General features: G+C 44.5%; 2 protein-coding genes across 2 annotated transcripts in view; one reads left to right on the forward strand and one right to left on the reverse strand.

Moving 5' to 3' along the window:
* The first annotated feature begins 3,455 nt into the window (after window positions 1–3,455).
* On the forward strand, window positions 3,456–35,087 carry LOC110165859 (ankyrin repeat and BTB/POZ domain-containing protein 2-like). Its single transcript, XM_055154359.1, is given in 19 exon segments — window positions 3,456–3,519; window positions 3,750–4,611; window positions 15,145–15,284; window positions 17,024–17,160; window positions 17,162–17,214; window positions 20,160–20,309; window positions 20,781–20,949; window positions 21,079–21,168; window positions 21,322–21,423; window positions 22,182–22,275; window positions 23,007–23,133; window positions 24,303–24,526; window positions 27,611–27,789; window positions 30,841–30,946; window positions 31,021–31,123; window positions 31,295–31,367; window positions 31,485–31,553; window positions 32,991–33,104; window positions 34,738–35,087. Coding segments are annotated over 19 exon segments (3,111 nt in total). The 3' UTR covers window positions 34,993–35,087.
* A 12,350-nt stretch (window positions 35,088–47,437) lies between these two features.
* Window positions 47,438–71,845, reverse strand: part of LOC110172679 (serine/threonine-protein kinase BRSK2) — a 184,593-nt gene continuing 160,185 nt past the window's right edge. The window contains exons 19-20 of the mRNA XM_055154360.1: window positions 68,890–68,976; window positions 47,438–47,688 (exon numbers count right to left, since the gene is read on the reverse strand). Of these exons, the coding sequence (XP_055010335.1) occupies window positions 47,438–47,688; window positions 68,890–68,976 (338 nt within the window). The remainder of the gene's footprint in view (window positions 47,689–68,889; window positions 68,977–71,845) is intronic.

Below are 71,845 nucleotides of genomic sequence, written 5' to 3' on the forward strand. Positions count from 1 at the left end.
CCAGCGCATCAGTTTTTAGACCGTTCATCTGCTTCATTCGTCCAATCGCTGGAAGAGATCTCCAAGAATCACCTCAGTTTGTCTTGGCTCCTTTTCCCCTTCTCTTCTTCTTTCAGCGACCTCAAAAATTGACTTTCTTTTACGGCGAACCGGTCGTTGATTCTCGTCCGCCATCGCAACAAACTTTGTGCGAATTACGAGGAAGCTACAGTTTGAAAAATTCTCTAAAAACTGCTGCATAAACTACATAATCCCCGCGCACCGACGAGTCAGTTACAGTAGAAACGTAGGGAGTTTGATTGACAACCTAACAGCCAATAGGAAATGAGGTAGCCTTGTTTTCTATTGGCTGATGTTTATCTGGCCTCACTACGTCCACAGTTGATAGATTTTCATTCTTTTTTTTTTTTGGTCATCATAATTACGAGGCTGCTGCGTCTCTGTACTGGTATTTTAAACTTTCATTGACAATTTGAAATAAAAAAAAAAATCCTCCATACAACCTTTAAGCGAAACAAATGGACGACACTTGAGACTTTTTTATTCCCTACGAGGTCGACTCAAATAGACACTGAGTAATAGTGTGTTTAATGCAGCTTTGAGCACATTTGTTTACGTTTTACAGAAATTAAACTTAAAACCACATCGCTCATTGGCATAAACTATAAGTGCTGGGGGAAAAACAAAACAAAAAACAGCTCATTAAGGAGCGGTTTAGCTTCTGTCGGACTAAAGGACATGACTCAGTGGAATATAGTATGTGAAAACTGGTTCGAGGTCAGTAAACATAACCAGAATTAATACGAAAGGCACCGGATTATAAGGTGCACTGTTGATTTTAAATGTGAAAAATACTATACAGTAATCAGTGTTTCCCACAGGAATTTGGTTAGGTAAGGCCGTGCTGCCGAAGAAGCGAGATCTGTGAATGAGCGTACTACAGAGAGCTCTTAATTAAGAGTTAAGGCCGAATTACAGTTCTGCATCGACTGAACGCACACTGCCGCCGCCGCCGCTTTGTCCCCGTCGTTTTTGATTCATGGATCTGCGGCGAGGTCTGTGCGCGGCAAAGTAATTCACAGCCACAACGCGAGGAGGCGGGGATTTAAAAATGGTGTTCGTGTTTACCAGGGGTTTTCAGATTGGGTGAATGTGAGCCTCCCATTAAAGTAGGTAAAGACAGACGAGCCTACGTGGCATAGTTTAGTCCTGGTTAAATCCTGGTTTAGACCTGGTTTTAGACTTGGTTTTACTCCTGATTTTAGTCCTGGTGTTAGTTCTGGTTTATTCCTGGTTTAGTCCTGGTTTAGAGCTGGTTTAGACCTGGTTTTAGACCTGGTTTTAGTTATGGTTTATTTCTGGTTTATTCCTGGTTTAGACCTGGTTTGGAGCTGTTTTTTGTCCTGGTTTAGAGCTGGTTTATACCTGGTTTTAGTCATGGTTTTAGTCCTGATTTTAGTCCTGGTTTAGTCCTGGTTTAGAGCTGGTTTATACCTGGTTTTAGTCATGGATTTAGTCCTGATTTTAGTCCTGGTTTAGTCCTGGTTTATACCTGGTTTTAGTCCTGATTTTAGTCCTGGTTTAGTCCTGATTTTAGTCCTGGTTTAGTCCTGGTTTATACCTGGTTTTAGTCTGATTTTAGTCCTGGTTTAGTCCTGATTTAGTCCTGATTTTAGTCCTGTTTAGTCCTGGTTTGTCCTGATTTTAGTCCTGGTTTATCCTGGTTTTAGTCTGATTTTAGTCCTGGTTTAGTCCTGATTTTAGTCCTGGTTTAGTCTGGTTTATACCTGGTTTTAGTCCTGATTTTAGTCCTGGTTTAGTCCTGGTTTATACCTGGTTTTAGTCCTGATTTTAGTCCTGGTTTAGTCCTGATTTTAGTCCTGGTTTAGTCCTGGTTTATACCTGGTTTTAGTCCTGATTTTAGTCCTGGTTTAGTCCTGGTTTAGTCCTGATTTTAGTCCTGGTTTTAGTCCTGGTTTAGTCCTGATTTTAGTCCTGGTTTAGTCCTGTTTAGTCCTGGTTTAGTCCTGGTTTTAGTCCTGATTTTAGTCCTGGTTTAGTCCTGATTTTAGTCCTGGTTTAGTCCTGGTTTAGTCCTGTTTTAGTCCTGGTTTTAGTCCTGGTTTTATACCTGGTTTTAGTCCTGATTTTAGTCCTGGTTTAGTCCTGATTTTAGTCCTGGTTTAGTCCTGGTTTATACCTGGTTTTAGTCCTGATTTTAGTCCTGGTTTATACCTGGTTTAGTCCTGATTTTAGTCCTGGTTTAGTCCTGATTTTAGTCCTGGTTTAGTCCTGGTTTATACCTGGTTTTAGTCCTGATTTTAGTCCTGGTTTAGTCCTGGTTTAGTCCTGATTTTAGTCCTGGTTTAGTCCTGGATTAGTGCTCGTTTAGACCTGGTTTCCTGTAAGGGGCAACAGCGTGGCTCCAGTTTGACTCTTTGGTCGCTTTGATACTTCTGGTCCAAATTCCTAAAACGAAACCCCAGATTCTCCAGATTCGCTCTTCTAACCGCAGCCTCGATGAGCTTCATTTGACTGGATCGCTGCGGGCGACGTCACACTCGCTCAGTCCACTTCTTTATACAGTCTGTGGCTCGGGAAAGAGGATGTGAGACCGAATGTCCCTCCAGACCCACTCGTCTTTGTGAAGTTTTGTCAAAGCGTGTGGTAATACGTGGCCACACCCGCCCTGGGGCAGACGGACAAAGATGTGGCAGCCGTTCTCAGCGTAATGTCCAGGTTTTTCTACAGAATTTCAGAGTAAAAGGACTTGTATGTCAGAGTCTTAATAAGCACAATCCATGTTCAGAAAAGCTGTTAAACTGCCCAGAACAATAAGAATCTGCAGAGCTGTGAGTGTGTGTGAGCTGCCAGTGCCAAACAAACACATGTGCCAACCTGACCATCACACTCACCGTCTCCAGGTCCTGTGGTATGTTACCATGACTTTTTGGGCTTTAGTCATGTCAGAACGCTCTTAATCTCTGTTTGTTTTTCATTTGGTTCCACCCTGTGATGTCATTAGGTGTTAATCCAGGCAGGGCCCATGTTTTTAAGGCTGAATTACTTGTTTGACTTGTTCTCTACGTCCTTAGGAATAAATTTCAAGCTATAACTTTGAAGTGTCTCAACATGAGTTCAAAAACTCTGACTAAAACATAACACAGGACCTTTAAGCTGCAGCGTGCCATGTTTGAACAAACTTGAACCGTAAAGTGTCACAGGAAATGTTCGTTTTTTTCTTCAGTGTTGATGTTTTAAAGGAGCTCTGAACCATGACGCTGAGCCGAGTTCTGCTCCTGTGAGTTTGTGGACAGTGAAAGAAAAGGTGTTTATGCTAAAGCAGGTTTTATTTTTTGTAACTGGTCTGATGCCTTATGTTTGTGTGAGCTGGCTCACTGCTGACCCTCTATTTATTTAAACTGTCTTAATATTGAATAATACATGGATGAAACATGAAGAAACTGGAACATGACAGTTGTGTCTGTGATCAGGACAGTGGGAGGCCGCCCTCTAGCGGTCAGGTCGTTAAACGCATGTCCCTGATGAACTTGATAAAACTTTATAAACTGCAGCGACATAAACAAAAGTCTGTTCTGTTCATGAAGTGGATCTGATGTGTGTGTAAAGTTCATCGACTGTGTGGAAAACCCTCAGTGACTCCTGTTTACAGCTGTTCATAGTTAGAACATTTAAATAAATGACTTGTTTCATTAAAAGTCTGATTCTTGTTCTTGGTTCTTGAACAGTTCTTTTGTTTTTCTGGGATCGCGGCTCCAGCGGCGGGCACTTCCGGTCCCGCGGGGGCGTGCTCTCTGGGCCCCGCGGGGGCGCGCTCTCTGGACCCCAAGTTCAGCGGGACTTGGTCCTGGACTCAGTCTGGACCATGACGAGCCTGGAGCCGGGCCACGTGCGCAGGAGCGCGAGCAGCGGCTCCGTGAGCAGCGGCGGCGGGAGTTGGGACGCGCGGAGCGGGAGTTGGTTCAGTGAGGACCTCCGGTCTCTGCCGCGGCTCCCGGAGCTCGAGGAGTACCCCTGGAGTGCGCACGAGCTGCGAGAGGTGGTGCGGCGCGCGTGCGGCTGGGATGCGTTCACCGGAGACGCGGTGCGGCGTCTGTCCGCGCTCGTGAGGAACCCGGTGATGCGCATTGCGCGCGAGGCGCAGAGACTGAGCGCGGTTCACCGGCGGTGCACGCGCCTGGAGGTGCGGAGCGCGGTGCGGATCGTCCTGAGCGCGGGTCTGTCGGAGCGGTGCGTCGCGGCGGCGGTGCGCGCGGTGTCTCTCCACTGTATGAGCAGCGACACCGCGCGCACGCGCAGCAAGTCCTCCAGCTGCGGGCTCGTGCTCTCCGTGGGCCGCTTCTTCAGGTGGATGGTGGACACGCGCGTGTCTGTGCGCGTGCGTGAGTACGCAGCCGTGTACCTGACCGCGTGCACGGAGGGGCTTGTGGAGGAGATCGTGGTGCGCGCGCTGCACGCGGCCAGAGAAAACCACGAGCCCGGAGCCGTGACCTCCGCGCGCCTGGACTCCACCGTGGACCTGGACCCGGAGCTGTGGGCGCCTCTGCAGGTGCACGCGCAGCTGCTGAGCGGGAGGAACGCGCACGGTCAGTACACACGCGCACGTGTTTCTACTGAAAACTCATCTCATGCACGTGCAGCGTTTACTCACGCGACACTGTCACTGAAACTGTTAGAGTTCTAATAGTTCTGATAGTTACAGTTACAGTTACAGTTACAGTTACAGTAGTGTAGTTGTGATGCACGAGGCTCTGAGCTAATGATAAAACAATCTACTACTACAAAACACTGAACACCGCCGCTCACGCGCACGGTCACCGTGAATAATAATAATCTCTGTTTCTGAGTCTGGCACGTGAGTCAGAAACAGAGGTTTCCCTCTCATGGTTCCTCTGCCCCCCCCCCCCCCCCCCCCCCCCCTCTCCTCTCTCTCTCTCTCTCTCTCTCTCTCTCTCTCTCTCTCTCTCTCTCTCTCTCTCTCTCTCTCTGTCTCTCTCTCTCTCTCTCTCTCTCTCTCTCTCTCTCTCTCTCTCTCTCTCTCTCTCTCTCTCTCTCTTCTGTACTGTTCGTGTGTGCGGCTCTTTCAGCTCATGTACGGGGCCCTGGGGAGGGAGGGGGGTCGGGGGTCGCGTGTGTTGTTAACCTTTGACCTCAGACGACACAGAGGTCCCTGTTTCACCTGAACACCTCTCTGTCCTCAGCACAAACCTGACGCACAATCACCTTCTGTTTTGTCGCGGCCACAATCACCAACAGAGAAAATCCAAACCAACAGTTCAACACTGAGCAGAGAAAGAGTCAGTTTGAGAAAGAATGAAAGAGAGAAACATTCAGAGCAACAGTCAAATACGCTTCTATTCAAACTCTACTGCTGGATTATAGAGGATATCATGATTTTTGGACAATAATATTTAATTCAAATGGGGCAGTTCACATTCTTGAGTCATAAAATTCCAGGTCCACATCCCTGGTCCTGTCACCTCTCTGCCCTTGTGCCCTTGAGCCTCTGCGCGTTGTTGTGTTAGACTGGTCCTGTCTGTGGGAATCGCGCGGGAACCTTTTGTTTTGAGGAGCAGCTCTGTTGTTGTTTTAGGAGCAGATCTGATGCAAAACTCAAACAGAAAATCACTGAGCCACAAACTCGCGTCTGAACCGGAGTGAAAGTCAAACGCACCCGGGAATCACTCATTTGTAAAGATAAAAGGTGATTTTTTCTATAAGGTGTTTCACAACTTTCATTAAGGACAGAAGCAGCTGGTGCACAGATACATTTGCTCGGTTATAAAAGACTTTTGCACACTGTTGTTGTGCTCTTGGGCAAGACATTTCACCCACTGAACCAGACACAAACAGCAAAGTGAGCCAAGTGTCTGTCAGTTTCCATGGCAACTTACTGTAAAAATGCATTAGACTTTTACTGTATATGTCACTTTTCTTGATGCTCAGAAGTCGCTTTACAATCGTATGCATCGATCATTTCTCATTAGAGGCTGTAGTTCTGTCGCCACAGCTGCCCTGGGGCATAATGACACACGAGAGGCTGACAGTCTGCGCCGTCAGCCTCTCCGACTAGGGATGGGCATTCGATAAAATTTTCTTAATCGATCGTCGGGAGAATAACGATCAATTATCGACTAATCGTGAACGTTTTTGTATTAAAATGATCATTATTATTATTACTATGTCACTCTGAACCTGAGCAGAGGTCAGAGGTCAGAGGTCAGTATGTGCCCAGTTGAGGTGTGGGACTCTGACTCTGGCCTTGGAAATGAGACTTAAAGGACGTTGAAAATGAAATGCATTTTCTGTTTTACTGTCCTTTGTATCATGATCTGCTCTGTCAGTTGTGTCTGATGTGTCTTACTGTTGGTTTGTGTCTGTTGAGGAGAGACTGAAGTATTTGTTTAAATGTAATGTTTTCAAGTTGGCTCAGTTTGTGCTGAAAGTCTGGGACCAACGTAAAAGGACACTTATGTTTAAGTAAATAAATGGTGCATGACACTAAATAAGTACAATAAACTAAACTAAACTAAAACTATTAGGGCTGGGTGATGGAGCAAAAAATATGTCTCGATATATTTTGCTTTATCTCGATATTCGATATAGATCTCGATATGTGTACAGGAAAAATAATCCCCCAAACTGCAAAAACAAATATGACGAATTCCACAATGTCTTTTTTTTTTTTATTGAAGTGTAAGAGGTGGTCAGTTCATGTAGGAACAAAGTGCTTCTGCCACTTCACACTAGGTGTGTGAAGCTGATTGGTCGATGCGTCACAACAGTGGAACCGAGATGCAACTTTAAAAGTGAGTGTTGTAGTCAAGACTGCACTAATCGAGACCAAGACCAGGACAAGACCAAGACTTTTAAAGGCCAAGACCAGGCCCATCGAGACCAAATCAAGACCATCTTTGTCCTTTTTTGACATTTATTTGTATTTTACAGTTATTTTGGCGCATTTATATCAATGTTTTTATAAATTATCTCCATTTTATCACTTGTCGAGACCGAGACAAGACCGAGTCCAAGCGCCTTTTAGACCGAGACAAGACCGAGTCCAAGCGCCTTCAAGACCGAGACAAGACCGAGTCACATTCAAGACCGAGACAAGACCGAGTCCGCCTTCAAGACCGAGACAAGACCGAGTCCAAGCGCCTTTTAGACCGAGACAAGACCGAGTCCAAGCGCCTTCAAGACCGAGACAAGACCGAGTCCAAGCACATTCAAGACCGAGATGAGACCGAGTCCGAGCGCCTTCAAGACCGAGACAAGACCGAGTCCAAGCACATTCAAGACCGAGACAAGACCGAGTCCAAGCACATTCAAGACCGAGACAAGACCGAGTCCAAGCGCCTTCAAGACCGAGACAAGACCGAGTCCAAGCACATTCAAGACCGAGACAAGACCGAGTCCAAGCGCCTTCAAGACCGAGACAAGACCGAGTCCAAGCACATTCAAGACCGAGATAAGACCGAGTCCAAGCACATTCAAGACCGAGACAAGACCGAGTCCAAGCGTGTTCAAGACCGAGACAAGACCGAGACAAGACCGAGTCCAAGCACATTCAAGACCGAGACAAGACCAAGACCGTGTCCAAGCACATTCAAGACCGAGACTAGACCGAGTCCAAGCATGTTCAAGACCGAGACGAGACAAGACCGAGACAAGACCGAGTCCAAGCACATTCAAGACCGAGACAAGACCGAGACAAGACCGTGTCCAAGCACATTCAAGACCGAGACAAGACCGAGTCCAAGCATGTTCAAGACCGAGACAAGACCGAGACAAGACCGAGTCCAAGCACATTCAAGACCGAGACAAGACCGTGTCCAAGCACATTCAAGACCGAGACTAGACCGAGTCCAAGCGCCTTCAAGACCGAGACAAGACCGAGTCCAAGCACATTCAAGACCGAGACAAGACCGAGTCCAAGTTCAAGACAAGACGAGTTCAAGACGCCTTCAAGACCGAGACAAGACCGAGTCCAAGCACGTTCAAGACCGAGACAAGACCGAGTCCAAGCACATTCAAGACCGAGACAAGACCGAGTCCAAGCACGTTCAAGACCGAGACAAGACCGAGTCCAAGCACATTCAAGACCGAGACAAGACCGAGTCCAAGCGCCTTCAAGACCGAGACAAGACCGAGTCCAAGCTTCAAGACCGAGACAAGACCGAGTCCAAGCACATTCAAGACCGAGACAAGACCGAGTCCGAGCATGTTCAAGACCGAGACAAGACCGAGTCCAAGCACATTCAAGACCGAGACAAGACCGAGTCCAAGCGCCTTCAAGACCGAGACAAGACCGAGTCCAAGCACGTTCAAGACCGAGACAAGACCGAGTCCAAGCACATTCAAGAAAGACCGAGATTCAAGACCGAGACAAGACCGAGTCCAAGCGCCTTCAAGACCGAGACAAGACCGAGTCCAAGCCTTCAAGACCGAGACAAGACCGAGTCCAAGCACATTCAAGACCGAGACAAGACCGAGTCCAAGCATGTTCAAGACCGAGACAAGACCGAGTCCAAGCACATTCAAGACCGAGACAAGACTGAGTCCGAGCCTTCAAGACCGAGACAAGACCGAGTCCAAGCGCCTTCAAGACCGAGACAAGACCGAGTCCAAGCGCCTTCAAGACCGAGACAAGACCGAGTCCAAGCGCCTTCAAGACCGAGACAAAGACCGAGTCCAAGCGCCTTCAAGACCGAGAGACGAGACAAGACCGAGTCCAAGCACATTCAAGACCGAGACAAGACCGAGTCCAAGCGCCTTTTAGACCGAGACAAGACCGAGTCCAAGCACATTCAAGACCGAGACAAGACCGAGTCCAAGCACATTCAAGACCGAGACAAGACCGAGTCCAAGCGCCTTCAAGACCGAGACAAGACTGAGTCCAAGCATGTTCAAGACCGAGACAAGACCGAGTCCAAGCACGTTCAAGACCGAGACAAGACCGAGTCCAAGCACGTTCAAGACCGAGACAAGACCGAGTCCAAGCCCAAGCACATTCAAAGACCGAGACAAGACCGAGTCCGAGCGCCTTCAAGACGAGACAAGACCAGTCCGAGCACAAGACGAGACAGTAAGACCGACAAGACGTTCAAAGACCGAGACAAGACTGAGTCCAAGCACATTCAAGACCGAGACAAGACCGAGTCCAAGCACATTCAAGACCGAGACAAGACCGAGTCCGAAGCACATTCAAGACCGAGACAAGACTGAGTCAAGACCGAGACGAGACCGAGTCCAAGCGCCTTCAAGACCGAGACAAGACCGAGTCCAAGCGCCTTCAAGACCGAGACAAGACGAGTCCAAGCACATTCAGACCGAGACAAGACCGAGTCCAAGCGCCTTTTAGACCGAGACAAGACCGAGTCCAAGCACATTCAAGACCGAGACAAGACCGAGTCCAAGCACATTCAAGACCGAGACAAGACCGAGTCCAAGCGCCTTCAAGACCGAGACAAGACTGAGTCCAAGCATGTTCAAGACCGAGACAAGACCGAGTCCAAGCACATTCAAGACCGAGACAAGACCGAGTCCAAGCACATTCAAGACCGAGACAAGACCGAGTCCAAGACGTTCAAGACCGAGACAAGACCGAGTCCAAGCCCAAGCACATTCAAGACCGAGACAAGACCGAGTCCGAGCGCCTTCAAGACGAGACAAGACCGAGTCCAAGCACATTCAAGACCGAGACAAGACCGAGTCCAAGCACGTTCAAAACCGAGACAAGACTGAGTCCAAGCACATTCAAGACCGAGACAAGACCGAGTCCGAGCGCCTTCAAGACGAGACAAGACCGAGTCCGAGCACATTCAAGACCGAACAAGACCGAGTCCAAGCACGTTCAAAACCGAGACAAGACTGAGTCCAAGCACATTCAAGAGAGACAAGACGAGAAGCACACCGAGTCCGAGCATTCAAGACCGAGACAAAACTGAGTCCAAACACATTCAAGACCGAGACGAGACCGAGTCCGAGCGCCTTCAAGACCGAGACAAGACCACAATGTTTTTTTTTCGGTATTTTTAAGCTATAAAACCACCAATAATTGAATAAATATTTAATGTCACATTGTGTCTATAGAAAAGTTACACAATGCACCTTTAAACTTGCATTTATCTTGATTTTAAAAGAAGTTTCCTGCAAGTCACAACTGTAAAAATCGACACGCTCATTCAAAAGTAGCTCAGTAATCAGCAGTGTGAGTAATACCTTTGTTTCTGCCCCCCTGGTGAAAGTCTCGGTGTTATACTGCCGAGGTGGGACACAGAGGAGACTTTAGTTTAATTGTCATTTGTATTTTTAAAACCACTTCGGAAAACCTGCAAAAACGTGCGCCGTAAAACATAATTAAAAACAGTCACAGAGTCAAACAATGGGCATAATTACTGAAACAACGCTGACACTGTGAAACCGAACGAGAAAACGAGCAGACGGGCAAAAGGGGGGAGGTTGGGTGGGGAGGTTTGTGGGGGTCACATAGGTGCGTTTTGGGGGCACTAAACTTCTCTATGGTCCAGTGTGGGGCAGTGAATAGAGCCCTGTTCGGTCCCACACAGGAGCCAATCAGAGCTCATTATTTCACCTCCTGTGTGCGCCGCATACGGAGCGGAGTGTGAGGCGGCGAAACTGCACCTCTTTGTCCTTTTAGCTGCGTGTTTACGGACAACATGACTTCACCCGCTCGCACAGAGAGGGAGGACAGGAGAGGGGAGAGGGGGCAGAATGGGACCGGTGTTGCGACTAAATCCAGGTTTTGTGTCAAACTCCGAGTCAGCACAAAGCGCGCGTGTGTGTGTGTGTGTGTGTGTGTGTGTGAGGGTCACGTCCGTCTGCAGCTCTCAGTGTAAACACAATTAAACATCAGTCATTAAGGCTCGTTTAGGTCGTGCACCAAGTTACATTTCAGAACTTTTAAGCCCGTACGAGTCTCCCGCGGCCGCAGATCCTCGGTCAGGTCCCTGTGGCTGTTCCAAAGTCCAGACTCCAAACAAAGGTGATGGAGCTTTTTCAGTTCAGGGCCTCGGCTTTGGAACGACCTGAGGCCTGAGGAAATAAGACTCACAACATCAGGATCATCTTTTAAATCACTTCTTAAAACACAATTTTATCAGTTGACCTTCCTTTAACTGGTTTTAGCTTGATTCCGTATTTATTTATTTTTATTCCATTCCTATTTATTATATTTTTTATTGTTTGCATCATTGTCTGTTTTTGTGCTTTCTGTTTGCTATTTTTATGTTTTTTGTATTGTTCTTTGTAAACCTTGTTTTTAAAAGTGCTTTATGAATAAAGATTATGTATCTATATTTGATTCACTTGTATTAACTAGTCCAGAAGAGTTGAAGGAGGCGTCTGGGGAGAGCTTCTTCTGGACTGGTTCAAACAAGTTTATCAAAGAAAATCACAAACAAAAAAACATTAGACCAGACATGTCAAACTCAGGCCAGGGGGCCAAATTTGGCTGCGATAGAATTATTTTTGGCCCGCGAGATCATATCAAATCTGTATTAGAGCTGCTCGCCGGCTACAGATCGACTATAGAGATATTATTTATTTAAAATGTTATTATTTTATATTTTGCCTGTTCTGGATTCAGTGTTTAGGCAAAACTATTATTAAACGTTTATTTTAATAAGAAAAGATTTAACATTACATATCTTGAAAGAAGAGAAAACATGCAGATGTTGTTGAAATTTTTCAATAAATATTTAGTTTGGCCGACGATTTTATCCCAGTTTGGCCTCTGTGACTTTGAGTTTGACACCACTTCATTAGACCCTCCTTCACCAGGACTCTTCCCCAGGATCATCTCCTGGTTGGACCTCGTCTTGATGGAGAGTCTGGGGCTCAGTATCTGGTCTTCTCAGTGTGAAGGAGCAGCGGCTCTAAGTGAAGCTTTTCACTTTAACCCTGATTAGAGTTGGGAAAAATAATTTCTTAAAATATTACATAAATTAACTTCTTAGGTTCTTTTTCGGAAGCCTTGAAAACTGACCACGATCTGGAGGAGGGTGTCCCAGGTGTGTGAAAGGAGAACGCTCCGTCATCACGGTTAATGCTGTCCATGCCTCGCTTTCTGATTTCAATGGCCTTCCTTGATCCAGCGTTTGAACTTGTTGTTTTCCGATCAATGACCGAGCCCCGTCCCAATCCAATGTGGTTGTTCCTTTTACAGTGGTCTGATATGGCGGATTTTAGGTTTTCCTGTTCTGCTTTGTCTTTTGTGTTCTGGTGAGTCTCCCTGACGTTTCCTTCTCGCATTCCTTTTGGTGTTCCTTTTTTCGGATGTGAATGCTCGGCTGTTCCCCTATGTATGATTTTATTGCATGAATTTTGCATTGGATTTCGTAGATGGCATTGCATTTTTGTTCTTGTGGGATTTTGTCTTGGATGTCGAGTAGTTGGCGGAGTTTTTGTGTGTTTTACTACATCTTATTTGTGTTTTTTCATGGCTCTGGATGGGTTCGGTTTGATGTTCGGTAGTGTGACTATTTTTTGGTCCTGCTGCCCTGTGTTGCATTGTTGTGTTTTTTTCCGGGGTTTTTGGTTTTATTTGTAACTTGTTGTCTGCCTTTGTTTATGGCCAGCTGGGGTACTGACATTGTTTGAGTGTTTGTATATGGTGTCTCTCCTCTTCCTCCCTGTCGTCTGTGATGAGTGTGGCCCGTTCGAATAGTGTTCTATTACTGAAAGTTTGGTGCAGTGGGGTGTTCGGATGTCCAGAGCAGATATTGGTCAGTGTGTGTAGGTTTCCGGTATACAGTAATTTTGATGCTGCCGTCTGCAATGTGGTGGATTTTAATGTCCAGAAAAGATATGGCTCCATCTTTCTCCTCCTCGTGTGTGAATTGAATAATTACCTGTGTGGTCTTGTGTGTTGAATGGTCCGTGAGTTCTTGTGTGTGTCCTTGTTGTATTTTTCCAGGATGTCATCTACGTAGCGTTCCAAAAAGGTTTAAAACGGCTTGTGGTGGTGCGGTGTTGAAAGCTTTTGTTCCAGGTCCTCCATGAAAAAACTTGCTCATTATTGCTGATAGTGGATCTCCCATTGCGAACCCCTCTTTCTGTCTGTAAATTATTTGTTTGTACTGAAAAATAGTAGATTTGCCACGAAACGTAATAATTGTGTAATGTCATCAACTGTTAGATTTGTGCGTTTTTTGATTTCTGTCCTTTTTAAGTTTTTTTTTTGTACTATGCGTAGTGTGACATCCACGGGTGTTTTGTGAGAGTGAGACGTCGTGATATGAGTATTTCATCCGGTGCTATTGTAATGTTTTTTAGTTTCCTGTCCAATTGTTTTGCATTCTTGCAGTTGAATTTTGTTTTGACCGAAGTGGTTTTATTATTTCGACCAGGGCTTTGGATAAATTGTATGTTACCGAACCTATGCTATCGACTATCGGGCGGAAGCGGCGTGTCTGTTTTGTGAATTTTCGGGTACCGTAAATGCCGGGGTGATGCTGGCTGTAGGGATTAAATCGTTGTATGCTTCACGGGTGATTTTTTTCTGTTCTATAGGGGTTTGAGTAATGTTTTGAGGGTTCGTTTCTTTTCTTCTGTCGGATTCTTTTGATGATTTCGTAGGTGTCGTGTCTGCGATAGTGCTTCCATTTTATGTTCGTATGTTTTCTTGTCCAATATGCTGTTGTCCTGCCTTTATTCTGCGGGTAAAATAATGATTGTGTTGTCTTTTTTCATGTGATTAATGGCTTTCCTTTCCTTCTTGGTTATATTGCTTTTCGGTAATTTGGCTGTTTTTGAATCCTGTCTGTGTTTGCGTAAATCTGCTTTTTGTCCCTGATTGGTATTTTTTGGCATGCTAGTTCCGTGGCTAATATGTATTCTTCTATGGGTATTTGTATGGGGTGGTGGCAAAATTAAGTCCTCGTGTAAGTACATTTGTTTCTGTTTCTGTGATTTTTCGCTGAGTTAAATTGCATACCCATTTATCTTATTTTTTGTTAGGGAGGTTTCGATTTGCTGTGTTTTTTCTCTATTAGTAATTTTAACTTCCTAACATGGCGTTCCTTAGTAGTTTTAAATTCTAATTCATATGTATTTTCTAAATGTTTGCTAACCTGTCGTTGTGCCTCTTCTTCCATGGGGAAAAGCCGTCCGTATTTCTCGCTTTCGTCCATTAGTTCTCGTTCAATGTTTTCTGTTTATTGTTTTTGATAGTGGTGCGAATCCTTTCATTTAATAGCGCTTTTTTGGCCCTTATTAACTATTTGTTTTGCATTATGGGTTGGGATCGGGGTCTTGATGTTATACTAGCTGGCGTGATGTTCTCGTCTCTGCATCGGAGATTGAAGCGTAGGTGGTTGTTGTAGCGGGCGCGCGCCTTTTTCCAGCCTCTCCCAAATGGCGAAGTGCTTATTGACCACCTTTTTGTCCAAATCTTCTTCTTATTAAGCCAATGATGTTCATTATGTCTTCTTATATATTTAACTTCTTTAGGTTCTTTTTAAAGACAATGCAGTAAAGTGTATTTACCTTGTTGACATGTTTCGGCTGCTAGCTGCAAGTCATCTTCAGAACTGTCACCGGTGTTGGTGGTGACGTGTCATATATCAGTGTTGTTACTTCCTGTAGGCGTGGTCAGCCTGAGGACCTGGGGTCGCTCAGACTGACCACGCCTCCCGCGTAGCTTGCAGCTAGCAGCCGAAACATGTCAACAAGGTAAATACACTTTACTGCATTGTCTTTAAAAAGAACCTAAGAAGTTAAAGTATATAAGAAGACATAATGAACATCATTGGCTTATTACATAAATTACAAATGATACAACATCAAGTCGACTGGAAAGTACTGATGAATTGGTTGAGTTTTTTTTTTTTTTTTTATTAAATCTTCTGTATTCATGGTAACTGCCTCCTCTGGACAGATGTTGTAGCTTTTGTTGTGAGTGCGGAGTGACTGGTGTCCTGTGTTGTTGTGTTTTTGTCCAACAAGACAATTAAGGTTAAAATAACCTCATCTAACTGTGAATTTAAAATACACACAGATTTTACAACTGTTACTGGCCTGGTTCAGTATCCTCCCCACGTCCCTGAAGTATTTGACACTACATGACTACATTACCCATAATCCTCTGTGTTTCCAGGTGAGCTGTGTGGCCCCGCCCTCCTCTCCGTCTCGGGCTCCTCAGGACTCAGCGGAGAGCAGGGAGGACGTGTACCTTCAGATGGAGCTGCAGTCTCTGGAACAGGCACTGGGGGGCGCTACAGTCAACAGTCTCCCTGAGCTCTGTGAGTGACACCAGAGTTTTTCAGAAGACGTCACGTTGTAAAGCAGGAGCCTGTGTAACTTTATGGAAGATTTATCGTTTTTGAAGCACTCTCCAAACTTAAGATCCACAAATCAAATCATTATGTGTTTGGCATCGGCTCCACAAACTTGTCATTCCACACCAAATCTCTGAATGTCCCAGCTCGACCATCTCAGATTTGACTGAAAAAGTTCTAGGAGGTTCACACTTTCCAACAGGAAAAGTCCCAAATTTTCCTTATAGTTTTGTCATTAAAAATACTTTGTCAACTCTCCCCTGACCTGTTTTGAGCAGAGTTTTCTGAGGAGCCACTTTCAGATTGCTGTATCTAAAAAACTATTTAAGGTCAATCCTTCAAATTTTCAAGGGTTAAAATTTGTCAAATGTTCTTGTAGAATCTGGACTTTTACACATGTGCTTTTGGTTTATCACAGATTTCTGGGGGCTTGAATTTGGGGCGTCTGGTGTTAGGTTTGGCCTTCACAGTCCATGAATGATCTGCATTATTACAAACATCACATTTTCAAAAAATAATTTTGCAAAACAAAGGCAGACCATCAACACAAATTTTGGATATTTTAAAAACAGAAATCTAGTCTTTCAAAAACAGTTCATTTTATGTTGGTGGGTGCTGTCATTTTTTTGGTATAACATGGTAAAAGATGGCACCAAATTTATTTTTTTTCCATTTTTAACACTTAATATCTTCTACAGCAGGGGTGTCCAAACTTTTTTCATCAAGGGCCACATATCTAAACACAGACGAAGCAGAGGCCGATCGAGGGCTGTAGACTGGAGCTCAGTACAGTGAATAATTGAATGTTTAACACGTTAGAATGAACCATCAGTCTTTATTCATGCTAAGATCCTTAAAACCACACACTAAATATTAAATATTGGCTTTATCCAGGTAGATTCTCAAAAAATTTGCAGTAAAAAAATATTTTTTAATTGATGCAAAGTAATTGGGCCAATTGACCTGGAAATCTGAGGGCCAATAAAAATTTGTCTGAGGGCCGCATTTGGCCCCCGGGCCATAGTTTGGACATGCCTGTTCTACAGCTTTCATCACAGAGGCTCAGTTTGAAGTTGTCTTTGAAATTGCACTTTCCACAGTCCTTCAAAGATGCCCTCAAATTTAAAGAGTAGAAGTTTCGAGCAAATTCAAGCCCCCACAAATCTGTGATAAACCAAAAGCACACGTGTAAAAGTCTACAAGTAGTTCTACAAGTACATTTGCCAAGTTTTAACCCTTGAAAATTTGAAGGATCGACCTTAAATAGTTTTTTAGATACAGCAATCTGAAAGTGGCTCCTCTGAAAACTCTGCTCAAAACAGGTCAGAGAGGAGTTGACAAAATATTTTTAATGACAAAACTATGAGGAGTTGGGAACTTTTCCTATTGGAAAGTGTGTAAACCTAGAACTTTTTCAGTCAAATCTGAGATGGTGGAGCGGGGGCATTGAGAGATTTGGACGTGGAATGACCCGTCTTAAAATCCTTTCAGCTGAATAATGGCACCACTGAAGCTCTTGTTCAAAATAATTTCTCTTTAGTTTATTTCTCCTGACAGGGAAGACGCTGAACTTTGTGTCAGTTTTTGTTTCATGGAAATAGGCCCAGAAATTACAGCGACATGAACCACAAACCAGCTCAACAAATCTGCAATTCCCACTCACTTCTCCTCACTTTTCTTCTCGTTCTTCTGTCTCGTTTTAGGTGACCTGGTGTCTCGGGCCATGCACTTCCTGTCCCGCCCGCAGCCCGCCCCCTCTGCTCCGTCGGCCAATCACACGCCAGTATCCTGGACCCCGGACGCGCTGCACACTCTGTTTTATTTTGTCTCCTCTTCTCAGACTAGAAAACACGGAAAATCTGCAGTCTCCAAACATGACGCTGACCAAAGAGAAGTGAGTGTTTCTAAAGATACACTGTGTAACTTTTCTGGAGGAGCAGACACTACACTTTTCTGGGTTGAATTTAACTTCTCTGCTGGGTTTTGCCAAATAAATGGGTTAAATCTTTATAATGACCTCTACAGATTTAGTTAAAGAGCCATTAAACTCCCTCCTGAAGCTTTACTCCGCCCATAAGCAAAATCTGAGAAATCCTCCAGAGTGGGCGGAGCTTGGTGGGTGTGGGGCGGGCTCTAGAGCGATGATTGACAGCCGACCTGACAGCCACAACAACACGGCGCAGAACGGTGCGCTCCAGACTTTGAAACAGAGCGGATGTTTGTGTTGGGATCACGGCGTTTCCCTTTTCTCCAGACACGGCGGGACATGGCGGTGCCCGGCGGTGTCAGGTCGGGGCTGAGAGGGGCTGCTCACCTCCCGCCATGAGCTCTTCACGTAATAAACTGCGTCTGACTCATCTGCGCTGTTAGTCCAACTCGGAAACTCAAGTGTTCTGGCTGTATTTTTTCCTAAAGAGGCCAATAGAGACACAGGTTTTTAACAAATCTGCACTAAAATGCCAAAACAAGGCCTATTTTAGACCCATTTGCACAGAGAATCAATAGAAAGAAGGTGAATTGGGTGTTTAGTGGCCCTAAAACTGTATTTAAAACATGTTACCCCGTAAACCAGGGGTGTCAAACTCATTTTGGTCCGGGGGTCGTATCCAATCGACTTTGATCCCAAAGGGGCCGGATCAGAAAACTCATGTCATATAAACCCCAAAAATAACAATAAGTTCAAATATTTGTGCAGAGAAACACAAATCTATTACAGAAATCTTTTTTAATTGATGAACTCTTTCTTTTACAAAATATTATAATATTATGAACAACCTGAAACTTTAAGAAAAATACAATTTCAACACAAAGTTTTAACATGAACTTGTTTGTAAACAGGAATAAGTCAATTTTTCTTGTAAAATCCTGCACTCGGCTCCACTTTTCTCATGTTGGACATTTTGTTGATGAGGGTGTCACGGTCAACAGTCAAAACGATCGTCCTTTAAGAGCGTTTGGAAAGAGACAAGTCTTCATTTGTGCTGCTCTGGTGGGAGGGGCCACGTACAGAGACGCTGCTGTGATAAACACCACAGAAAATTAACAAGATTTTAATAAAAAAATAGAATTAAAATATTTTAGTAGAAAATCAGCCGAGGGCCAGATTAAAGGTCTTGGAGGGCCGGATCTGGCCCCCGGGCCGCATGTTTGACACCTGTGCCGTAAACAGTAGTTTGTAGTTTTGTAGTTTAGTATGTGTTTGCTTTTTGACTCTTACATGAGTTGTTTACAAGGTAATTGAATGTCTCCTCCAGCTCTCCTCCCTCCTCTCTCCTCCTGGCTCTGTCTCTCTCTGTCTTCTTCTATGTTCTTATTAGGGACGTCCCAATCACATTTTTTAGCCCCCAAGTCCGAGTCCTTTGATATTGAGTATCTGCCGATACCGAGTCCCGATCCGATACTTCTATAAAACATTATGAAATGAACTAAGAGCAAAAAATAAGATCCAGGATGTTTGGAGGATCAGATTGTGTTGATTTCACATATTTGGGCTGAACTTAGTGTGAAAAATCAAATGTCCCAAACTTTTATTTTATCAACTTTTCTAACCATGAAGCATCAGTGTTGAAAATCTTTACTTTTACCACAGTATAGTCTTGGAATGTGTAACTTAGTAAACTAAAACAGGAACCAGACCAGGACCAGATCAGACCCGAGACTCGACTCTGCACAATCTACACTTTGTATATTTGATATTATATGTTTGCATGTGCTTTATATTTAAAACATTTAGGCTCGTCTATGAAATCCAAATAATACAAAATCTTACCAAATAAAAACGAGATGACAGAAGCTCCACAGCCTCTGTCCCAGCGGAGTGTGCACCACGACATCGGTCCCGCCGCTCAATAGACACTCTGAGTGGACGTCCCTGAGCAAATCCCGCGCCTCAGTTAAAAAAAAAAACCCCAAAAAACTGTTATGTTCTGTGTGTCCTGTGTGTTATATACGTATATTATTTATCTGATGCCTGATCGGAACATAACGGCCGAGTCCGGATTGAGTCCACAGTCACGAGATCGGCGCTGATTTCTGGACAACCCTAGTACTTATATATGGTTTTATCTTTTCCAGGCCCTCCCCTCGCCTCTCCTCCTGGCTCCATCTCTCTCTGTGTCTTCTCTGAGTAAATATATGATTGTGTCTCTTCCAGGTCTCCTCCTCTCTCCTCCTGGCTGCAGATCTCTCTCTCTCTCTGTGTCTTCTCTGAGCATAAACTTCTAGCTCTGTCTCTCTCTGGTCTTCATTCTCTCTTATACCTGTTTTTGTCTCTTCCTCTCCTCCCTCCTCTCTCCTCCTGGCTCTGTCTCTTTGTCTCTTTCTTCTCTCTCTGTGTCAGATCTCTGAGTACAAACTTCTGGCTCTGTCTCTCCCTGTGTCTTCATTCTCTCTCATATCTTTGGTTTTGTCTCTTCCAGGTGTCCTCCTCTCCTCCCTCTTCTCTCCTCTCTTTGTGGCTGCACATCTCTCCGGTCTTCTCTCCCTCTTATATATGATTTAGTCTCTTCCAGGTCTCCTCCTCCCCTCTCTCCCCTCTCCTCCTGGCTCCATCTCTGTGTCTCTCTTTCTTCTCTCTCTTTCTCCGTCACTTATCTTTGGTTTTATCTCCTCCATGTTGTCCTTCTTCTTGTTTACATGTGGTTTTGCCTCATCCAGATCTCTTTCTCTCTCTTTCTCTCTCTCTGTCTTCTCTGAGTATATTCCAAATCACATCCCTCCTCTCTCCTCTCCTCCTGGCTCCGTCTCTCTGTCTCTCTTTCTCTCTCTCTGTGTCTAAACTTCTGGCTCTGCTTCTCTCTAGTCTTCTCTCTCTCTTACGTATGTTTTTGTCTGTTCCAGGTGTCCTCCTCTCCTCCCTCCTCTCTCCTCGTGGCTGCACATCGCTCTGGTCTTCTCGGATCACAGGCGTAGTTCTGTGGTGGACTCTGATGACGTGAGACAGAGCTCCAGGGTCCTGCTGCACCAGGACTGTGAGCCCAGACTCCTCAGGTAAACCTCAGTTAAACCTAAGAATTTAAGCTGCTGATTATACTGGAAAGTGTCTGGATTCCTGTTACTGACTAAGCTTCATGATGTTGTCTCCTGGGCTCTGGTTTTGGCCAAATTTCAGAGCTGCAGTAAAACGGAGCCTCACAGTCGGTAATTTTACCTCTTGGGTAGAAGCGAAACTCACTCACTCCAAAAGTTTAGAACAGAATAGAATGATCTTTGGTAATGACTTTAATAGGTGTTAGAATAAGTGTCCCTGAATGTAATTTGAAAATATTTTTGCGTTGGTAGTTTTGAATTTAGGGGTATTAGATCAACAAATACATCTCAGTTTCGTTTACTTTGTGGTGTGGTTTGAAATGACCTTTTTTCTTCTTAAATAATTGTGACATAACTTGACATTTTTACTTGTGAACAGTGTTTAACTCAGCGGGTGTTGCCTCTGTGTCTCGTGTGTGTGTGCGTTTCCAGGTGTGACTCCAGTGTGTCGTCGTCATGGCGATCCCTGGACGCCGCGTCTGCGTTGAGGCGTTTCAGGTCGGACCTGGGCTTCACGATGCTCTGCTCCGGGAGATCTGATCTGCTCAAGGACGCCTCCGGTCTGCTCGGAGAGAGAGGAGTGGACACTGTGGATGAACGGGTGAGAGACAGAGAGACGGAGAGAGAGAAAGAAGGAGACGGGGTAGAGAGAGAGAGAGAGAGTCTGTCCTGATGAAATACGAGTGAAAATCTGCGTAAATGATAAACTGTGTCCATCATATTTGTCCAGGGCCTGAGTGCTCTGATGTACGCCTCTGCTGCTGGAGACGAGGCTCTGGTCCAGGTCCTGATCCAGGCCGGAGCTCAGCTGGACCTGAAGGTGAGTCTCCTCCTCTCCTGTGCTCATACAGAGTGTACAGCACATGTAGAGGAGGCTGCTTTCAATAAAGAGTCCAGCAAACTCCTTTATACTGTAGTGTGACAATAATGTGACAGTAATATGACTGTAGTGTGACTGAGCCGTGTGCTGCAGGTCCCTGTGTGCTCCAGGACTCACCCCTCGGTCTTTCCCGGGACCAGACACTGGACGGCTCTGACTCTGGCCGTGCTCCACTCTCACGTCTCTGTGGCTCAGGTACAAAACACAAAACACAACTCATCTCCTTTATCAGTCACTAAAGATGTAACTGTACTGTGAGGGTCTAATGGTGCACTCACTCTAGGACTTTAAAACCACACCGTGCTCAAGCACAGTTGTGTAGGGTTCTATGTTCTGCACTTACACTTGCAGATTGAAACAAGGCCACGGCCTGATGACGTCATCACAGGCGTTGTTTGTTTACATGTGCTAAGACTTTTAGAGGAGAAAATATCTATTAAATAGTGTCGCTGATGTGCGTCCTTTTATGATACACACTCTTCTGTGAGTTTATGGAGATAAAAACAGTGCGGAGCAGTGATGACAGCTGGAGATGAGAGGCAGATAAACTTCTGTCTGTCCTTATTGAAGGTGAGTGTGAATTTGCCGTGTGTTTTCACTGTTTTCCTCCTGTGAGTAACATCAGCGCACACACAGGGCTCCTATAGTAAAGTAATGTGTGTGTTCATACATGAGTCTGTGTCGTGCTTTGGCCCACCTCATCCAATCGGGCCACAGTCCCATCTGTGCCGTGCCTGAGCACAGGTTGAGGCACTCACACTGGACAAACGTACGGCGCTTTAGGGGAGATCCCTGCTGGGCACAGTTCTAAAGTCCTAGTGTGAGTGCAGCCTAAATTCAGATTATTTTTCAATAAACAGTATTGTAACTTTTCAAAACTGTTTCTATTCAGCACAGATAATGTCCCACAAAACAATATTTACACAAACTTTGACTTTCTCTTTGACGTTCAGTTGTTGTTGGAGGCGGGGGCGGACGTGGAGGCTCAGGTGGGAACGGCTCAGGACGGATCTGTGGAAACGCCTCTGCAGCTCGCATCATCTGCAGGTGACAACAACAACCACAACACTCTGAGGAAGAACGAGGGAGAGACGGAGGGAGGGAGGGAGAAAGAGAGAGGGAGGGAGAAAAAGAGAAAGGGGAAAAGGGAGGGAGAAAGCCAGAGATAAGGGGGGAAAGGAGAGAAGGAGGGAGAGAGAAGGCAAGAGAGAAAGAAAGAGAGAGAGGGAGGAGAGACAAGGCAAGAGGGAGAGAGAAGGAGAGAGAAGAGAGAAGAGCAAAGAGAGAGAGAGAGGAGAGAGACAAAGAGAGAGAGAGGGCAAGAGGGAGGGAGAGAAGAAGAGGAGGAGAAGAGACAGAGAGAAGAGGGAGAGAGAGAGAAGGCAAGAGGGAGGGAGAGACAAAGAGAGAGAGAAGGCAAGAGGGAGGGATTGGGGGGAGGAGAGAAGGAGGGAGAGAGGGAGGAAGAAAGAAGGGAGAAAGGAAAGAGGGAGAGAGACAGAGAGAAGGAGGAAAGGAGAGAGGGAGAAAAGGAGTGATGGAGAGAGGGAAGTAGTAATGGAGAGAGAAGGGGGAAAGGTGAGATGGAGAGGGAGAAGGTGTGAGAGAGAGAAGGGGGAAGAAGAGATAGAGAGAGATAGAAGGAGTGAGGGAGGAAGAGAGAAGGGGGGGAGAAAAGATAGAGAGAATGGAAAGAGCGAGGGAGAAGGAGGAAGGAGGGAAGGAGGGAGAGAGAGAAACAGAAACAGATCCAGCTGGAGACGTGTGTTTTTCTGCAGGAGACTATGAGATGGTGAGTCTGCTTCTCTCTTATGGAGCTGACCCTCTGCTCCCAGTGCATCATGGGAGCTCTGCTCTGTCTCAGGACATGGACTGTTTCAGCTGCGCCGCCGCTCATGGACACAGGTCAGAGATTTACAAGATCATAGTAATTAATACAAGTGCACCAAATGTACTGGATTTATTTGAACAGTTTTTTACTGTATTTTTTGGACTATAAGTGACACCAGCCAAAAATGTGTAATGAAGAAGAAAAAGAACATAGTCCAGTCTCACCGGACTATAAGCTGCACTTTTTGGGGGAAATTTATTTTACAAAACCACGAACCGACATTTCATCTAGTTCTAGTAATAAGAATATTACTATAACTTGCTGTTAACATCACATATGAACAGCTTCCTCTTCTGTGTCGCTGTCGTCAGACTCAGCATCAGTTCCAGTTAGAATTATTCGGGTGTTTCTGAATCCCGACAGGATGGTTTCAGTGTTATTGAAGTCCAGACTTTGTCCATCCATCCAGTGACTTCAGGAAAGTTTCTCCCGGTGTCACAAGTTTCTCTCTCACTGCAAACTTTCTTTCTGCTGCTCGATTCTCGTTTTCAGCTGCAGATTTCACGACTTGCAGTTTATAATCTGCAAAATCTCATTTTCTTTTTGGGGTCATTTGTGTTCAGTTTTCTCAGTCGTCTTTATAAGTTTGTTTAAATGTTAAGTTTTCAGTGATACAGAAGTAACGGTGCGATCGACTGACATGACACAGACAGGACAGAGGCTCTTTCTGCAGGAGACATGCGCAGTAGAGCCAAGTGACAGTGGTACAGGAGGAACAGGAGCAGCAGATACTCACACACAAGACTAGAGCCTCTCCACACTTCACTGAAACATTTTAATATAGAAGTCACACCAGAGTATAAGTCACAGGAAACACACAAACCATGAAAAAAGTGCGACTTATAGTCTGAAAAATACGGTACTGTCTTTTTAATGTGACGTTGTGCACTTTTTAGTCACGTTTCCCTGTTTGATTAGATCAGATGGAGATGTTTTTGTGTATCTATCTAATGGACAATGTCACAGATCGATGTTACATATTTTTAATTAACATATTCCTTGTTTACAGTTGTTTATATGTTCTGCTTTTTAATGCATCTTTTCATACAGGACTCTATATATTGTCAGATTAATTTATGGATTTTGTGATTTTACACACAGAACTGAAATAGGAATTCTGGTTTCTATTCCTTTTGAGAGAAGCACAGTTTCCCTCTGACACTTTTCTCTCTTCTCGTTCCAGAAACGTCGTGCGCAGACTGGTCCTCGAGCCCGCCCCCCGCAGAGACGACGTCCTGTCACTGGAGGAGATCCTGGCCGAGGGCGTGGACCAGGGGCACCCGTGGGAGAAGGGCACCCAGGGGACCCTCCGCGTGTGTAAAGCCCGACTCAAGGCCCTGCAGCAGGCGTCGTACTACAGCGCCGAGCACGGACACCTGGACGTCACTCTGGACATCAGAGACATGGGTGAGGATGTGGCCACTTTATTAGGAACACTCCAGACCAGGGGCGGGCTTTTTTATTTTCCATGGGACCACAGGAGAAACAGAAAATATTATGGAGGGCGAAATGCTAAACTCAATTCTGCAAAATATGAATCGTATTTCTTTAAAAAAAAAAAAAAAAAAAAGCAGTAAATATCATTGTTTTGACGAGCTGCTCAGACTGATAAGAGTTTATGTTATGAAAAAGTGAGTCTACAAAAAATGTAATTTTAAAAAACACGTCTAAAATAAAATCCATGCAGCTTTAGTCCATGCCTGAGATAAAATTATAAAATATGTTTATTTTGTAATTGCAAAATCAGAATCAACCAAAGAGCTGAACAATACAACAGTGATCCTAGATTGTTAATGTAAATGGACAGAGTTAACCCACTAACAGATTCCAAATAGGAAGTGCGCATGTGCACACTTCTGGCTCCGTTGATTCTGGCTTTAATTCACTTTCTATTGAAAAACTGTCTCCTCTCTCTGTAACTGCTGCTGTGAACCTCGTCATTTCGGTCTTAAAATATTTGTATTAACCCGCGACACATGATCCATTGGCCATAAATAATAGATTTTAGATTAGATTAACTTCAACTTTTTTGTCATTACACATGTATAAATACAAGGTAGAGAAATGTGATTTAGCATCTAATGAGAAGTGTAAGGAGCAGCAAGTGTGATATATAAACAGAATGTGCAGTATATAGACAATATACAGTATATTACAGTGTAGACTGTAGTGAATATATACAACAGACTGTATAAAAGAAGTGGACTAAGTGAGTGTGACGTCACCCACAGAGTTCAGCACCGCTCAAATGAGGCTCGAGATGTTCACGGTTACAGGAGCCAGTCTGGAGCCAGACTCTGTGTTATAAATAGGATTTTTTTGACAGACAAAATAGCAAAATAAAAAATTCATGTAGAGCAGGTTAAGACAAACATTTTAAGACCAAAATGACGAGGCTCACAGCAGCAGGTACAGAGAGAGGAGCCACAAGATCCTAATGTAAGTCCATTGGAGCCGGAGTCAGAAGGAGCCGGAAGAGCCTCCTGGAGAACTTCCTGTTTGGCACACGGAGGCTACAGCGTTAGATCTGTCCACTCATATTTACGGGCTATGATATATACAGATAAATATGTCAGTATGAACAGGAGTTAATTTGATATAATATACATGGGGGACATATAAGCAGATGTATTGTAAACAATATATACTATGAACACATTTACAGGGTGCACTATAGAAAATATAAACATGTATGACATATATAAATGAGCAAAAGATATATATAAACAGTGTAAATGCAGAACACTGTAAATAAATAAAGTTATGTATCAGATGTAATATGAACATGATATATGTACATGCATTGGTGATATGTACATGTAGTTTAGATGGAGGGATGGGATTTGGATGGGGAAATAAATTCCTATTCCTCATATGGAATTCAGCTCCAAATTCAATGAGCTTCATTTGACTGGAGCCAAACGCTGTGGGTGACATCACACTCCCTCAGTTCTCTTCGTTATCCTCAACGGTCGTATGAATCAGTAAAGATTGACGGATCTACTGTCATAATATTAAAGTCAATAAAATATAAAGCAAATTTCAGTGGAATTGGATTTTAAACCTAAAGCAAAACTGATTTTCTACCATGTTATAATGTTCCCTCATCAAAAACATGTCTGAGGAGGTGTTAGAGTCATCCATGCATGTTTGAGTAATCTAGTGATCTCTCCTGGGCCCTATTCACACCCGCCTTACTGTGAGCTGTAAGATTCTGTGCAATGCTCGTACCTAAAATTAATCAAATAAAATAGGTCATAATTTTGTGTTTAAATGAATAATGGAAAAAACGGATAACGGCTGTTTCCCGTTTACGTGACTTAAACTGCGATGCCGGACTAACCCAGGACTAACCCAGGACTAACCAGGACTACCCAGGACTAACAGGACTAAACCAGGACTAACCAGGACTCACAGGACTAACCAGGACTAACCCAGGACTAAACCAGGACTAACCAACTACCAGGACTAACCAGGACTAAACAGGACTAAACCAGGACTAAACAGGACTAAAAACTAACCCAGGACTAACAGGACTAAAACAGGACTAAACCAGGACTAAACCAGACTAGGACTAACCAGGACTAAAACAGGACTAAACCAGGACTAACCAGGACTAAACCAGGACTAACTCCAGGACTAAACCAGGAAACCAGGACTAACAGGACTAAAACAGGACTAACCAGGACTAAACCAGGACTAAACAGGACTAACCAGGACTAACCAGGACTAATCCAGGACTACTAAACCAGGACTAAACCAGGACTAAACCAGGACTAAACCAGGACTAACCAGGACTAAACAGGACTAACCAGGACTAAACCAGGACAAACCAGGACTAAACCAGGACTAAAACCAGGACTAACCAGGACTAAACCAGGACTAAACCAGGACTAAACCAGGACTAAACCAGGACTAAACCAGGACTAACCCAGGACTAAAACAGGACTAAACCAGGACTAAACCAGGACTAACCCAGGACTAACCAGGACTAAAACCAGGACTAAACCAGGACTACTAAACCAGGACTAAACCAGGACTAACCAGGACTAAAACAGGACTAAACCAGGACTAAACAGACTAAACCCAGGACTAACCCAGGACTAAAACAGGACTAAACCAGGACTAAACCAGGACTAATCCAGGACTAATCCAGGACTAAAACAGGACTGAACCAGGACTGAGTGCCAGGACAGGCCCGGAGGTGCGCCCGCGTACACTGTCTGGTGATCAGAACTGAGACTGGGATCAGACCGGAACAAGATCAGGACTGAGACCAGGACCAGGACCACGAAGACTGACAAAGCGAATTGTTATCCATAATCTGACAAATAATGTAATAATTGTTCTCTCGTTTTCTTATTTTTGGTTTTATTTTGAAAAAAAAACAAATGAACAAATGATACATGGATTGGTCCTGAATATTGCGAGATAGGGTCATAGTCTTGTGAAGTGTTATTTAAAGTGTGTAATTCCTGTTGTGTCCTGCAGGTGTCCCGTGGAGCGCTCACAGTTGGCTGCAGTCTGTGCTCAGAGCTCAGGAGCAGGGCAGAGATCGGGTCGTACTTTCTCTGCTCCAGGACTTCAGCTCCATCCCCTCTGACAACTACAGCCCCGAGTTTAGACTGACAGGCGTCCCGGCGCTGTTCACACTCCTGCACAACACAAAGGTACAAAACTACAGCCCCGAGTTTAGACTGACAGGCTTCCCGGCGCTGTTCACACTCCTGCACAACACAAAGGTACAAAACTACAGCCCCGAGTTTAGACTGACAGGCGTCCCGGCGCTGTTCACACTCCTGCACAACACAAAGGTACAAAACTACAGCCCCGAGTTTAGACTGACAGGCTTCCCGGCGCTGTTCACACTCCTGCACAACACAAAGGTACAAACTACAGCCCCGAGTTTAGACTGACAGGCGTCCCGGCGCTGTTCACACTCCTGCACAACACAAAGGTACAAAACTACAGCCCCGAGTTTAGACTGACAGGCTTCCCGGCGCTGTTCACACTCCTGCACAACACAAAGGTACAAAACTACAGCCCCGAGTTTAGACTGACAGGCGTCCCGGCGCTGTTCACACTCCTGCACAACACAAAGGTACAAACTACAGCCCCGAGTTTAGACTGACAGGCGTCCCGGCGCTGTTCACACTCCTGCACAACACAAAGGTACAAAACTACAGCCCCGAGTTTAGACTGACAGGCGTCCCGGCGCTGTTCACACTCCTGCACAACACAAAGGTACAAAACTACAGCCCCGAGTTTAGACTGACAGGCGTCCCGGCGCTGTTCACACTCCTGCACAACACAAAGGTACAAACTAAGCCCCGAGTTTAGACTGACAGGCGTCCCGGCGCTGTTCACACTCCTGCACAACACAAAGGTACAAAACTACAGCCCCGAGTTTAGACTGACAGGCTTCCCGGCGCTGTTCACACTCCTGCACAACACAAAGGTACAAACTACAGCCCCGAGTTTAGACTGACAGGCGTCCCGGCGCTGTTCACACTCCTGCACAACACAAAGGTACAAAACTACAGCCCCGAGTTTAGACTGACAGGCGTCCCGGCGCTGTTCACACTCCTACACAACACAAAGGTACAAACTACAGCCCCGAGTTTAGACTGACAGGCGTCCCGGCGCTGTTCACACTCCTGCACAACACAAAGGTACAAAACTACAGCCCCGAGTTTAGACTGACAGGCGTCCCAGCGCTGTTCACGACACAAAACTGGACAAAGGATCAGGCTCCAGGAACGTAAAATTCTCTGTTACTTTCACAGCCCCTCCACACCTCAAGATCTTTCCCTCCTCAGACTCTCATTATGTTTGGCAAATTTCATATTCACAAAACAAAATGAGCAAATACATTAGTAAACCAATTCAGAACCACTTTCAAAATGAAATACAGCCATATTTTACAACCATTAAGACATTAACTAATAAAAAAAACCTGAGAAATTATATCATTTGGCCGTTAAAGACTCACAATATTCTGCATTAAACTGAATTACTTAAACCAAAGAATCAACACTGGTCAGTCGTCTCTTCGGAAAAGCAACATATTGTAACATTACGTTTTTTTCTGTTCTACTAATATTAATATTAACCCCTGTAGTGACTGATTAAACCTAATATAGAATTATTGTTTTATTTTGAACTCTCTGTGGTTTCCATTTGAACATTTTTAATCAAGTTTCAATGTCCTATGAAATTCTGAAATTCTCTGATCTGACCAAGATTTAAAAACTTATATCAGGTTATAGAAGCCCATTTCCGCCAGTAATTAAAAAATAAAAGCCTCACAGAAACTCATAATTATGAGTTTAAAAGTCAGAAGTTATTAAGTCAGAATCAGCTCTTCCAAATCCGAGGCCGTGGTTCTCGACCGGAAAAAGGTGTCTTGTCCTCTCCGGGTGGGTGGAGAGTCCCTGCCTCAAGTGGAGGAGTTCAAGTATCTCGGGGTCTTGTTCTCGAGTGAGGGGAGGACGGAGCGTGAGATTGACAGGTGGACAGGTGCAGCGTTGGCAGTGATGCGGTCGCTGTATCGGACCGTTGTGGTGAAGAGGGAGTTCCAAATGTCTCCTGGACGTCTCCCTCGGGAGGTGTTCCGGGCATGTCCCACCAGGAGGAGGCCCCGGGGAAGACCCACGGGAGGAACTATGTCTCTGGTCTGGCCTGGGAACGTCTCAGGGTCCCCTCAGAGGAGCTGGAGGAAGTGTCTGGGGTGAGGGAAGTCTGGGAGTCCCTGCTTAGACTGATGCCCCTGCGACCCGGCCCCGGATATGCGAAAGAACCTGGATGGATGGAAGTTATAAGCTCATGGGATGGTGGCTGAGTGGCTAGCACTCACGCCTCACAGCAAGAAGGTTCTGGGCCTGATCCCCCGGGTCGCCTGGGCCTTTCTGTGTGGAGTTTGCATGTTTCTCCCCGTGTCTGGATGAGTTTCTTCTGGGTGCTCCAGTTTCCCCCATCAACCCAAAACATGCTCCAGGTCTCCAGGAAGAACAGTTGAAAGCTAAAGGTCAATTAAACACAATCAATCAATGAACCTGCCCAGGGACGTGTGGGTTTTTTCGGAAGATTCGGTGCGTGTCCTAGAAAGAAGCGCAAAAGATGGAAGGATCCGAGAACAGGCCACTTTGTTTCAGCATTGTCCATTGAGAGGGATTCAGTGTTGATCACCAAGTACAACTGCCACCCCGGAACGACGCCTCTGCCCAACTCACAACGAGGGGGAGCTTTATACCACACATCTGACAAAACATTCACTTGTTGATTTAGCGTATACAGCAAGAAAATGAACAATAATGCTGACCCGGTGCACTTTATCATGGGTGGGTACATGCCACGGGGTCCACATACATCAGTTTTCTGCTTCGTGGCGTCTCAAAGTACAGAAAAACATGTCTTTTATAGAACTATAGATAGACATACGTGTTTTTCACCCTGTTGTCATTCCAAGGTACAAGATATTGGGTGAATCAGCATCAACACAGAATATTTCCCACAGACGACAGGTGGACATTTGCACTGGTGATATAACCTGGTACAATACACCTCCACTCTACTTACGAAGTGTTTATATCTTAAATTTTGGCCCAGCTTTCTTGCAGTCATAAGAGTCATTATTTATTGTGCCTCACAGACCGAGCAGAGTTTAACTAGTTCCTACAGTGTTGTTCATTTCTCAGTGTGTTTTCTCTCTGTGTGTTCAGGATTACATGATCCTTCAGTGTTTGGCCTGGGTCCTGTCCCTGTCGTATGGACCGTCCCCCGTCCCTCCCGTCCCTCCTCTGGACGCGTCTCTGTCCACTCACCTCGGTAACTGGGTCCGTCTTTAAAGTCTTCTCTGTTAAACGTCACAGTTACATAACCTCACGTGTGCTCTGACGCAGACGTGCACTTCCTGAACAACCGGGAAATGTCCGACGTCACGTTTATGATCGAGGGACGGCAGTTTTTCGCTCACAGAGTTCTGCTCATCTCCGCCTCCGACAGGTGAGGAGTCAAATACGTGCTATGGAAAAAGACTGGATCTTGACTCCAAATTATTCACTCTAACTGTGAGCCTCGATGAGCTTCATTTGACTGGAGCTGAACACTTCTTTACACCGTCTACGGAGGCTTTACATAAATAACTTGGATATTTTTGTGTCGTTTTTCGTTCAGGTTTGCGCAGCTCCTGAGCGAGTCTCCTGACGCCATCATCCACATCGATCACATGACCTACAGCACTTTCCAGGTGAGACTCTGTAAACCAAACTGTGAAGAGACCGGTCTGTGTCCGTCACTGTCGTCTGCCTCAGAGGGAGAGACGTGTGTTTGAGTGACAGCTGCTCGTGTTGTTGTTGTGTTTCAGTTGATGATGAAGACTCTGTACTGTGGAGGAACATCTGGAGTCACTCTGACTCATGATGAAGCTCTCAAGGTACAAACAGCTCAGTGTGAATCCAACAATCAGAACAGAGTTCTGCACATTTATCTGAGTCGTCTCTCGCTGAAACAGATCAGAACCCGTGATCAAAGCGTTCAAACAAATACAAATACAAATGTTAACAGAGAAATAAGATGAAAACGTTTATCCAGTTGAGAGAAAACAGTTTTACCTGTTTACAAACACAAAATAGTACATTTGCGTGACCATATTTCCATTTGTGAAAACCCAGACACCTGATGGGGGGTGGGGCCTCGACATTGATCCACTCTCACCTCGCAACCTGTGCACATGGCCTCACTTGTCTCGACTGGAACTGAAAGCTGGGAATTTCTTGTCCAAGTCATTGTTAAATGCACATTTGTGCTTCAACATGTTGCAGACTGACCGACTGTTTGTGTCTCGCTCCTTCAGAGTCACAGACGCTACGAGAGACGCTCAGTTTAATGCCCCAATGAAAGATCATGAAAACCTGAACATTTCCATCACTTTATGAAAAAAAAACCTGGACACCCAGGACAGGGCGCAAATAATGGACATGTCCGGGGAAAAACAGACGTTTGGTCATCCTATAGTACATATTTCTACAGAAACAGGCCTGTTGGAGTCGTCATGTTTGTTTTGGTTCATTCAGCGCTGCACTGTGATTGGTCAGTTTCCTCTCACGTGTAAATGATTCATCTGGAACCGTCCGTGACAGACTCAAGAGTTTGTGAACTCACAAAAATCACAAAGATTTGTCCTGCTGAAAAAGCTACACATTTACAGATGAAAGTACAAATTGCATTTGTTAATTTTTGTAAATTTTATATGAGAAAGACTTACTCTTGTGTGTAGAATCTGTCAGGAAGGAGAAATTAAATTTGTCAATTGGACAAACATTTATTTGGTGTGAAAACACTTCACATTATGACCCTGAATGATTCTGTTAATATTTCCCCACACTCAGTACAGAGGAACAGACCGAGCAAACAAACAGAAACTGTAAACAAGTAGGTGTGTTAGTTCCAGAGTAGTTTCAGTGTAGTTAGCTCCTCCTGCAGACAGATGTAAGGACGTGTCCTCCAGCGTCTGACCAGAACTGAAGAAGCAGCTTGGATGAGCTCCAAAGCAAAATGTCTTCAACCTAAATAAACGTTTGTCCAGTCAACAAATTGAATTTGTCCTTCACTGTTCTTCCTCTTATTACTCAGATTAAAGTCGAACCTGAGTAACTTCAGACAGAACAGTGCGTCCAGTTAGCTTCAACTCTCCAGGGAAAGTTGATGACATCAGCTGTAGGTTTGTTGCATAGATAGACTCTGGTGGTGGAGAAGAGGAGGAGCTGGAGAGGTTGAGGAGGCTGTGGTTCTGCTGCTGCGGTGCACACATTCAACATGTACATGTGTATTTATATATTTATATTTGTTGTTGTTGTTGTTGTTGTTGCAGTTGTTGGCGGTGAGCGTGTTCTTCAGGCTGCGCTCGCTGCAGAGACTCTGTGAACTCACTCTGTCCCAGACTCTCACTGTGGACAACGCTGTGGCCCTCTACAGGAGCGCCAAGGTAACTACAACTCAAAACACCCACGTACACTCTGGTTTTACAAATGATTTGTTTACTCAAACTTATCTTCTCCTGTTCTGATCATATCTCATCATGTTACATTTCCTAAGCTGCACATTTTGACATTATTGATAGAAGTTAAGAAGTAGACTGAAATACAACAAATGAGCTTCAAATACATAAAGAAAAAATAAAATAAAAAAATAAAACATTGACTCCACTGTTCCTGAAATAAAAGAATGTCTGTAAATGGGAGATTTTTACTAGATTTGACCGATAAGAAGCTGATTTGATGTTACTTGTCGTCACTGTTTGACAACTGACTTCAAAACTATAATGTGTTATTTATTTATTTATTTATTTATGAGGTGTTTCTGTCAGTTCAAAGTGATTTGTTACATTATAATATGACTGTGTTTAAAATATAAAACATGACACGACTATTACAGAACTTTAACTCTCAACAAAATAACTGCAAAGATGCTGAACGCCGTATATGGACTAAACCAGGACTAAACCAGGACTAAACCAGGATTAAACCAGGTCTAAACCAGGACTAAACCAGGATTAAACCAGGTCTAAACCAGGATTAAACCAGGATTAAACCAGGACAGGTTAAACCAGGATTAAAACCAGGTAAACCAGGATTAAACCAGGATTAAACCAGGTCTAAACCAGGATTAAACCAGGATTAAACCAGGTCTAAACCAGGATTAAACCGGGTCTAAACCAGGACAAACCAGGATTAAACCAGGATTAAACCAGGTCTAAACCAGGACTTAACCAGGATTAAACCAGGTCTAAACCAGGACTGAACCAGGACTAAACCAGGACTGAACCAGGATTAAACCAGGACTAAAACAGGTCTAAACCAGGACTAAACCAGGACTAAACCAAGACTAAACCAGGAATAAACCAGGACTAAACCAGGACTGAACCAGGATTAAACCAAGACTAAACCAGGAATAAACCAGGACTAAACCAGGACTGAACCAGGATTAAACCAGGACTAAACCAGGACTGAACCAGGATTAAACCAAGACTAAACCAGGAATAAACCAGGACTAAACCAGGACTGAACCAAGACTAAACCAGGAATAAACCAGGACTAAACCAGGACTGAACCAGGATTAAACCAGGTCTAAACCAGGACTGAACCAGGATTTAACCAGGATTAAACGAGGTCTAAACCAGGATTAAACCAGGTCTAAACCAGGACAAACCAGGATTAACCCAGGTCTAAACCAGGACTGAACCAGGACTGAACCAGGTCTAAACCAGGATTAAACCAGGACTAAACCAAGACTAAACCAGGACTAAACCAGGTCTAAACCAGGACTAAACCAGGACTAAACCAGGTCTAAACCAGGACTAAACCAGGTCTAAACCAGGACTAAACGAGGACTAAACCAGGACTAAAACAAGTCTAAACCAGATCACAAAAAGTAGTGACAAAAACCTTGAACACATCATATTACAACAAAAATAAGTCTAACTCCGTCTGAATTAAATATGATCTAAACCCTCATATCTTTTTGTGTGTTTATATTCTTATTTTATATTTTTTGGAGTTATATTTTAATTTAATATTTTTTGAGTTATATTTTACCGTGTTTCTGTCTCTGCTCCACAGTTGAACTCGTCGTCAGAGCTGGTCTCGTTCTGTGAGGGCTTCTTCCTGCAGAACCTGCCGTGTCTCCTGGAGCGTGAGGACTTCCACCGTCTGCTGCTCGGAGGCTGCGGCCCGGACAAGACCTGCCCAGAGACGGGGCCTGGTCCCGGGGCAGAGCCGGACCGGGACCGGGGCCGAAGCTCCGGACTCCTCCTGGACCTGGAGACGGCGCTCAAAGACAGACTGGAGACGCTCTGCCCCTCGTGTCGGGACTAAACCTGAGACCAGACCTGAGTTTATTTATCAAAACTATTTAAATTATTTTATTTAAATGAACTGTAAGACCAGCACTGGACTAAACCAGGACTAAACTAGGACTAAACCAGGACTAAACCAGTCTAAATTAGGTCAAAACCAGGTTTAAACCAAGACAAAACCAGGTCTAAACCAGGTCTAAACTAGGACAAAAAAAGGACTAAACCAGGTCGAAACCAGGTCTAAAACCAGGACTAAAACCTGGACTAAACCAGGACTAAACCAGGACTAACAACCAGGTCTAAACCAGGACTAAACCAAACTAAACCAGGACAAAACCAGGTCTAAACCAGGACTAAACCAGGTTTAAACCAGACCAAAACCAGGTCTAAACCAGGTCTAAACCAGGTCTAAACCAGGACTAAACCAGGACTAAACCACTAAACTGGAAAAGTCTAAACCAGGTCTAAAACCACTAAACCAGGTTCAAACCTGGACTAAACCAGGTCTAAACAGGACTAAACCAGGCTACTAACCAGGACTAAACAGGTCTAAAATATGTCTGACCTTGGAACAAACTACGTCTAACCTCGGACTAACCCAGGACTAACCCAGGACTAAACCAGGACTAACCCAGGACTAACCCAGGACTAAACCAGGACTAAACCAGGACTAAACCAGGTCTAAACCAGGACTAAACCAGGTCTAAACCAGGATTAAACCAGGTCTAAACCAGGTCTAAACCAGGACTAAACCAAAACTAAACAAAACCAGGACTAAACCAACTAAACAGGACTAAATCAGCTCTAAACCAGACTAAACCAGGACTAAACCAGGACTAAACCAGGTCTAAACCAGCTCTAAACCAGGACTAACACTAAACCAGGACTAAACCAGTCTAAACCAGGACTAAACCAGACTAAACCAGGTCTAAACCAGGTCTAAACCAGGCTCTAAAAACCAGGACTAAACCAGGTCTAAACCAGGACTAAACCAGGACTAAACCAGGACTAAACCAGGACTAAACCAGGTCTAAACCAGGCTCAGGACTAAACCAGGTCTAAACCAGGACTAAACCAGGCTAACCAGGACTAAACCAGGTCTAAACCAGGTCTAAACCAGCTCTAAACCAGGACTAAACCAGGTCTAAACCAGACTAAACCTCTAAACCAGGACTAAACCAGGACTAAACCAGGACTAAACCAGGGTCTAAACCAGGACTAAACCAGGGACTAAACCAGGACTAAACCAGGCTCTAAACCACTAAACCAGGACTAAAACTAAACCAGACTAAACCAGGACTAAACCAGGACTAAACCAGGACTAAACCAGGACTAAACCAGGACTAAACCAGGACTAAACCACTAACCAGACTAACCAGGACTAAACCAGGACTAAACCAGACTAACTAAACCAGGACTAAACCAGGACTAAACCAGGACTAACCCAGGACTAAACCAGGAAACCAGGTCTAAACCAGGACTAACAACTAACCAGGACTAAACCAGGACTAAACCAGGACTAACACAGGATTGAACCAGTGATATGTTTGTTTTCTTTTTTAAGCATTATTTATATTTCCAGTTTATGGCTTTTTCCCTGTTTTTTGTGACAGAATTGTATTTTTAAATGCTGTTTGCTGAGTTTGTACTTTTACTTTTCTAAATAAAAACACATTTGTTAAAGTTTTCAGGTTTATTTTTAGCTTTAGCTCTGGTGTAGTTCACAGAAACACCACAAGAGGGAGAACGACGCTGCGTCCGCCCTGAGCTCCAGGTCCCACTGAAAACTGTTCAGAGAAGAAGAAGAAAGTGAAGAAGAAGAAGAAAACAAAAACGAAAGATTTAAATCAAAAATATACTAAACCAGGACTAAACCAGGTCTAAATTAGGTCAAAACCAGGACTAAACCAGGACTAAACCAGGACTAAACCAGGTCTAAATTAGGTCAAAACCAGGTTTAAACCAGGACTAAACCAGGTCGAAACCAGGACTAAACCAGGACTAAACCAGGACTAAAACCTGGACTAAACCAGGACTAAACCAGGACTAAACCAGGACTAAACCAGGTCTAAACCAGGACAAAAACCAGGTCCAAACCAGCACGAAAACCAGGTCTAAACCAGGTCTAAACCAGGACAAAACCAGGTCTAAACCAGGTCTAAACCAGGTCTAAACCAGGACAAAACCAGTTCTAAACTTGGACAAAACCAAGTCTAAACCAGAACAAAAAATACAAGTCTAAAACATTCCTGAATCCAGAACTCAGCAGGTCAAACCCTGGACTAAACCAGGTCTAAACCAGGACTAAACCAGGTCTAAACCAAGAACTAAACCAGGACTAAAACAGGTCTAAAATATGTCTGACCTTGGAACAAACTACGTCTAACCTCGGACTAACCCAGGACTAACCCAGGACTAAACCAGGACTAACCCAGGACTAACCCAGGACTAAACCAGGACTAAACCAGGTCTAAACCAGGACTAAACCAGGTCTAAACCAGGATTAAACCAGGTCTAAACCAGGTCTAAACCAGGACTAAACCAGAAGAACTAAACCAGGACTAAACCAGGACTAAACCAGGTCTAAACCAGGACTAAACCAGGACTAAATCAGCTCTAAACCAAGACTAAACCAGGTCTAAACCAGGACTAAACCAGGTCTAAACCAGGACTAAACCAGCTCTAAACCAGGACTAAACCAGGACTAAACCAGGACTAAACCAGCTCTAAACCAGGACTAAACCAGGTCTAAACCAGGACTAAACCAGGACTAAACCAGGACTAAACCAGGACTAAACCAGGACTAAAACCAGGACTAAACCAGGTCTAAACCAGGTCTAAACCAGGACTAAACCAGGACTAAACCAGACTCTAAACCAGGTCTAAACCAGGACTAAACCAGGTCTAAACCAGGTCTTCTAAACCAGGTCTAAACCAGGACTCTAAACCAGGACTAAACTAAACAGGACTAAACCAGGTAAAACTAAACCAGGACTAAACCAGGACTAAACAGGACTAAACCAGGACTTCTAAACCAGGTCTAAACCAGGACTAAACCAGGACTAAACCAGGACTAAACCAGGACTAAACCAGGACTAAACCAGGACTAAACCAGGAACTAAACCAGTCTAAACCAGGTCTAAACCAGGACTAAACCAGGACTAAACCAGGACTAAACCAGGACTAAACCAGGACTAAACCAGGACTAACCCAGGACTAAACCAGGACTAAACCAGGTCTAAACCAGGACTAAACCAGGACTAACCCAGGACTAACCCAGGACTAAACCAGGACTAACCCAGGACTAAACCAGGACTAACACAGGATTGAACCAGTGATATGTTTGTTTTCTTTTTTAAGCATTATTTATATTTCCAGTTTATGGCTTTTTCCCTGTTTTTTGTGACAGAATTGTATTTTTAAATGCTGTTTGCTGAGTTTGTACTTTTACTTTTCTAAATAAAAACACATTTGTTAAAGTTTTCAGGTTTATTTTTAGCTTTAGCTCTGGTGTAGTTCACAGAAACACCACAAGAGGGAGAACGACGCTGCGTCCGCCCTGAGCTCCAGGTCCCACTGAAAACTGTTCAGAGAAGAAGAAGAAAGTGAAGAAGAAGAAAACAAAAACGAAAGATTTAAATCAAAAATATACTAAACCAGGACTAAACCAGGTCTAAACCAGGTCTAAACCAGGACTAAACCAGGACTAAACCAGGTCTAAACCAGGACTAAACCAGGTCTAAACCAGGTCTAAACCAGGTCTAAACCAGGACTAAACCAGGTCTAAACCAGGTCTAAAACAGGTCTAAACCAGGACTAAACCAGGTCTAAACCAGGACTAAACCAGGACTAAACCAGGACTCTAAACCAGGTCTAAACCAGGACTAAACCAGACTAAACCAGGACTAAACCAGGACTAAACCAGTCTAAACCAGGACTAAAACCAGGTCTAAACCAGGACTAAACCAGGACTAAACCAGGTCTAAACCAGGACTAAACAGGCAGGACTAAACCAGGTCTAAACCAGGTCTAAACCAGGACTAAACCAGGACTAAAAGGTCAAGGTCTAAACCAGGACTAAACCAGGACTAAACCAGGTCTAAACCAGGTCTAAACCAGGACTAAACCAGGTCTAAACCAGGTCTAAAGCCAGGACTAAACCAGGTCTAAACCAGGACTAAACCAGGCCTAAACCAGGTCTAAAACCAGGAGGTCTAAACCAGGTCTAAACCAGGACTAAACCAGGACTAAACCAGGACTAAACCAGGTCTAAAACCAGGACTAAACCAGGACTAAACCAGGTCTAAACCAGGACTAAACCAAACCAGTCTAAACCAGGACTAAACCAGGACTAAACCAGGTCTAAACCAGGACTAAACCAGGGTCTAAACCAGGACTAAACCAGGACTAAACCAGGACTAAACCAGGACTAAACCAGGTCTAAACCAGGACTAAACAGGACTAAACCAGGACTAAACCAGGACTAAACCAGGACTAAACCAGGACTAAACCAGGTCTAAAACCAGGTCTAAAACCAGGACTAAACCAGGTCTAAACCAGGTCTAAACCAGGTCTAAACCAGGACTAAAGGTTAAACCAGGTCTAAACCAGGAGGTCTAAACCAGGACTAAACCAGGTCTAAAACCAGGTCTAAACCAGGACTAAACCAGGACTAAACCAGGACTAAACCAGGTCTAAACCAGACTAAACCAGGACTAAACCAGGTCTAAACCAGGACTAAACCAGGTCTAAACCAGGTCTAAACCAGTCTAAACCAGGACTAAACCAGGTCTAAACCAGGACTAAACCAGGTCTAAACCAGGTCTAAACCAGGTCTAAACCAGGACTAAACCAGGACTAAACCAGGAGGTCTAAACCAGGTCTAAACCAGGACTAAACCAGGACTAAACCAGGTCTAAACCAGGTCTAAACCAGGACTTAAACCAGGACTAAACCAGGTCTAAACCAGGACTCTAAACCAGGACAACCAGGTCTAAACCAGGACTAAACCAGGTGACTAAACCAGAGGTCTAAACCAGGACTAAACCAGGTAAACCAGGATCTAAAACCAGGTCTAAACAGGTCTAAACCAGGACTAAACCAGGTCTAAACCAGGACTAAACCAGGTCTAAACAGGACTAAACCAGGACTAAACCAGGTCTAAACCAGGTCTAAACCAGGTCTAAACTCAAAACCAGGACTAAAACCAGGACTAAACCAGGTCTAAACCAGGACTAAACCAGGACTAAACCAGGTCTAAACCAGGTCTAAAAGCACTAAACCAGGTCTAAAAAACCAGGACTAAACCAGGAAACCTCTAAACCAGGAAACTAAAAACCAGGGTCTAAAAAGTCTAAACAGACTAAACCAGGACTAAACCAGGTCTAAAACCAGGGTCTAAACCAGGTCTAACCAGGACTAAACCAGGTCAAACCAGGACTAAACCAGATCTAAACCAGGTCTAAACCAGGACTAACCAGGACTAAACCAGGACTAAACCAGGACTAAACCAGGTCTAAACCACTAAACCAGGACTAAACCAGGTCTAAACCAGGCTAAACCAGGACTAAACCAGGTCTAAACCACTAAACCAACTAAAACCAAGTCCAACTAAGAAAAAAAACAGGTATAAACTCAGGACTAAACCAGGTCTAACCCAGGAATAAACCAGGTCTGACTCAGGTTTAAACAAGGTCTAAACCAGAACTATACCAGGTCTAAGCCAGGTCTAACAGAGGACCAAACAAGGCCTAAACCAGGACTAACCCAGGACTAAATCAGGTCTAAACCAGGACTAACCCAAGACTAAACCAAAACTAAACCCAGGACTAAACCAGGTTTAACCCAGGACTAAACCAGGACTAAACCCAGGACTAAACCCAGGACTAAACCAGGACTAAACCCAGGACTAAACCTGGACTAAAGCAGGTTTAACCCAGGACTAAACCCAGGACTAAACCCAGGACTAAACCCAGGACTAAACGCTGGACTAAAGCAGGTTTAACCCAGGACTAAACCCAGGACTAAACCCAGGACTAAACGCTGGACTAAAGCAGGTTTAACCCAGGACTAAACCCAGGACTAAACCTGGACTAAAGCAGGTTTAACCCAGGACTAAACCCAGGACTAAACCCAGGACTAAACAGGGAATAACCCAGGTCTAAACCAGGTCTAAACCAGGTCTAAACCAGGTCTAAACCAGGTCTAAACCAGGACTCTATCAATGTTCTCTTGTAATAAACAAAAATTAGTCTTACTACAGCACAAATATATTATAAAACCAGTTTTTACGGTGAAAATGAGACCACTGTGTATTGTCTGTGTATTTTTTTTAATCATCTGTGAACCAGTAAGTCAAGCTGGTGTGCCGTTAGCATGCTAGTTGCTCTCTGGTCTCCGAAAGTTGCGAAAAACTCTCATCATCTCTCATCGTAGTGAATAACGCTCTGAATACGTAAAGTAAGTGAGGAAGAAATTCAGACTTCTGCAAACCGTTTTTTAAATGAACAAGTTCAGTTTTTTATGTTTTTAAAATAGTAAAAAAAATTTAAAAAACGCTGGTGACCACAACACTTCTGCTCCAACACAAACTTCGTCAAACTGAGAGGAGCGAAACGGACCAACAAACATTTCTGTATTAAGGCCAAAGTCTGTGACATCTGCGTTCTGGGGTGAATTTGGGTGGGACCGGGCCGGAGCGACGACAGGGGGGGGGTGGTTTCCTACGGGTGGGGGTCCCGTGGGTGTTGGTGGGTCGGTGGGTGGGTGAGGGGGGTTGGACCTCTGCTGCTGCGGTCGCGGTAAGAGTTTGTGTGGACGATCCCCGGGGAGCAGAGCCGGGGGGAGGGGGGGCCGTCCGTCTGTACAGCCCCGTTCATCACACAGACGTCCCCCGGTGAGTTGCCGGGTAGAAAATGCCAGAGCACTGAGCGGTGGAGCCCGTTCACACACGCAGCCCGCCCCGCCCGGGACACCGCCTAAACTCCGCCCGCTTCACACTCAACCTGGAATTTTGGCTCAACAGACGTGAAATTATGCAAACGGGCTCGTCCGGGAAGCCACTCTCCTGTAGTCGTCTCAGAAAATCGCAAATCGTGGATAAATAAATGGACTAAAGACAATGTGACGTCACCCGCAGCGTTCAGATCCAGTCAAATGAAGCTCATCGAGGCTCTAGTTATAGGGACAAATTTAGAGTTGAGTTCCGTATTAAGAAATAGAAACAGATTTATGGACAAAATAGTAAAAATAAGGCAACGTTTACACAGAACCGAATATTTCTCTTCATCCGTTTGCCAAAATAACATTGTGCAGATTAAAGGTTGTATGGAGGATTTTTTTTGTTTTTGTTTCAAATTGTCAATGAAAGTTTAAAATACCATTACAGAGATGCAGCAGCCTTGTAATTATGATGACCAAAAAAAAAAAGAATGAAAATCCATCAACTGTGGACGTAGTGAGGCCAGATAAACATCAGCCAATAGAAAATGAGGCTACCTCATTTTCTATTGGCTGTTAGGTTGTCAATCAAACTCCCTACGTTTCTAGTGTAACTACTCAAGATGCGCGGGGATTACGTGGTTTATACAGCGGTTTTTAGAGGCTTTTTTTAGAGGTTTAGAGGTTTGCACAAAGTTTGTCGCGATGGCGGACGAGAATCCACGACCAGTTCGCTGCAAAAGAAAGTCCGTTTTTGAGGTCGCTGAAAGAAGAAGAGAAGAAGAAAAGGAGCAAAGACAAACTGAGGTGATTCTTGGAGATTCCTTCCAGCGATTTCGCGAATGAAGCGGACGAAGGGTCTAAAAACTGACGCATCAGTCGCTAAATTATTTCTCAACAGTAATTCTGAACACGCAATGACTGTAAACAAATGTGATTTCTAGAGTAAGGAGGCGGGAGGAGATGTTTCTACTGAAGGAGCTGCACAACATTTGAAAAACGACTGTCGCTGCAGTCTCTTTCCTTAAAAAATCCTCTATACAACCTTTAACCTGATTCATCGCAGCGTTAGGATTCGTTCGCTCGACAGTAGGCGGGTACTTTTTTTATTAAACCAATCGCTGCTGTTTGGACGTGACGTATGTAATGCGCCAAATCCCAAAAGAAGAAGGACAATAACGTCTTTCCCCTTGATCAAATTCACCAAACGTTCTCTTTGTTCCGGTGTGAGAGAGTATTTTGACTCCCCTTACTTTTTTCTTTACTTATCTGATCATTGTTTCTCATGTCATTTACTTTTATTATATATTCATACATATTCACTTTCTTTTTGTTTTAAGCAATGTTTTGATGGTGAACGACTTGGTATTCTGTGTAAATCTAACTTGAAAGTATCTGACTATAATAAACATATTGGGGGTTAGATTACTACTACTACTACTACTACTCCTTTATACATAAATGATCATTGTCAATATTCAACTAACATTATTTCTTACTTTACATCATAATAACTATAATAAACGTATTGGGGGGTTAAATATGTCAGTATGTTTTAATTTGCAGATACAGTATTAATATTCAAAGTTTTTTCTATAGAATTCAAGTTCTTTATTAAAATATAGATTTTCATAGGGCATCAAAATCCTATACCACACCGGCTTTAAACCCTCGATCTCGGGAATTGTTGCCGCCGCAGAATATCTGGCTCTTCTCTGATTGGCTGGTGCCCGAACTCGCACTTCTGGGGTTTTTGCGAACCGTCTAGTGCAGGCATGTCCAAACTATGGCCCGGGGGTCAAATGCGGCCCTCAGACAAATTTTTCTTGGTCCTCAGACTTCCCGGTGAATTGGCCCAAATTGCCTTGCATCAATGAAAAATGAACTTTTTACTGCAAGTTTTTTGAAAATCTACCTTGATAAAGCCAATCTTTAATATTTAGTGTGTAGTTTTAAGGATCTTAGCATGAATAAAGACTGATGGTTCATTCTAACATGTTTAAACATGCACATATTACAGTTATTCACTGTATTGAGCACCAGTCTACGGCCTCGATCGTCCCTTTGCTTCATCTGTGTTTAGACATGTGGCCCTTGATGGAAAAAGTTTGGACACCCCTGGTCTAGTGTATTTTGATTTCTGATCTAGTCGCTGGAGAAAAATGAAATTGAGTGGAGGCACTAGGTGGCGCCAGACTGACTATGTGCACACAGCACCGTTTTTAAAGTTACAAAAGTTTTTTGAAACCCGCATAAATACACCATCGAGCGCCGTCGTCACTACGCCAAACTTCTGGGCGGCGCCTGGATTAGACTCCAACCTGCAGCATTTATTTCATTACAGTTGTAAGTTTTACTCACAAATACCTTGAAAAACGTGCGTTAGTGAGCGGGCTCGCCTCTCCACAGATCTGTTAAAGAAGTGGCAAAATTGCTAACCTCCGAGCCTCTGGTCTCTGGTCATGGATAAGAAACATCAGCTGTGTGCGCAAATGCAAACACATGACAAGTGTTTCACCACAAGAAATGCGACTGCTGCTCTCATCAGCTCCTAAAACTTTACAAGCAAACACAAAACCGTAGTTTTCCGGAATCTCCACTCTAGCCTGAGTTTTTAGAAAGTTTCGTTTTCCGAGGCGAATTCACCGTTTTGTGTGTAAACGATGAGAACAGACGAAGGGACATTTTTAAAAACACCCGTCTGTGTGTAAACGAGACCTTAAAACACCAGGACCTTGTAGCGCGGGTTAATATGAACATTTTAAAACCAAAATGACGACGCTCACAGCAAAAGATACAGAGAGAGGAGAGAGAGGGACGACAGGGAGCATGGGCGCGCTTCCGGCTCTACCCACTCTGGCTCCAGTCGACTTTCCATTGAAAATCCGTCTCCTCTCTCTCTGCACCTGCTGCTTTGAGTTTCATCATTTCGCTCTTAAAATGTTCGTATTAACCCACTCTACATGTTTCTGCTGTTTTTATTTCACTATTTTGTCCGTAAATAAAAAATACCACTTCTAATATTGATCCTCGTGAGCTTCATTTGACTAAAAACGAACGCAATTAGCCGACTTCTACGGAAAAAATAGAGAATTTCCCATCTTTCTTCACGTCTTTATCCGCACATACTGCAGATTCTCGGTAATTTACTTCAAAAACGCAGAAAAATCAGTTCTCGCTCGACCATAATCTGTCAAATGTTAAATCGCAGGTGAATTCCGGGCGAGGCTGCGTGTGTGAACGGGGCGTACAGACACAGATAGGAGAAAAGCTACATGGGCTACTTATTGTAAAATACTGCTTATAGCCATTCCCGCTAAATATTGTACAAAAGTTATTAGGCAAAAGTAGATCATCTTCTTGTATTTGAACTAAAGGGTTTGAGTCCCAGCTGTCCGGCCATCATGCAATAGTGGAGTCTCTCTTTTAAAGGTCCTATATTACGCACTATTCACTCTTTAAGCCGCGTTAGAACGTCGTTTCCTGCTCAAAAACAGACCTGGAGTTGCGTTTTGTTCCATTCACGCGCGATAAAATGTCTAGAAATGCCTCCCTGGGCCTAGAATGTTCCGCAGTGTGACATTAAACAGCTCTAATTTACGTTTATTCAATCGCAAGAGGGTTTTAGAGCTCAAAAATACCTCGAAAAGCAGACATTCTGACTCTGAGCGGGCTCGTCTCTCCACAGATCTGACCCGTAACTCGGTCCGGTTTGGGTTCCGAGAAGATAGAAACGTTTAAAGCGACACCGTGGAACATTCCAGACAAAAGCAAATTCGACGAAGCCTCCACCTGAAAAGTTAAAGTTGCGTTTTTCTTTTACCTTTTGTTCCTTTTTTTTTTGAGATTGTCAAGTATCAAAATCTACAGCTGCAAATGCTCTGTTCCACCTTGTGATGTCATGAAGTGGTAGTTTTCAATCTACCATATCCAGTGGTACGGACGCAGTGAGGTTTTTTCAGTGGTGCCCAATATTTTTTGCGCCACGGACTGGTTTTACATCCAATAATATTTTGCAGTCCACGCAGCATGGTTAAGTCCTGGTTAAATCCTGTTTTACCCCTGGATTAGACCAAAAACCAGGTCTAAACCCCTGGATTAGACCTGGTTTAGACCTGGTTTAGACCTGATTTAGACCTGGTTTAAACCTGATTTTAGTCCTGGTTTAAGACCTGGTTTAGACCTGATTTAGACCTGGTTTAGACCTGTTTTGAATCTGGTTTAGTCCTGCTTTAGACCTGGTTTAGTCCTGGTTTTAGACCTGTTTTAGACCTGTTTTAGTCCTAGTTTAGACCTGGTTTAGACCTGGTTTAGACCTGTTTTAGACCTGTTTTAGTCCTAGTTTAGACCTGGTTTAGACCTGTTTTAGATCTGGTTTAGTCCTGGTTTTAGATCTGTTTTAGTCACCTGATTTCGTCCTGGTTTAGTCGTGGTTTAGACCTGGTTTAGTCCTGGTTTAGTCCTGGTTTAGACCTGGTTTAGACCTGGTTTAGTCCTGGTTTTAGATCTGTTTTAGTCACCTGATTTCGTCCTGGTTTAGACCTGGTTTAGACCTGGTTTAGACCTGGTTTAGTCGTGGTTTAGACCTGGTTTAGACCTGGTTTAGTCGTGGTTTAGACCTGGTTTAGTCCTGGTTTAGTCCTGGTTTAGTCCTGTTTCCTGGTTTAGACCTGGTTTAGACCTGGTTTAGTCCTGGTTTTAGATCTGTTTTAGTCACCTGATTTCGTCCTGGTTTAGACCTGGTTTAGACCTGGTTTAGTCCTGGTTTTAGACCTGGTTTAGTCCTGGTTTAGACCTGGTTTAGTCCTGGTTTAGTCCTGGTTTAGACCTGGTTTAGACCTGGTTTAGTCCTGGTTTTAGATCTGTTTTAGTCACCTGATTTCGTCCTGGTTTAGACCTGGTTTAGTCGTGGTTTAGACCTGGTTTAGTCCTGGTTTAGACCAGTTTTAGACCTGCTTTAGTCCTGGTTTAGACCTGTTTTAGACCTGTTTTAGTCCTAGTTTAGACCTGCTTTAGACCTGGTTTAGTCCTGGTTTAGACCTGGTTTAGTCCTGGTTTAGACCTGGTTTAGTCCTGCTTTAGACCAGTTTTAGACCTGGTTTAGTCCTGTGAGCTCATACAAGTGACACGTTGCGGAGCCTCCGAGTTCTTCCGAGTTGCGCCGTCTGAAGAAAAGGGGCGTGTCCGTGCGCGTCGCTGGGCAACGTCCTCAAACCTCCGAGTCGGACGGACAAACGAACGCACCACGAAAACAAACTGTTGGTCTGAAAATCGAACCGAATGACATAAAACATCAGGAGACCAAATGAACCTCTTAAAGACACAGCGGAGCGTTTCCTGCATCACCACGTCATGACATCACAAGTTGGAACAGAGTGTTTTTTTCCGTTTGAGAGAAGAACTCAGCCTAAATGTTCGAGTTTGCGAGTTAAACGTGCGAATGAAACAAAACAAAACAAAACTCCGGTTGTGTTTGTGAGGAGGAAGCGACATCGGAGCGCGGCTGCTGGAGTAATATCGGCCCTTTAAGCTTGTTCTTGAGTTCTGCCGCCGCCGGACGCCATCTTTGTTTTGTCCTTGGGTTTGGGGTCGGTGGGCGGGGCCTGCGGCGAGGACGGCGAGGAGGGCTTGTGGGCGGCGGCGGCGCTGCTGCTGCTGCTGTGAGGGGCATGCTTGGCGGGCGAGCAGGGGGACGGGCACGGACCTCCCGGCGCCAGGTTCTTGTCGTCCGTGAAGAGCTGTTTGATCACGTCGAAGAAGTTACTCAACGGACTGCCTAAAAACGGACAGAAAAGAAAGGAGAGAAAGAAGAGAGAAGAGAGAGGAGGGAGAGATGAGAGAGGAGGGAGAGAGAGAGGGGAAAGATAGAAAAGAGAGAGGAGGGAGAGAGAGAGAGGAAAAGAGGCAGAGAGAGAGGGGGGAAAGAGAAATGGAGACAGAGAGAAGAGAGAGAGAGAGAAAAGAGGGAGGAAAAAGCGAAAGGGGGAAAAGAGGAAAAGAGAGAGAGAGAGGGGGGATGAGAGGAGGAAAAGAGAGAAGAAGGGAGGGAGGGTAGAGGGAGAGAGAGGGGATGGGAGAGAGAGAAAGAGGAGAGAGAACAGAAGGAAAAGAGAGGAGGAGAGAGTGAAAAGAGAGAACGAGAGAGGGAGGGAGAGAGAGAGAGAAAAGGAGAGGAGAGAGAGAGGGGGAGAAAGAGAAATGGAGACAGAGAGAAAGAGAGAGAGAGAGAGAAAAGAGGGAGAGAGAGAGGGGGGAAAGAGAAATGGAGACAGAGAGAAAGAGAGAGAGAAAAGAAGGAGAGAGAGAAATGAGGGAGGAAAAAGCGAAAGGGGGAAAAGAGGAAAAGAGAGAGAGAGAGGGGGATGAGAGGAGGAAAAGAGGAAGAGAGGGAGGGAGGGTAGAGGGAGAGAGAAGGGATGGGAGAGAGAAGAGAGAGAGAGAGAACAGAAGGAAAAAGAGAGGAGGAGAGGGGGGATAGAGTGAAAAGAGAGAACGAGAGAAGGAGGGAGAGAGAGAGAGAGAAAGGGGGGTAGAGAAAAAGGGGAAAGAGAGAGGAGAGAGAGAGAGAGAGAGAGAGAGAGAGAGAGAAAGAGAGGCAGAGAGAGAGAGAGAGGGAAAGAGAAATGGAGACAGAGAGAAAGAGGAGAGAGAGAAAAGAGGGAGGAAAAAGCGAAAGGGGGAAAAGAGGAAAAGAGAGAGAGAGAGGGGGGATGAGAGGAGGAAAAGAGGAAGAGAGGGAGGGAGGGTAGAGGGAGAGAGAGGGGATGGGAGAGAGAAAGAGGAAGAGAGAGAGAACAGAAGGAAAAAGAGAGGAGGAGAGAGTGAAAAGAGAGAACGAGAGAAGGAGGGAGAGAGAGAGAGAGAGAAAGGGGGGGTAGAGAAAAAGGGGAAAAGAGAGGAGGGAGAGAGAGAGGAAAGATAGAAAAGAGAGATGAGGGAGAGAGAGAGGAAAAGAGGCAGAGAGAGAGAGGGGGAAAGAGAAATGGAGACAGAGAGAAAGAGAGAGAGAGAGAAAAGAGGGAGGAAAAAGCGAAAAGGGGAAAAAAGAAGAGAGAGAGAGAGGGGAATGAGAGGAGGAAAAGAGAGGGAGGGAGGGTAGAGGGAGAGAGAGGGGATGGGAGAGAGAAAGAGGAGAGAGAGAAGAAAGAAGAGAGAAGAGAGAGAGAGAGAGGAAGGATAGAAATGGGAGAGGAGAAATAGAGAAAAGAAGAGGGGGAGGGAAAAAAAGGGAAGGAGAGGGGGGAGACGGAGGAATAGAGAGAGGAAGGGGGATAGAGAGAGAGGGGGGAAAGAGAGATGGGGAGGGAGGGTAGAAGGAGAGAGAGGGGATGGGAGAGAGTAAGGGAGAGGGAAGAGAAAGAGAGGAGAGAGAGAGAGAACAGAGGGAAAGAGAGAGGGGAGAGAGAGAGACAGAGAGTGAGGAGGAGATAGAGAGAGAGATGGAGAAAGAGAGAGAAATAGAAAGAGGAAAGTAAGAATGAACAGAAAAAGAAGAGAGGACGAGACAGAGAGATACAGCGAAAGAGAGATGGACGAAGAGAGAGAGAAAAGAGAGATGGAGAGAGAAGGGAGGGGAGGACAGAGAAAGAGAAGAGAGAGAGAGAGAGAGAGAGAAAAGGGAGGAGAGAGAGAAAGAGGAGATAAAAAGCGAAAGGGGGAAAAGAGGGAAGGGGGAGAGTGAGAGAGAGGAGGAAAAGAGGAAGAGAGAGAGGCAGGGTAGAGGGAGAGAGAAAGAGGAGAGAGAACAGAGGGAAAGAGAGACGAGGAAGAGAGGGGGGATAGAGGGAAAAGAGAGAATGAGAGAAGAAAAAGAGAGAGGGGAGGAGGGAGGGAGAGAGAGAGAAAGGGGGAATAGAGAGAGAGGAGGAAAGAGAGATGGAGAGAGAGAGAGAGAGGGGAAAAGAGGAAGAGATATAGAGAGTAGAGGGAAGAGAGAAAGAACGGAAGGAAAGAGAGAGAGGAGGAGAGGGGGATAGATGGAAAGAGGGAAAATAGAGAAAGAGAGGGAAGGGAAAAAAAGGGAAGGAGAGGGGGGGAGACGGAGGAATAGAGAGAGGAAGGGGATATGGGGGGGGAAGAGGGATGGGAGAGAGAGGGGGGGAGGGTAGAAGGAGAGAGAGAGAGAGAGGGGATGGGAGAGAGTAAGGGAGAGGGAAGAGAAAGAGAGGAGAGAGAGAGAACAGAGGGAAAGAGAGAGGGGGGATAGAGGGAAAGGAGAGAAAGAGAGGGAAGGGAGAAAGAGAGAGGAGGAGGGACAGTGAGAAAGGGAGAGAAGAGAGAGGGAGAGAGACAGAGACGAGAGAGAGAGGAGAAAGAAGCGAGAAAAAGGGAGAGGGACGAGAGATGGAGGAGAGAGAGAGAGATGGAGAAAGAGAGAGAAATAGAAAGAGGAGAGTAAGTATGAACAGAAAAAGAGGATAAGACACAAAGAGACAGCAAAAGAGAGACAGACAAAGGGAGAGAGAGGAAGGCAGACAGAGGGCAGCAGAGAGAGAGAAAATGAGAGACAGAGAGACAGGAAGAGAAAAAAAAAGGAGAAAAAAGAGAGGATGAGACACAGAGGACTGATATAAAGTGTTACACAGGAGTTCAGGAGGGAGAGGGGAGGAGTCAAAACAAAACAGGAAGCTTCATAAATGAAACAGCAGATGTGGAACGTTTCTCTTTATCGACTGAAAAAATGTACGTTTTGATCCTCGACTAATGCGAAATATGATGAAAAATTACACAAACTCAAATGATAGTTGCTGAATCAGTGGCATTATTATTATGTTTTCTTCCAGATCAGGACTGTTCCGCTCTGCTGTCCCACTGTTCACTTCCTCCTTGTTTCTTTGGGAGAGTCAAACATGAGATTTGAAAGACCGTTTTGATTATTTTTGCTTTAATATTTTGTCCCCTGAGCCGTCGAACTTGAACGTGAATGGAACGGGGTTAGAAATATGGAAGCCTCGTCTGTTTTACTGTGAACTGTGAAGACCGACATGATACTCTTGTTTTTATGTGTTCCGATAAAATATTTCAGTGGGATCTATTCACATTTACATTGCAAAACCAAAAGACGTTTGGAAACATGTGGGTGATGAATTCCTTTGGGCTCTGTTGGCGAATGAACAGCGACAAAATCTGGGAAAACTGAGAAAATGGTCCAGTTTTCTTTATCTAGATGTCATTGTATTCTTTCAAGACAAGACGTGGAAGACAGTCCACGGGGCGTACGAGAGGAGGCATAGTCCACATGGCGTACGGGAGGAGGCATGGTCCTCGCGGCGTACGGGAGGAGGCATGGTCCACGGGGCGTACGAGAGGAGGCATGGTCCACATGGCGTACGGGAGGAGGCATGGTCCTCACGGCGTACGGGAGGAGGCATGGTCCTCGCGGCGTACGGGAGGAGGCATGGTCCACGGGGCGTACGAGAGGAGGCATGGTCCACATGGCGTAAGGGAGGAGGCATGGTCCTCGCGGCGTACGGGAGGAGGCATGGTCCTCGCGGCGTACGGGAGGAGGCATGGTCCACGTGGCGTACGAAAGGAGGCATAGTCCACGTGGCGTACGGGGGGAGGCATGGTCCCTACGGTGTACGAGAGAAGGCGCTGTCCCCACTGCGTACGAGTGGAGGCATGGTCCACGCGGCATACGGGAGGAGGCGCGGCCCCAGCAACGTACGAGAGGAGGTATGGTCCATAGGGTGTACGAGAGGAGGCATGGTCCGCACGGCGTACGGGAGGAGGCATGGTCCACGTGGCGTACGGGAGGAGGCATGGTCCATGCGGCGTACGAGAGGAGGCATGGTCCACGTGGTGTATGGGAGGAGGCAAGGTCCCCACGGCGTACGGGAGGAGGCATGGTCCACGCGGCGTACGGGAGGAGGCATGGTCCACGCGGCGTACGGGAGGAGGCATGGTCCATGCGACGTACGAGAGGAGGCGCTGTCCAGGCAGCGTACGCAAGAATGCGCAGTCTAGGCAGTGTACGGGAGGAGGCGCTGTCCATGTGGTATACGCAAGAAGACACAGTCCAGGTGGAATACGGGAGGAGGCGCGGTCCGAAGTGTCAAAATGGGGGAATGTAGGAATGACGGAATGTTGGGGCGGGGGTCTGTTTGAGTGGCGGTATGTCGGAATAAGGGCTGTACCCCGTTGTGACGAGGCTGCTGCTGAGTCCACTGTTTTCTCCCATGCCCAGGGTCAGGAACTACACAGGAAGTCACCATCCACATGTTTCCAAACGTCGTCTAAATGTGAACAGAGCCTATAAAGTCTTTCTGTGCTTGTTGTCAGATCTACATTTAAAGTTTATTCACCAAACATATTTTACTACAACACTCTTCAACATGAAATCCCTTTGTGATCTCACTGTGACTGGGACATTTTTACTTTTGCTGAGGATTGTCCAAAAGTAAATCCATCTCTCCTGTGAACTCCAGAAACATTCTCCAAGTCTTTCAAATCTCATGTTTCAGACGTATTAGAGTTTTGGTGAGTGCGTTCAAAACCATGCAACATTTTACACTGGAGTTAAGAGTTAAACGTGAGTGCATTAAATCAACTTACCGCAGCATTTCTGTTAATCGGGGTTATTTCATGCACAGGCTCAACATGTCCATTTTACGTTTTACATTTTACAAGACGAGAGCTTCAAATGCAAAAGCAACAACTTCCTCCCTACTCTTATACGGACATTTTTAAAGTATTTTTAGTTTTAAAGTGCATATGACAGGTTAAACTACAAACATCACAAAAGCTTAGAGCCAGCACAATTATATTTAGATTTTTTCCAAGTTTTATTAAGTTTATAATTTTACTTCCATAACTTTCACCGAGCAACCGTAAGGCCAAAACTTGTCTAAATTAGGGCCCGACCGATATATATTGATTGGCCGATACGGACACTTGGAAACATATCTGCTATTGGCCTAAATCTTGCCGATCTGGGCCGATCATCCACGTAAAGCTTAGACTCTCTATATTATGTTAATTTAATCCAATTTACAGACAGATAAATGTCCTAATATGTGGCGCCGCTTCAATATTTTTCTGCGGAGTCATTTGTCTATGTCTGTGACGCCGTACTGCCCCTGAACGCGCCTCCGTAGTCACGTCACTCGCGCTTGTTTACGCTCAAGATCCACGTGCGTAACACCAAGCCGCTGACTTTAAATGCTCTTGTGCCTGATCCACGATACTGACGATAAAAAATAAAAGTGAACTTCAGCGCAGTTTAAGCCAGAAACAAAACTACATCTTGTTTGAGTGCAGAGAAGAGACAGAGGACACATATCCACCTGCTGTCAACATGCTGGATTATATCATTTTAATGAACGATCGTGTTGAGTCAGGAATAAAAAGGACACTTATTTGTGAAGACTTGTGATCTGAGAGGTGTCTGTGTGAGCGCTGAGTGTTGGAAAGGTGTCGGTTTTGGAGCTACTTTTGGTTCTTTCTCTTTGTTTAGCTGTGTAAATGAGCTGTGAATAGAGGTGCGAATGATCGGCATTTACGCATTCACTGCTAAAGGCTGATAGCGGTAGTTTTTACTTAGTTTACTGGCTAGAATGTGATGCAAAAATGCCATTAGACTGACCTACTGTCTTTAAATATGATGTAAAGAGACAAAATAACAGTAAATGTCGCCTAAACAAACCCAATTTAAAACCCAGCAGAACCAAACCTAAGTTTTTATAATCAGCTGAAGATTTACGGTGAAGTTTTACATCAATTTTATATCGCCTATTGGCATGTCCAACTCTTGGGGCCTCAAAAAAATCCATATCGGTTGGGCTCTAGTCTAAATTACACAATATGATTAAACAACACCTTTATTTGAGTGTAAATTGTCCCTGCGGTTTGGATAGTTTTGAACATTTGAACATCTTTAGAACGTTTTAGTGCTACTTTCTGTTAATTTCCAACTTTTTTCAACATTTTTTCACAAACTTAACACTTAAATGATGTAAAACTATAATAAATCTTGACCAATAAAGTGTGAAAACCTGCCATATGCACAAGCTTGATTCTCATTTTTGTCGATAAAGGTCTGGGCTGACTCGTTTTTTCATTCGAGTTACTGAAATGAACATGTTTCTCTTCAGTTTGCATCGGTGGAGGAGTTAGTACAGGGGGGAGTGTGGGGTCTCAGTACTGCAGAAGCTCCTGAGTACTTCATACGGGGAACATTAGAGGTGGTTTTGGGTCTGGATTTGGGTCTTTGGGTCTAGATCTTACCCCGTCTGGAGGTTTTACCAGGACCCGGGCGCTGGGGGTCGTCTGTGAATCAACGTCAATCTGTTACAACTCGCTCCAGTCACTTCACCCGCTCGGCTTAGATTTTTTTATGTTTTAGTTTTGACTTTTGTTTATTTGAGATTGTCAATAAAAAACCTCCAATATCTGAGGAGTAAAGCAGTTTCGATTAGGCGTTTTGTGTGTTAAACTTGTGTGAATGAAACAAAACATTGTGACGAGGAAACAACCGTTGAAATCTAAATTATGGCCATGTTTTATTTCTCTTTCCTCGCTTCCTTCACCTTGATTCCTCTTCTTGGTCCTCTGTTTTTCAGCTGTCAATCAAACGTGTCATATTAAGCGTTGTCTCGGAGAAAACCACGGAAGGAAGGGAAGCTTCAGAGAAAAGAATCAAACTTTACTGGTCTCAATAAAAATAATTTAATTCTGAAGAAAAATTTATTCCGCCGTGTAAACACTTAATTCCTACTGAAAATGATTATTCAGAATTAAACTTAATTCGGAATTGAACTTAATTCCGAAGTAAGTGGGTGGTTTATTCCGATTTTAAAGCCGAATTAATTTATTTCTCGATCATGTAAACGTCTAGCCTGATTCATCAGCTGGTTTCACTTTGTAGAAACCGTCTGACCTCTCAGCATTAGGATTTATTCACTCGACGGTAGATGGGTACTTTTTTATTTAACCAATCGCTGCTGTTTGGTCGTGACGTATGTAATGCACCAAATCCCGTAGGAAGAAGGACAATAACGTCTTTCCCCTTGATAAAATTCACCAAACATTCTCTTTGTTCCGGCTTTAAATCCTCCATCTCCGGAATCGTTGCCAACACAGAATGTCTGTCTTCGTCTACATTCATCTCGACGCTTTGTTTACTGTTGTGCTGTTCCACAAAAGGGACACAGACAGACGCGACGACTTTGACGTCATGGTTTCACAGCTCTTCTCTGATTGGTCGGTGCGCGGTCTATAACTTCCATTGTTCTTGCAAACCATTTAGTGTATTCTGATTCCTGACCTAGTCGCTGCAGAGAAAGTGAGGAGGCACTAGGTGGCACCAACCTGGGTACTCAGTTGCCACGTTTCCATGAGAGCTTTAATTCCAAATAAAAATAATTTAATTCTGAAGAAAAATTTATTCCGCTTTAAAAAGACCATGTAAATACTTAATTCCTGATGAAAATGATTGTTCAGAATTAACCTAGTAAGTGAGTGGTTTATTATGATTTTAAAGCTGAATTAATTTCTTCCTGGATCATGTAAACGTTTATTCTTCTTAAAAATAATTCCGGTCCTTCAGCGTATACTCGTTTTGTCGCCCTTCTGATGCGATCCGAATGATCCGGCTCCACCAGTCCTGGCTTCGGACTTTCATCCACGTCTCTTTGGATTTGCGAGCGGGATGCCGAAGTGGACTGAAGTAGAGATAGTCAGGCTGGTGCCACCTAGTGTCCCTGCTCAATTTCATTTCTCTCCAGCGACTAGGTCAGAAATCGGAATACACTAGATGGTTTGCAAGAACCCCGGAAGTGCGGGGTATCAGTGAAGAACCAGACATTCTGTGTTGTCAACTATTCCCGAGATCGAGGATTTAAAAGAAACAAAGAGAATGTTTGGTGAATTTTATCAAGGGGAAAGACGTTATTGTCGTTCTTCCTACGGGATTTGGTGCATTACATACGTCACGACCAAACAGCAGCGATTGGTTAAATAAAAAAAGTACCCGCCTACTGTCGAGCGAACGAATCCTAATGCAGCGAGGTCAGACGGTTTCCACGAAGTGAAACCCGCAGATGAATCGGGCTGAGGTAGAGCAGCCGTCGACTCAGTTTGTCTTCTCCCTTTTCCTCCTCAGCCGACAGACGTAAAGCGTGATGAGCGAATTCTCCATCCGCTGCTTCGCAATTATCATCGGAACCACCGCGGGAAAAGTTTGGATCGTGTTCGTGTCCGTGGCGTAACGACAAACCGAGATGACAGAAAATCCGGTAGCAGCTGAAGTGTGTGTTTTCGCCGAGCGGAATTAAATAAAGACGATTTAACGAGTTTTCCACGGAGAATATTTTAAATCTGAACTATTTAATTCAGAACATTTAATTCGTAATAAAAAAAAACATCATGTAAACGTGGCCAGTGAGGAGTTTAGATCCTCTCTCCTCGCCGTGTCGCCTCCGTCTTCAAACGTTTCCCGCAGAATCAAGAAGAAGGAAGCGAGGAAAGAGCATCCGTCTACATCCTGGACGTGACTCTCTGCTCCTGATCGAACGGGCCGGTCCCCTCCGTGCACCGCGTAAAACGAGGTGAGCGATTACCCCCGGCCCGCACGTCCATCCGATCCCGTTTATTTGCGAGGCGCTCGTATATCTGCGTGTTCCCTCTGACTTTACATGCACTTTGTTCTTATGTTCAAATCCATCACAGTCAATCATGCTGTTATCCGCTTTTCAATCTGGCAACCCAAGCACGCGAGCACTCAGCGGCTGGCTCGGGACCAGACCTGGCAACGCTCCAGCAAACAGGGACGGTGCAGTGAGCATGCAGACCAGCAGGGGGCGGTGCCGTCACGAGCAGTGCAGTTAATCCTATTTTCAGTGAGTGTGAACTTTTCAAAGCGTCAAAAGTGAAGTTTACAGACGATTCTTTTTTGTTTATGTTTTTGTGTGGCACTGGATTCATTAGTTTTATTTTAATGTTCTGGGATTTTACGGGCGGATCAGGCTAAACCAGGACTAAACAAGGACTAAACCAGGACTAAACCAGGACTAAACAAGGACTAAACAAGGACTAACCCAGGACTAAACCAGGATAACCAGGGCTAAACAGGACTAAACAGGACTACAGGACTAAACAGGACTAAACAGGCTAAACAGGACTAAACCAGGACTAAACAGGACTAAACAAGGACTAAACCAGGACTAAACAGGACTAAAACAGGACTAAACCAGGACTAAACCAGGACTAAGGACAACAGGACTAAACCAGGACTAAACCAGGACTAAACCAGGACTAAACAGGACTAAACCAAGGACTAAAAAGGACTAAACCAGGACTAAACCACCAGGACTAACCAGGACTAAACCAGGACTAAACCAGGACTAAACCAGGACTAAACCAAGACTAAACCAGGACTAAACCAAACTAAACAGGACTAAACCAGGCTAAAACAGGACTAAACCAGGTCTAAACCAGGACTAAACCAGGACTAAAACCAGGACTAAACCAGGACTAAACCAGGTCTAAACCAGGACTAAACCAGGACTAAAACCAGGACTAAACCAGGACTAAACCAGGTCTAAACCAGGACTAAACCAGGCAGTCTAAACCAGGTCTAAACCAGGACTAAACCAGGACTAAACAGGACTAAACCAGGACTAAAGACCAGGACTAAAAGGTCTAGGACTAAACCAGGTGTAAACCAGGCTAAACAGGACTAAACCAGGTCTAAACAGGACTAAACAGGGAACCAGGACTAAACCAGGACTAAACCAGGACTAAACCAGGACTAAACCAGGACTAAACCAGGACTAAACCAGGTCTAAACCAGGACTAAAACAGGACTAAACCACTAAACAGGACTAAACCAGGACTAAACCAGGACTAAACCAGTCTAAACCAGGTCTAAACCAGGTCTAAACCAGGACTAAACCAGGTACTAAACCAGGACTAAACCAGGTCTAAACCAGTCTAAACCAGGACTAAACCAGGTCTAAAAACCAGGACTAAACAGGTCTAAACCAGGTCTAAACCAGGACTAAACCAGGTCTAAACCAGGACTAAACCAGGACTAAACCAGGTCTAAACCAGGAGTAAACCAGGTCTAAACCAGGACTAAACCAGGACTACAACAGGACTACACCAGGACTAAAGCAGGACTAAACTAGGACTAAACAAGGTCTAAACGAGAACTAAACCAGGTGTAAACCAGGCCTAAACCAGGACTAAAGCAGGACTAAAGCAGGTCTAAACAGGACTAAAGCAGGTCTAAACCAGGACTAAACCAGGACTAAAGCAGGTCTAAACCAGGACTAAACCAGGTCTAAACCAGGTCTAAACCAGGTCTAAACCAGGTCTAAACCAGGACTAAACCAGGACTAAACCAGGTCTAAACCAGGACTAAACCAGGTCTAAACCAGGACTAAAACCAGGTCTAAACCAGGTCTAAACCAGGTCTAAACCAGGTCTAAACCAGGACCAATCTTAGACTTAAGAGAGAGAGAAAACCCCGAGCACATGGGAGCAGAGTGTCCGCAAAGCGCTATCGGGCGACGGCTGGTTTAATTCTGCTTTAATTCTGTTTTAGTCCTAGTTCAGTCCTGGTTTAGTCCTGGTTTAGTCCTGGTTCAGTCCTGGTTCAGTCCCGGGTCTCCAAAAACGGACTCTGCGACAGACAAACGTGTAGGTATCATGGAAGTGTAATAAGATCTGGAAAATGAACCAAAGTTGAGATTGTGTTGTTTCTAAAGCGGCTCAGAACTCGGCTACGTGAAATCTTATAACATTAAATTTTAGAGGTTTTGATGATTTAAACATTCAAGCCTTTCTGAAAGCCACTAGTCCATCTCGTACGGGGCAGTATGTGGATTGCGACAGTATCATATGGCAATTGGCTCTATTCACGTTTACGTCACAAAACTGGAAACACACGGATGACGACTTCCTCTGGGCTCTGTTGGCGATCGTAACCGAGAAAATGGCCCGGTTCACTTTATTTCTATGTCACTGTATTCTTTCTTTTTTCTTTTATAAATTGCTTATTTATTTGTGTGTTATAATTTGTCTAATTTAAAAATAAAAACAGTTCCAACCAGCTGTCTGTGAGGGTCGTATAAGACACGATGAGAAGCTTTGTCAGGTTGTGCTGAATCCACAGTTTTTTTGTTTTATCACATGCCCAGTGTCGGGAAATACACCGGAAGTCGTCATGTGCTTGTTTCCAAACGTCTTCCCGGTGATAATGAACAGAGCCTCGAGTGGTGCTGGAAATGTGCCAGTAAAATACAAGACTACAGGGATTAAACAGTGAGTTGATTTGGCAAAAGTCCCGTTTCGACCATGTATAAGTTACTCACAGTGTTGGGGAGTAACAGATTACATGTACCGCCGTTACGTAATCAGAGTACAAATTATGAGTAACTGTATTCAGTTACAGTTACTGTTTAAATGAGTGGTAATTGGATTACAGTTACTTTGCTGAAATAAGTGGATTACAAGGCGGTATTTTCCTGTTTTCACATTTTGTTCTACATCCCATTTATTTATTTTTTTATTTCGGTAATTCCACTCATTGCCGGGGAAACCAAACACGACAGTAAGAGCGATGTAAACGTCATGTTCACGTTGGCGTCAGTCACACAGTGGACGAGGTCAAAGAGCCAGAAGAACAGAGCAGCAGTGCACAGGGGAAAACACATCCGAGAGTCGAGTAAACCACACTTCCTCCTGTGCGCCTCTAAACCAGAACTAACACCAAGACTAAAACCGGGACTAACCCAGTCCAGGACTAAACCAGGACTAAACCAGAACTAAACCAGGTCTAAAATCAGGACTAAACCAGGACTGAACCAGAACTAACACCAAGACTAAAACCGGGACTAACCCAGTCCAGGACTAAACCAGGATTAAACCAGAACTAAACCAGAACTAAACCAGGTCTAAAATCAGGACTAAACCAGGACTAAACCAGAACTAACACCAAGACACGGGACTAACCCAGTCCAGGACTAAACCAGGACTAAACCAGATTAAACCAGAAACTAAACAGAACTAACCAGGTCTAAAATCAGACTAAACAGACTAAACCAGAACTAACAACCAAGACTAAAAGGACTACCCAGTCCAGGACTAAACCAGACTAAACCAGGATTAAACCAGAACTAAACCAGAACTAAACCAGGTCTAAAATCAGGACTAAACCAGGACTAAACCAGAACTAACACCAAGACTAAAACCGGGACTAACCCAGTCCAGGACTAAACCAGGACTAAACCAGGATTAAACCAGAACTAAACCAGAACTAAACCAGGTCTAAAATCAGGACTAAACCAGGACTAAACCAGAACTAACACCAAGACTAAAACCGGGACTAACCCAGTCCAGGACTAAACCAGGATTAAACCAGAACTAAACCAGAACTAAACCAGGTCTAAAATCAGGACTAAACCAGAGACTGAACCAGGTCTAAACCAGAACTAAACCAGACTAAACCAGGACTTAAACCAGGTCTTACAACAGGACTAAACTAGAACTAAACCAGGACTAAAACCAGGACTAAAACCAGGACTAAACCAGACTCAAAACCAGAACTAAACCAGAACTAAACCACTAAAATCAGGACTAAAACAGACTGAACCAGGTCTAAACAGGACAAACTAAACCAGGACTAAACCAGGTCTAAAATCAGGACTAAACCAACAAAGTCTAAACCAGACTAAACCGGACTAACCAGGACTTAAACCAGGTCTTACAATCAGGACTAAAACTAGAACTAAAACCAGGACTAAAACCAGGACTAAACCAGGACTAAACCAGGACTAAAACCAGGACTAAACCAGGAAACCAGGTCTAAACCAGAACTAAACCAGGACTAAACCAGGTCTAAAATCAGGACTAAACCAGGACTGAACCAGGTCTAAACCAGAACTAAACCAGGACTTAAACCAGGTCTTACAATCAGGACTAAACTAGAACTAAAACCAGGACTAAAACCAGGACTAAAACCAGGACTAAACCAGGTCTAAAACCAGGACTAAACCAGGTCTAAATCAGGTCTAAACAATGATACCTAACAGGAGGTTGGACATAATTTAAGGTGATCTCATATAAAAATAATTTCTCTATCAATAATATTTTTAATATGTTTAAGGAAAGACTGAGCTTTTTATTTTCTTTTAGCAGATAAAATGTATGTTCAGATTTCCTGGTCTTTGTTTCTCTACAGTAAACAGTTGTTTATTCATGGAGACTTGGGCTCAACAGACAATTTGAAGACAACAAACAAGAATTTTCAGGATGTGGTTTCTACATTCGTGTAGTTTTAAAAGGCACGACAATATCAAGTAATCCAAAGTATTCAGATTACGTTACTCACTTTAAGTAATTTAATGGATTACGTTACAAACTACATTCTGGTGTATGTAATCTGTAATCTGTAGGGGATTACATTTTAAAAGTCACCTTCCCAACACTGGTTACTCACCACAAAAACAAAAGAGTATTTGAACCAGAACACAGTTACTTAAATGCTCTTATATTATTTATTCACTTCCCAAAACGTCATGACAGGAGAACAGTGTGTGTTTACTCCACACGAGCAGCAGAGGGCGCTGTTACCAAGTCAACATGGACAAAAAGAACCAAGGTGACTCCTCTTTCTCTCTCACTCTCGTTCTTTCTCAATCTTTCCACTCGTCGCTCTCTATTTTCTGTGCTCCCCTCTCTCTCTCTCTCTCTCTCTCCTCATGTCCCTCGCTCCCTCTCCTCTCTTTCCTTCTCATTCTTTCTACTCGTTTTTCTCTCTTCCTCTCTACTTTTTTGTCCTCCTCTCCCCGCTTCTTTCTTGCTCTCCCTCTCTCTCTTTCTCATTCTTTCCACTCATCCTTCTCTTCCTCTCTTCTGTCCTCTACCTCTCTCCTCTTCTCTCTCTTTTTTCTATTTCTCTCTCATTCTTTCCATTTCTCTCTTCCTCTCTCTCTCTCTACTTTTTCGTGCTCCCCTCTCTTCTCTCTTTCTCCTCTTCTGTATCTCTCCTTTCTTTCTTTCTTTCCTCTCTTTCACTCTTTTCTCTTTCACCTCTAGTCCCTCTCTCCATCCCTTCTCTCTCTCTTTCTCATTCATTCCACTTCTCTCTTCCTCTCTCTCTCCTTTTCATGCTCCCCTCTCCTCTCTCTTGTCTTTCTTTTACCTCTGCTCTCTCTCTTCCCTCTCTTCTATCATCTCTGCCTCTCTCCTCTCCTCTTCTCTCTCTTTTTTCTCTTTCTCTCTCATTCTTTCCATTTCTCTCTTCCTCTCTCTCTCCTTTTTCATGCTCCCCTCTCCTCTCTCTCTTCTGCCCTCTCTCCTCTTCTCTCTTTCTCCTTTCTCTCTATCTCTCTCTCTCTCTCTCTTTTTCATTTCTTTCTTTCTTTTTCTTTCTCTCTCTCGTTCTTTCCACTCATCCTTCTCTTCCCCCCTCTCTCTCTACTACTACTCCTCTTTCCTGGCTTGCTTCTCTTTTCTCTCTTCCCTCTCTTTTGTAACCTACCTCTCTCTTTCTTTCTCAATCTTTCCACTCATCCCCTCTTCTTTCATGCTCCCCCTCCTCTCTCTCTTTCTACCCTCTCTCCTTTCTCTATTTTCCCTTCTCACTTTCTCTCTCTCTCTTTCTTTCACTCTCTTCTCTCTTACCTCTTTTCACTCTCTCCATCTCCTCTTCTCTCTCTCTCTCGTTCTCATTCATTCCACGTCTCTCTTCCTCTCTCTCTCCCTTTTCATGCTCCCCTCTCCTCTCTCTTGTCTTTCTTTTACCTCTATTCTCTCTCTTTCCTCTCTTCCGTCCTCTACCTCTCTCCTCTTCTCTCTCTCTCTCCTTTCTCTTTCATTCTTTCCATTTCTCTCTTCCTCCCTCTCTCTTTTCGTGCTCCCCTCTCTTCTCTTCTGTCTTCCCTTTGCCTCTCTCATCTCTCTCTTTCCCCCTCTCCCTCCCTTTCTCCTCTTCTGTCTTCTCTCTTTCTTCTCTCTTTCTCTCTCTCTCTCTCTTTCTCCTCTTCTCTCCCTTCTCCTCTTCTCCTTCTTTCTCTCTTCTCTCTCTCTCTCTCTCTCTCTCTCCTTTTTCATGTCCCTCTCCTCTCTCTTGTCTTTCTTTTACCTCTCCTCTCTCTCTTCCCTCTCTTCTGTCCTCTACCTCTCTCTCCTCTCCTCTTCTCTCTCTCTCTCTCTTTCTCCTTTCTCCTTCTCTCTCCTTCTCTCTTCCAACTTCCCTCTTTCTCTCTCTCCTTTTTCGTGCTCCCCTCTTCTCTCTTGTCTTTCCTTTGCCTCTCCTCTCTTCTGTCCTCTACCTCTTCTCTCCTTTCTTTCTCTTTCTTTCTTTCCACTCGTCTTTCTTTCTCTTCCTCTCTCTCTACTACGACTGCTCCTCTTTGCCGTCTTGTCGTTCCTTTGCCTCTCCTCTCTCTTTTCTATCTCTCCTTTCTGTCTCTCCTCTTCTCTTTCTTCCCTCTTCTCTCTCTCACTCCTCTCCTTTCTGTCTTTCTTTCTCATTCTTTCCACTCATCCCTCCCTTCCTCTCTGTTTTCCTCTTCTCTATCTCTCCTTTCTTTCTCGCTTTCACTCTCTAGTCCTCTCTCTCCTTTTCATCTCCTCTCTCTCTCTCTCTTCTCATCTCTATTCTCACTTCTCTTCTTCCTCTCTCTCTCCTTTTTCATGCTCCCCCTCTCTCTCTTTCTCTTCCTCTCTCTATCTCTTTTCTCTCCTTCTCTCTCTCTCTCCTCTCTCTCTCTTTCACCTCTCTTTCTCTCTCTCTTCTTCCCTCTCTCTCTCTTCTCTCTCTCTTCTCTCATTTCTTTCTTTTTCTTTCTCTCTCTCTTCTTTCCACTCATCCTCTCTTCCCCCTCTCTCTCTACTACTACTCCTCTTTCCTGGCTTGCCTCTCTTTTCTCTCTTCCCTCTCTTTTTCCTCTTCTCTCCTGTCAACCTCCTACTCTCTTTCTTCTCTTTCTTTCTCATTCTTTCCCTCATCCCCCTTCTCCCTTTTTCATGCTCCCTTTCCTCTCTCTCTCTCTCTCTACCCTCTCTCCTCTCTCTCTCTCTCTCTTCTCTTTTCTCTCACTTTCTCTCTCTCTTCTCTCTCTCTCTTTACCTCTTCACTCCTCTCTCCATCTCCTCTCTCTCTTCTCGTTCTCATTCATTCCACGTTCTCTCTTCCTCTCTCTCTCTCCTTTTTCATGCTTCCCTCTCTCTCTCTCTTGTCTTTCTCTTACTCTCTCTTCTCTCTCTTCTCTCTCTCCTCTTCTCTCTCTCACTCTTTCTCCTTCTCTCCTTCATTCTCCCTTTCTCTCCTCTCTCTCTCTTTCTCCTCTCTCTCTCTCTCTCTTCTTTCTCTTCTCTCTTTCCTCTCTCTCTCTCTCTCTCTTTCCTCCTCTCTTTCTTTCCTTCTCTCTCTCTTCCTTTGCCTTTCTTCTCTCTCTTCTCTATCTCTCCTTTCTGTCTCTCCTCTTCTCTTTCTTCCCTCTTCTCTCTCTCACTCCTCTCCTTTCTGTCTTTCTTTCTCATTCTTTCCACTCGTCCCTCTCTTCCTCTCTCCATTTTCCTCTTCTCTATCTCTCCTTTCTTTCTCGCTTCACTCTCTTCCCTCTCTCTATCTCTTCTCTCTCTCTCTTTCTCATTCTTTCCACTTCTCTTTTCCTCTCTCTCTCCTTTTTCATGCTCCCCTCTCCTCTCTCTTGTCTTTCCTCGGTCTCTCCTCTCTCGCTTTTTGCTCTCTTCCGTCCTCTACTTCTCTATCTCTCATCTCTCTCTCCTCTTCTCTATCTCTCTCTCCTTTCTTTCTTTTTCTTTCTCTCTCTCTCGTTCTTTCCACTCATCCTTCTCTTCCCCTCTCTGTCTCTCTATTATTACTTTCCTGGCTTGCCTCTCTTTTCTCTCTTCCCTCTCTTTTGTCCTCTACCTCTCTCCTCTTCACTATCTCTCCTTTCTTTCTCATTCTTTCCACTCATCCCCCTCTCCTTTTTTTCATGCTCCCCTCTCCTCTCTCTCTCTTCTGCCCTCTCTCCTCTCTTTCTCCTCTTCTCCATCTCTCCTTTCTCTCTCTCTCTCTCTGTCTTCTCTTTCACCTCTACTCCCTCTCTCCATCTCCCCTCTCTCTCTCTTTCTCATTCATTCCACTTTTCTCTTCCTCTCTCTCTCTCCCTTTTCATGCTCCCCTCTCTTGTCTTTCTTTTACCTCTATTCTCTCTCTTCCGTCCTCTACCTCTCTCCTCTTCTCTATCTCTCTCTCCTTTCTCTTTCTCTCTCATTCCTTCAATTTCCCTTTTCCTCTCTCCTTTTTCGTGCTCCCCTCTTCTCTCTTGTCTTTCCTTTGCCTCTCCTCTCTTCTGTCCTCTACCTCTCTCCTCTTCTCTATCTCTCCTTTCTGTCTCTCCTCTTCTCTTTCTTCCCTCTCTCTCTCTCTCACTCCTCTCCTTTCTGTCTTTCTTTCTCATTCTTTCCACTCGTCCCTCTCTTCCTCTCAGTTTTCCTCTTCTCTATCTCTCCTTTCTTTCTCGCTTTCACTCTCTAGTCCCTCTCTCCTCTTCTCTCTCTCTCTCCTTTTTTTCTTTCTCTCTCTCATTCTTTCCACTCATCCTTCTCTTCTCCTCTCTCTCTCTCTCTCTACTACTACTCCTCTTTCCTGGCTTGCCTCTCTTTTCTCTCTTCCCTCTCTTTTGTCCTCTACCTCTCTCCTCTTCACTATCTCTCCTTTCTTTCTCATTCTTTCCACTCATCCCCCTCTTCCTTTCTTTCATGCTCCCCTCTCCTCTCTCTTGTCTTTCTTTTACCTCTATTCTCTCTCTTCCCTCTCTTCTGTCCTCTACCTCTCTCCTCTCCTCTTCTCTATCTCTCTCTCCTTTCTCCTTCTCTCTCATTCTTTCAATTTCCCTCTTCCTCTCTCCTTTTTCGTGCTCCCCTCTTCTCTCTTGTCTTTCCTTTGCCTCTCTTCTGTCCTCTACCTTTCTTCTTTCTTTCTTTCTTTCTTTCTTTCCACTCGTCATTCTCTTCCTCTCTCTCCTTTCTCTCTTCTGTCCTCTTCCTCTCTCCTCTTCACTCCCTCTCCTTTCTGTCTTTCTCTCTTTCTTTCTCATTCTTTCCACTCGTCCCTCTCTTCCTCTCTCTGTTTTTTCATGCTCCCCTTTCCTGTCTCCATCTTCTCTCTCTCTTTCTCATTCATTCCATTTCTCTCTTCCTCTCTCTCTCTCCTTTTTCGTGCTCCCCTCTCCTCTCTCTTGTCTTTCTTTTGCCTCTCCTCTCTCGCTTTTTGCTCTCTTCTGTCCTCTACCTCTCTCCTCTTCTCTATCTCTCTCTCCTCTTCTCTATCTCTTGCCTCTCTTTTCTCTCTTCCCTCTCTTTTGTAACCTACCTCTCTCTTTCTTTCTCAATCTTTCCACTCATCCCCCTCTTCCTTTCTATTTTTCATGCTTCCCCTCCTCTCTCTCTTCTACCCTCTCTCCTCTTCTCTATCTTTCCTTTCTTTCTCACTTTCTCTCTCCTCTCTTCTCTCTCATTCACTCCACTTCTTTTCTCTTCCTCTCCTTTGCCTCTCCTCTCTCCCTCCCCTCTTCTCTTTCTCTTTCTCTCTCTCGTTTCTTTCTTTCTCTCTGTTTCAGTGGAGAAGCAGCTCCCCTCTGCAGCCGCCGACTCATTTCACTGAGGGTGGGACTGAAGTACTACAGCCAATACTTTCTACTGCAGTTTGTGTAGTACTGTGAGTATTTAAAGACTAGTGTACAGCTGAGAGACCATTAAAAGGTCCCGTATGACTCTTTTAAGGTTTAAATCGTGTTATAATGTCATTATCCCCTCAAAAAACAGACCTGGACTTGTGTTTTTGTTTTGTTTTTTTCATTCACATACGTTTAAAACACAAACTCGGCAGATTTAGGTCGAATTTTTCTCTCCGACTTAAAGGTTGTATGGAGGATTTTTTGTTTGTTTGTTTGTTTGTTTCAAATTGTCAATGAAAGTTTAAAATACCATTACAGAGACGCAGCAGCTTTGTAATTATGATGATCAAAAAAAAAAAGAATGAAAATCCATCAACTGTGGACGTGTTGAGGCCAGATAAACATGAGCCAATAGAAAACGAGACTCCCTCATTTTCTATTGGCTGTCAGGTTGTCAATCAAATTCCCTAGTGTAAGTGACTCGCCGGCGCGCGGGGATTATGTGGTTTATGCAGCGGTTCTTAGAGGCTTTTTTAAACTGCAGCTTCCTCGCATTTCGCACAAAGTTTGTCGAGACGGCGGGAGAGAATCCACGACCAGTTCGCCGCAAAAGAAAGTCCGTTTTCGGTCGCTGAAAGAAGAAGAGAAGGGGAAAAGGAGCGAAGACAAACTGAGGTGATTCTTGGAGATTCCTTCCAGCGATGGCGCGACTGAAGCGGACGAAGGGTCTAAAAACTGACACGTCGGTCGATAAATTACCTCTAGACAGGAAACTTCAACAGTGATTCTGAACGCGCACAAGGACTGTCGCTGTATTTCTCTTCCCTTAAAAAAATCCTCTATACAACCTTTAAATTCAAAGTTAAATTAAACTCCGTAAACCTTCACTAGAATCGTTTGGATAAACAAAACACAACTCCAGGTCTGACTGTGATGAACAAAAGAAACAACTTTATAACATCAGAAAATAGCGTAAATTGGGCAAGTGACTTTAAAACTGTAATGTTTTATTTATTTTTTTATGACGTGTTACTGTCGTTTTAAATTAATTTCTTACATTACAATATTACTGTGTTTAAAATGTAAAATATTACAGGAAGTATTACTGAACTTTTAATTTACTCTTATCAAAATAACTGCGAAGATGCTGAACTTTTGCGCCGTATATGGACTAAACCAGAACTGAACCGGGACTAAACCAGGACTAAACTAGAGCTGAACCAGGTCTAAACCAGAACTAAACCAGGACTAAACCAGGACTGAACCAGGACTAAACCAGGACTAAACCAGGTCTAAACCAGAACTGAACCAGGACTAAAACAGAACTGAACCGGGACTAAACCAGGACTAAACTAGAGCTGAACCAGGTCTAAACCAGGACTAAACCAGGACTAAACCAGGACTGAACCAGGACTAAACCAGGACTAAACCAGGTCTAAACCAGAACTAAACCAGGACTAAAACAGAACTGAACCAGGACTAAACTAGAGCTGAACCAGGACTGAACCAGGACTGAACCAGAACTAAACCAGGACTGAACCAGGACTAATCCAGGACTAAACCAGAACTGAACCGAGACTAAACCAGGACTGAACTGAGACTAAACCAGGACTAAACCAGGACAAAACCAGGACTAAAACAGAACTGAACCAGGACTGAACCAGGACTGAACCGAGGACTAAATCAGGACTAAACTAGGTCTAAACCAGGTCTAAACCAGGACTAAACTAGGACTAAACCAGGACTAAACAAGGACCAAACCAGGACTAAACAAGGACTAAACCAGGACTAAACAAAGACCAAACCAGGACTAATCTTGGACTAGAACTTGGAAGAGCTTTGCAGACAGGGCGTCAGCAAAGCTCGATCGGGCGTCAGCGGCTCTTCGCCCCTTGGAGCGTGGAGTTCTGCACCGGTCCTTTCGCCCGCGTAGACCGTCTGGTGACCGCGGGCGAAAGGACCGGCTCATCTCCGGCATTTCACCGCTGCTGACATCGATGTGATTTTAACGAATTCGCATGAAGAAAAACTGGGTAAAAAATGCACTGTAACGCACAAGTGAAATATTTCAATTTTTTTTCACCGTTACTTTTATAACACGTTACTCCCAACACTGAAGCTAAGATACACAAGAAGCTGACAAAATTATAAAATATTTGTCCACAATACACTTACAATACCTCAATATTTCTGTCTTTTTTGCCAGTATTTTGTCTTATAGTTTGTGGTCCGCTTGTGTTTTGTGTTTTTGGACAGAGGCAGGTTTGTGCGGAGGGAGGGACGGAGGTGTGGAGCTCCAGGGGTCCAGGGCTCGAGGGGGTCTGTGGCTCAGGACTTACCCGAGATCTGAGGACTGGTCCCGGACTGGTCGCTGAGCAGCTGGGCCTGGATGGTCTCCACGACGCGCTTGAACCTCCGACTGGGACCTGCAGCACAAACCCACCCAGAAACACACCCAGAAACACACCCAGAATTAATGTTACTGCAAAATAATTCTACTAATATTCTACTCACTCACACATTCACACACTTACAGTTAAAAAGCAGAGTTACAGTAGGTAGTGATTTCTTTAAAGGGCCCATCTCATACAAAATAACTCTTTTCACATTGTATCTTCTGCACATAAACAAGCACAATTTGGGTTTCAGAACATCCATTACACAATAGTTCTGAAACTGATGTCTTGGAGTCAGTCACAGACCAGGAACTATGAAAGTCCACCTATCGCTCACCCCCCCGCCCGTCCTGAGAAAGCACAGGCTCCGCCCTCCAAACGTGACGTAGGCTCTGAGTGAGTCGCCCTTCCTCCGCCGTCTCAGGGAGGGAGGGGGACGTGACCCTGATAGTCACAGGAATAAACTTTTATTCATCATGGTGATACAGCACGTTCAGCCACATGTGTTGGACCCGGAATCGGACGAGGACTTTGAAGAGCACGAAGCTCAAGCTCCGCGTCCACATCAGCTGAACATTACTGATTGGTAAAGTTTTAATAAACACTAGTAGATAAACTTATTATATCATGTTCAGTGCAGTGTAGAACAATGAGCTTCTGCCAGGGGTGTTTAAACTTTTTTCATCAAGGGCCACATCTCTAAACACAGATGAAGCAGAGGGACGATCGAGGGCCACAGACTGATGTTCAAAACAGTGAATAATTGAAATATGTGCATGTTTAGCACATTAGAATGAACCATCAGTCTTTTTTTTTCATGCTAAGATCCTTAAAACCACACACTAAATATTAAATATTGGCTTTATCAAGGTAGATTTTCAAAAAAAAACTTGCAATATAAAGGTAATTTTTCACTGATGCAAGGTGATTTGGGCCAATTCTCCTAGAAGCCTGAGGGCCAAGAAAAAATTTGCCTGGCTTATGCTGTCGCTTTTGTTTAGGTGTTTATGTGGGAATTTTCAGCCGATGTGGTGGTGGCGGGGTGGGAGGGGGCGGGTGCAAATCGTTTTCTGCTACGTCAAACGCGTCATAGGTGAATCTGCTGCGTCATCGTTGTAGCGGCTTTAGTTCGTTGTCACGTGGGAGGGCGGCAGAAATACACTGAATCAATCTAAAAACCACTTTGGCAACAAATACAAGACCCACACATCAATCTTAGAAGGCAGAAAGCTCGGAAAAGTTGAGTTTGCATCAGATGGGCCCTTTAAAAAAAATAAAAACTGAGTGTAAATTCAAACCGATGAGCATCTAAAGTTACTGTATCTCCCTCTCTCTCCTTCGCTCTCGTCTCAGTGAAACTTGGCCGTGTTCAGTTCACAGTTTGGAGTCTGCACAGTCTGTACAGTCTGTCCCTGCTGTGAGGAGCACTGCGGAGTGAAGCGGAGTGTTCCTCTCCCTCTATCTCTCTCTTTTGCCCCACCCCGTCCCTCCTTCTCCCTCTCCCACTCATCTCTCACTTGAACTTGTCCATGTTTAGTTCACAGTTTGACTCCTCACGGTCGATCCCTGCCGTGAGGAGCGCTGCAGAGTGAAGCAGTGTCTCTCTTCTCTCCTCCTCTCTCTTCTCCTCTTTCCATCGCTCTCTCTCCTCCTCTCCTTCTCTCTGTCAGTTGAACTTGTCCATGTTTAGTTCACAGTTTGACTCCTCACGGTCGATCCCTGGTGCGAGGAACGCTGAGGAATGAAGTAGTGTCTCTCACCTTCCCCCCTTCCCTCTCTCTTCTCCTCTCTCTCTCTGGTTTTCTCTCTCTCTCTGCTCTCACGCTGTCAGTGACACCAACGCTGTCACACACTCGTCTGCTGCGAGTGAGGAAACCAGGCTGCAGACGAGCAACGAGCAAACTGGGATTTTATGAGCTTTTCAGCGTCGTCACCGAAGCGTCTGGAGCGTCTCCTGAGGAGCAGAGCCGCAGGGACCCACCTCCAGATCTGGAGCTGCTCTTGGTTCAGGACTTTAGTTGTAAGATTTGACCTGTTGTGCATGTTTTGGGTTGATGAGAGAAACAGGTAGCCAGATTCATTGTTCGCTTGATGGTAGACGGGTATTTTTAATTTATTTAACCAATCACTGCTGTTTAGTCGTGACGTATGTAATGCTCCAAATCCCGTAAGAAGAAGGACAATAACGTCTTTCCCCTTGATAAAATTCACCAAACATTATCTTTGTTCTGGCTTTAAATCCTCGATCTCGGGAATTGTTGCCAACACTGAATGTTTATGCTTTGTTTACTGTTGTGTTGTTCCACAAAAGGGACACAGACAGACGCGACGAGTTTGACGTCATGACTTCACAGCTCTTCACTGATTGGTCGGTGCTCGGTCTACAACTTCCGGGGTTCTTGCAAACTGTCTAGTGTATTCTGATTCTTGACCTAGTTGCTGGAGACAGAGGAAGTGGAAGTTTTTGCGGAAACAAGCTCCGACAGACTGTTTCCACGCAGGGCCACTCATGTGATCCACGGTCCTGTACCCCCACAGACTGTTCCCCTGATATTTGGACTGTTTTCCCGGCTAGTGTGTGGAACTCGACCATTGTGATCTATTTGTGTGTTTATTTTGTTTTTTTTAAGTTATTTAATTGAATTTAGGATAACCGTATGAGGGGTTCTTTAAGTCACTTTTATTATGCTTATTTCTAAGTTGATTTATGTTCATCAGTAAAGTTTTGCTGATGTTAAATCCTTAAAACCCCATTTTTCATTAATTGGTTTAGCCCAGGGGGAGGGGCTAAGGGGTATATAAGGAGGAGCTCCGGTCATTTGGTCTGTCTGTTTTGGCCTGACTACGTGAGCGCTGGAAACTGTAAGAGCTATTACTGTAAATATTGTTGTAAATACTT

Source organism: Boleophthalmus pectinirostris, unplaced genomic scaffold, assembly GCF_026225935.1.
Source record: "Boleophthalmus pectinirostris isolate CB_2022bp ecotype Guang Dong unplaced genomic scaffold, ASM2622593v1 HiC_scaffold_19, whole genome shotgun sequence".
Lineage (NCBI taxonomy): Eukaryota > Metazoa > Chordata > Actinopteri > Gobiiformes > Gobiidae > Boleophthalmus > Boleophthalmus pectinirostris.